Genomic DNA, 72,089 nt, shown 5'->3' with positions numbered 1-72,089 from the left:
TGATGTCGGGGAGTTAACAGTTGCTGGGAAGAACATTAAAGCAGAGAAGGGAGTAGAGTGATAGGACTTTAATTTAGAAAAGGCACTGGGGGAAGCCCTTGCTGATTAATTAACGTTTGAGCGGAGGTGGGAGAGAAGTGAGGGAGGGAGCCAGGCTGGGTCTAGGGGGAGCACTCCAGCAGAAGCGAGAGGAAAGGCCCTGATTTGGAGCTGTAGGATGCTGGGGCAGCTTCCGGAGCACAGCCAACGGGGACAGCACGGTGGGTAATGAAGTCAGAGACGTAGGTAGAAGCCCCATCAAGTATGGACGGAGTTTGCATTTTATTCTAAATGTGATAGGCAGGCATTGGAGGGTGCTGAGCAGGGAAATAACAATATCTCCTTTGCATTATATTGTATCAACATCATGTGGGTGGTAAGAGAGGAAGCAGAGGGCCCAATTAGGAAGCTGTTGCTACACTTTGGGGGAGGGGGAGATGATGGTGGTTTGAGCCAATTAGTAGAAGTGGAGGAAGTAAGAAGTGGTAAGATTGAAATAGAGTTCACAAGACTTAACAAAGAACAGGATATGAGATGAAGGAAAAAGAAGATGAATCTCAGATAACTCCAATATTCTGGTACTTCCTTTCCAAATCTGGGGATTGTCAGGGAACAGCAGGTCTGGAGTAGGAAGAACTAAGAGTTCAGTGGATGATGATAGGACTTGATTTTGTCTTCATTCTTAAAGGATTTTTTTTTTAAGATTTTTTTTTTTTTAATTTATTTGACAGAGAGAGATCACAAGTAGGCAGAGAGAAAGGGAGAAGCAGGCTCCCCACTGAGCAGAAAGCCCAATGCGGGGCCTGATCCCAGGATCCTGGGATCATGACCTGAGCCGAAGGCAGAGGCTTAACCCACTGAGCCACCCAGGCGCCCCTTGAAGGATATTTTTGATGGATGAGTTCAGAATTGACAATTCTTATCATATTAGACATGCAGAAGAAAAACAACCATAAAGGTAACATTTTCAGAGAGAGAAAAACTGAAACAGTGTGCCACTAGCAGATCTAAACACTCTAAAGACATTCTAAGTATCTTATCTCAGATAGAAAATTATCCTGAGCAGAAAGTCTAAATGAATATTGAGTGTAAATAGTAATTTAATAAATCATAATAATAATAATAATACCTTGAAGTTTCAAAACCAAATATCTCAGTCAAAGGGCAAAGACTGCCAGATTGGACAATAAAAGTCCATTTATATGTTTATCGTCTACAGGAGATACATTTAAATTGTAAATATACCAAAAAAAGGTTGAAAGTGAGAAGGTAGAAAAAGCACGTTATGCAAATACTAAACAAAAGCAAGCTAACATAGCTAGGTTAGTTACAGAATAAAATACACTTTAAAGCCCCAAACACTTCACAATGGGGCATGGGAGTCATTTCATAATGATAAAAATTTCATTTAAGAAGATATGCCAATTCGGGGCACCTGGGTGCCTCAGTTGGTTCAGTGTCTGCCTTCAGCTCAGGTCATGATCCCACAGTCCTGGGATCGAGCCCCACCTCAGGCTCCCTGCTCAGCGGGAAGCCCACTTCTCCCTCTCCCACTCCCCTTGCTTGTGTTCTCTCTCTCACTGTGTCACTGTCAAATAAGTAAATAAATCTTAAAAAAAAAAAAAAAGAAGATATAACAATTCTAAATTCATATGTACCTACTAACATGCCTTTAAAAGGTATAAAGCCAAAAAATGACAGAAGGAAAAACAGACACATCAACCATCATAGCAGAAGATTTCAACATATCCCTTTCAGTGACTGCTAGGACAGGCAGACAAAAAACAGTAAGAAAGGAGAAGATTGAATGATTAACAAGCCTGACCTAGCAGACATCTGTAGAACACAGTATCCAACAAACTGTAGAATTCATGATCTTTTTCAGGACACTTGGAACATTTACAGAAATCAGCCACATACTGGGTCATTAACCAAGTCTGAACAAGTGTCAAAGTATTGAAATCATACAGGGTATGTTTTCAGGCCACAGTGAATTTATGTGAGAAATTAAAAAAGAAAGGGTAACCAGAAAACCCTTATGTATTTGGAAATTAAGAATTCTGCTTCTAAATAATTCATGTTATTCATTGACTTACATTAAACCATAAAGAAAATGTCTCCTGGGGGTTAGAGAGAAAAATCAGATTGTGAAATACATAAGCAACAATGGCATACAAGTTGGAGGTTAGTTACTGGAGTTAAGGTGTTTCAAGGTTGTTCCAAAGTTCAGGGAAAGAAAAGACATTGATTAATTTTAGACTTTGACAAGTCAGCAAGGTGAAATTATGAGGGAAACTACTAAAAGAATAGGAACAGAAAGTATTTCTTTAAAAAAAAAAAGATCTTATTTATTTGGAGAGAGAGGGGTGAGGGACTGAGAGAGAAGCAGACCCCCCCACTGAGCAAGGACCCCCCCCCTTTGGGTCTCGATCCCAGGACTCCAGGATCATGACCTGAGCTGAAAGCAGACACTTAACCAACTGAGCCACCCAGACACCCCAGAACAGAAAGTATTTGTTCCAAACTGATGAAAGGGAGAAAAAAAAAAAAAAAAAGAACAAGACAAAACAATAGACCTCTCCTCATTGATAGAAGTGAACAAAACTATTAAGAATGACATCTAAGATTTGAATACATGTGGGCTTCCTCATGGATGATGAAAGTGCTGTCTCCAGCTGGGGACTGGGTGGGAAGGTGATGGGGCGTAGGAAGACTTAGTTCCCGCCAGAAGCCTGGTCCTGGGAATGCTGGTATCAGGATGTGGCAGACACTGTTGATGTCCCCACCCTCCCCTCTCAGACTGATCACCTCCGTCTGCTCCAGTGAACTGGCACTTTCTGCATCTCACTACCTGAAGGCTTTTTCCAAAGCAGCAAAAGACCTCTCTGCCCTGAGAGTGACTGACGGGGAAGGGGTATAAATACCCCAGCTCCCTCACCTCTCTGGTGAGATCACCTTATGACATTCTCCAGAGTTTTCCCACAGACTTTAGCTCTGGTTCTTCAGAGTAGTAGCTGGTGATAACATACCCTTTGCTGGCAGCCTTACCTTGTCTGGGTCATCCCCCCAACACACACACACCCCCACCGGTGTTTCCCGACTTTCCTGAAAAACCGTGTAAACTAAGATCCATGTCTCAGGGTCTGCTTCTGGGGGAAGCAGGCCCTGTGTTAGAGAGACGCTACTGGACCCAAGTGGCTGTTGGACACAAGAGCCATCCCTTAGTGGCTGCTATTTCCAAGGAAGCCATTGACATGGACCCATGGGAGGATCCTCTCTGTTTGACAGGAAAGTGCAAGACTTAGGTTTGGGCTGGACAGCCTGGAGGCCTCAGCTGGTGAGACGACTTGGAGGGCCCAGTGTGCTTCTCTTGGGACAGAGAGGACAACTGGCAAATCTGCTTCTGATGAGCACAAGGATTTAGGCAGTCCTGGACGTGCTTGCTGACAGGGCCCAGATCGAAGACTTTCTGAATAGTCCCCAGGGAAGACTGGGCATCTTTGTTGACAAGTATATGCACTTGTCTAACGGGAAATGGAATTTTTGGAGCTCCATATATGTTTCAAAAGAGCTAGAAGAGGGAACTTCCAGGCTCCTTGCCCACATACCTCTTCCATCCTGTGGCTACGAGAAAGGGAGTTTAAGGAACCCTATGTCAGTGGTTAGGACACACCACGATTGAGAGGAAAGAGGGCAGGCTGTAAAAGGAGCAGAGCTCCATTCTAGTCCCGATGTTGTCACTTGCTGGGTGATGTAAATAGATGGCTTAGCCTCTCTGACCTGCAGTTGGCTCACCCAAGAGACAGGGATTATAACTGTATTATCTCATAGGATTCTTGTGAGGATTAACTTTTTTTTTTTAAGATTTTATTTATTTATTTGACAGAGATCACAAGTAGGCAGAGAGGCAGGCAGAGAGAGAGAGAAAGAGAGAGGAGGAAGCAGGCTCCCTGCTGAGCAGAGAGCCCGATATGGGGCTCCATCCCAGGACCCTGAGATCATGACCTGAGCCGAAGGCAGAGGCTTTAACCCATTGAGCCACCCAGGCACCCCTCGTGAGGATTAACTTAAATAATGCTTATAGCGTGCTTGGCAAGTATCTCTGGTACATAAAAAGTAATCAATAAATTGTACCATAATTATTATATTTGCCACAAACTTGCTTATTTTTAAAAAGACTTTATTTATTTATTTGACAGAGAGAGAGCAAAAGCAGGTGGAGCAGGAGAGGGAGAAGCAGGCTCCCCGCTGAGCAAGGAGTTCAGTGAGGGGCTTGATCCCAGGACCCTGGAACCATGACCTAAGCCAAAGGCAGACGCTTAAGGGACTAAGCCACCCAGGTGCTCCGCCACAAGCTTATTTATAATAACAAAAGAGAATGGAAACAACCAAATGTCTATCAGAGGGATATTGGTTAAATAAAGATGTTACATCCAAATACACAGGGGGATTCTGTGTAGTCATTAAAAATTATGATGCAGGGGTGCCTGGGTGGCTCAGTGGGTTAAGCCTCTGCCTTTGATTCAGGTCATGATCTCAGAGTCCTGGGATGGAGGCCCGAATCAGGCTCTCTGCTCAGCGGGGAGCCTGCTACGTCTCTCTTTTTCTGCTTGCCTTTCTGCTACTTGTGATCTTTGTCTGTCAAATAAATAAATAAAATCTTTTTAAAAATTATGATGCAAATCTACACTTGTTAATGTGGAAAACTATTCATGTATAGCTGGTCCCCAATTTTGCAATTATGGGAAAGAGGTATGCGTTCAGTAGAAAGTGTATTTCACAATTTTAAGTTTTTATCTTGTTCTGGGCTAGCGATATGCTGGGTAGCCACAGCTCCCTGTCAACCACCACAATCAGGGGGGTCAACAACGAGTACCTGTAGAACCATTCTGTACCCACACAACCATTCTGCTTTTCACTTCAGCACAGTGTTCAATAAATGACATGAGATCGTCACCACTTTACCATAAAATAGGCTTTGGGTCAGATGATTTTGCCGGACTATAGGCTCCGAATACATAAGTATGTATTCTGAGCATCATAAGGTAGACTAAGCTAAGGTATGATATTCTGTATGTGAGGTGTATTCAATGCGTTTTCAACTTAACAATATTTTCCTTCTTTTTTTTTTTTTTTAAAGATTTCACCCATCCATTTGTCAGAGGGAGAGAAAGAGAGAGAGCACAAGCAGGGCGAGTGGCAGGCAGAGGGGGAGAAGCAGACTCCTCGCAGAACAAGGAGCCTGATGCGGGACTTGATCCCAGGACCCTGGGATCATGACCCAAGCTGAAGGCAGATGTTCAACCAACTGAACCACCCGGGCATCCCTCAACAATATTTTCAACTTACAATGGGATTTTGGGGAATGTAACCCCAGCTTTAAAAAAAAGATTTTATTTGTAAATAACCTCTACATCCAATGTAGGGCTCAAACCCATGACCCCGAAATCAGGAGTCACATGCTCCACTGACTAAGTCAGCCAGGTGTCCTGAGGATGTAACCCCATTTTAAGTCAATAAAGATCTGTATATATAATTTAGTAGAGCAAAAAAGCAGTTTACATCTCAGCATATATACATCAACCTGATTTTATGTTTAAACCCAACTTTGGATGACTATATATAGACATATGTGGAATTCTACGTATTAGTGCTTAGAAAGATATTTCCATTAACACTGCAGGGTGACGGGGCGCCTGGGTGGCTCAGTGGGTTAAGCCTCTGCCTTCAGCTCAGATCATGATCTCAGGGTCCTGGGATCAAGTCCCTCGTCGGGCTCCCTGCTCAGCGGGGAGACTGCTTCCCTCTCTCTCGCCTGCCTCTCTGCCTACTTGTGATCTCTCTCTGTCAAATAAATAAAACCTTTAACCAAAAAAACAAAAACAAAAAACTGCACGGTGAGTACATGCGTAGAGTTGTGGGATTTTTTCTGCTTATCTATATTTTATTTTATTTTTATTTTTATTTTTTTAGAGAGTGAGCAAGGTGGGAGGGACAGAAGGGGAAGGAGAGGGAGAAAATCTTAAGCAGGCTTCACACCCTGCATGAAGCCCGACATGGGACTCGATCCCACAACCCTGAGATCATGACCCGAACCGAGATCAAGAGTCGGATGCTTAACTGACTGAGCCTCCCAGGCGCCCCTGTCTTACCAGATTTTAAATAAAATGTCATCATCCATCATCCATCAGTCTCTGCCTGGCTTCTCTCCAATTGCTGATAAGGTTGAGATTCAGCTAACATTTAACAAGCGGCCGCTGAGCTCCGGAACTAGGCTAAGTGCTTGCAGTCCATCATGTTATGTAAAGCCTTAAAACAGCCCTGGGAGTAAATAAGCCACAGTCATTCCCATTTTATAGAAAAGGATACTCGGGCTCAGAGAGGTTGAAGCAGCATGTCCAAGGCCGCTGTATCAGGATGGGCTAGGCTATGCTCTAAGCTGTAAATGCCCCCAAAATCTCAGAGACAATTTTTCTTCTTTGACAAATATTTATTTCCCACTCATGTTACATGTCATCGTGGGTCAGCTTGTCTGTCCTCCAAGTGACGTTCACGCCATGCTGACAGAACAGTCCTTCTCAGCGCCACTGTTGGATTTAGGACAGAAAGAAAAGAAAAAGATGGCAGCCCACAAACTAACCCTTAGCGTGGCTTAGCTTAGAAGAGGCATGGCCATTTATACCGCATTTCACTCACCAAATCAACCAATAATTATATATGTAATACATGCATATAATGTATGTATGGTACATATATAATTATATGTAATTATTTTATTGGGTGTTCATTACTTATATATGCATACATTATTTATAGATACAATGCATGCATACATATAATGATCTTGCCTGACTATATTATATATATACACACACACAACGTATATATGACATATATGTTATATATTAAGCATAATATATAATACATACCTGTTATGTATATATAATATACGTGTGTATATAAAATGTTAGCAGACAAGATCAGAGGAAGGTCAAGAAGGTTGTTTTTCTGGTGATTTAATTATAGATATTTTGATTTTATGGATATGTAGATATTTAGAAAAAGCGATTTTCTGGTCTGCACTGACAGGGACACGTCCTTGCAGAGCTCTGGCAATGGGAAAGAAAGACAATGAACAAGTGGTTTCCATAATGTGTCACGGACTCTCCAGAACCCAAGAATGGTGAAGAGCTTTTCCCAAAATTGCCCAGTGATTAAGTGGTTAAGAGCACTTAAGAGTGTTTAAGCATAATCAATAGCTTTAGCTTTGAATTCCAAATACTGGTTCCCTGAACTTAGCTGTGTGACTCCCCTGCCCACGCCCCCCATGCCCCCCTCCCCCCCTCCCCCCCTCCCCGGGTCCGCCCTCCAGGCAAATTACCAAACCTCCCTCTCAGCCTCAGTTTTGCGCTCTGTAAAATGGGTTGTTGTAAGACTCACTGAGATAACTCTTGGAAAATCCTGAGCTCGGTGCCTGGCACACAGTGAGTCGCTGATATTTTTTTTTAAAGGTTTTATTTATTTATTTGAGAGAGAGATAGAGAGCACAAGTAGGCAGAGTGGCAGGCAGAGGGAGAGGGAGAAGCAGGCTCTCTTGCTGAGCAGGGAGCCCGATGTGGGACTCAATACCAGGACCCTGGGATCATGACCTGAGCTGAAGGCAGCAGCTTAACTGACTGAGCCACCCAGGCGCCCAAGTCACTGATATTTAAGAAGACCCTTGACCCAGGGCTTCCAAACTCAAGTTTGGGCTCTTCCCAGGCCCTCCCACTGCCTCTAACTTGGGACAGGGCCTACTTCCTCAGCCACAATAGTGCTCCCTACAGTGCGGTAGGGACCTTATGTCTCTTCAGAGGTAATAACTGACAGGAAACCGTCATCTCCAGAGACAGAGGGAGCAGGGACGCAGGGGAGAAGAGCCTTCACATCCTTCTGCACTGTTTGAGAAGACCATTGACTTGTTCAGAAATTCCTTTTAGGTTTAAAAGTATGGACATGAAATTATTTTAATGATTCGAATTCATGAACTATTCAGTTACTCCTTCAGTGGAAAGTTCTATTCCCTCTGCAGAACATGGTTTCCCTCCAAGTTTAGTCCAAGGATCGCTCGTGTTAGTATTCTGTGCCCGCCCCCCCTGGAGCCCCCGCTGGCTCCAACGAACCAGAATTTCTGGGGCGGTGAAGGAGGTGAGAGCCTGGTTAGCCTCACTTTTAATTAGCTCCCCTGGTAATTCTTAAAGACATCGAAGTTTAAGAGCCACTATTTTATGAATCCTTCAGCATATCAAGAGCTTAGAAATGCTACGTTCCCTTCAGTCTGCTTTCACTGAGATTATATCACAGTTCAGAGAGCATTTTGTCCTTACTGCGCAAACTAAAATTGTGCGCCCTGTCATCCCATTGTCCTCCCAGTACCAGTGGTCCAATGCTGCCTCAACTGGTTAAATAAGTGTGATGGAAAATTATGTAAATATTAGAAAAGAATAAGCAGGCTCTTTCCACTGCACTGTGCACTAAACCTTGAAATATGTAAAGAGGAAAAAAATCAAAGTGTACCAGAATGTGTTTAGCCTGTGACGTTTTAGACAGTGACTTGTCTAAAAAGTGCTGTGTGCACACACCAGATATATACACATATGTGCTTGGAGATGAAGTCTGTGTATATGCAGATATCTGGAAGAACACACAAGGGACTGAGGGCAGGGAACTGTGGTAGCCTCTGGGGACAGGAGCTCGGTGGCTAGGGACATGGGTAAGAGAAGGTTTTTTTTGGGTTTTTTTTTTTTGTTTTTTTTTTGACAAAGAGAGAGAGAGAGAAAGCACAAGCAGACGGAAAGGGAGAGGGAAAAGTGGGCTCCCCATTGAGCAGGGAGCCCGATGCAGGGCTCGATCCCAGGACAATGGGATCATGACCTGAGCCATGGGCAGACGTTCAACTGACTGAGCCACCATACAGTTTCACAGTACTGTATACCCACTCTCATGCTTGAATTTTTTTTTAGAAGATTTTATTTATTCAGTTATCAGAGAGAGAATGAGGGAGAGCACACAAGCAGGCAGAGTGGCAGGCAGAGGCAGAGAGAGAAGCAGGCTCCCCAATGAGCAAGGAGCCCGATGTGGGACTTGACCCCAGGACCCTGGGATCATGACCTGAGATGAAGGCAGCGGCTTAACCAGCTGAGTCACCCAGGCGTCCCTCACTCTCGAATTTTGAGCCATCTGAATGGATTCCTTTTTCAGAAATAAATTAAACTCAAATGTAAAAGCATGCTGCTCAGTGTCTTTAAAGCTCTGAATGTTCAAGACTCATTCTCAGCTCATCCTATGGCTCCTTGTTTCTCCGACCATCTTTTCTTTTCTTTTTTAAAGATTTTATTTATTTATTTGACAGACAGAGATCACAAGCAGGCAGAGAGGCAGGGGAGGGGGGAAGCAGGCTCCCTGCTGAGCAGAGAGCCCAATGTGGGGCTCCATCCCAGGACCCTGGGGTCATGACCTGAGCCAAAGGCAGAGGCTTTAACCCACTGAGCCACCCAGAACCCCCTGACCATCTTTTCCTTCAAGGCTCTGCTTCCCTGGAGTCAGTCACTGCTGTGGTCTATCCACAGACATATCTGATGGCAGTGTTAGGACAGACAACTCTGTTAGCACTTAGCATTCCAGTCCAGAGGCAGCAAGAGCACACTAGAAAAGGATTCGCCGATGTTAGATTTTGGCAAGGAGCAAGAGGTCAGTGTGCTTATGTAAGCCAACATTGCTCTCAAAGGCGACGTGCCCAGGAAGCTAAGGTGTTCGCTCAGCCTACTTCGAAACCAGGGTCTACACAGGACCCGAGGCAGCTCAGAGGGAGGCCACAGGGAGAGGACTGAGTTCCAGTCCTGCTGAGGGACCTTCACCAATCCTAAATTGATTGGCTCAAGCAAAAAAAGAAATATATTATTAAAATAATATATGCGCCGGGGGGGGGGCTGGGTGGCTCAGTTGCTCTGCGGGGAAACTGCTTCTCCCTCTCCTCCCTGCTTATGCTTTCTCTTGCTATCTCTGTCTCTCTCTCTCAAATAAATAAATAAAATCTTAAAAAAAAAAAAGAATAACATAAGGGTAACCTATGATCCAGCAATTCCACTCCTAGGTATTCCAGAGAGAAGGAAATATACAGGAAAGGAAAGATACAAAGACTTGTCCAGGAACGTTCACCGCAGCTTTATTTGTAATAATCCCAAACACGAACCAACCCAAACGCCCAGCGACACATAAATAGATAAACTAATCACGGCACTTCCTTCCAACAGAATATTACTCAGCAGGAAAAGACAATGAACTGTTGATACTCACGACACGGATGAATCTAAAAATAATTACACAGAGAGAAAAAAAGACAGAGAAGAAGGCCCACAGCATAATTCCAATAAATCTCTAGAAAATGCAGGCTAATCTACAGTGACAGAAAGCAGATTCATGGTTGCTCTGGGATAGGAGCATGGGGGTTGGAAGGGAGGGGTTACAAAGAGGAAACTTTGGGGGGTAAACGGGGATTGTGGTGAGGGTTTCACAAAACTTGTGAAATCACACACTTGAAATACGTGCCATTCCCTTCTATCAAATATTGCTCCACAAAAAGCTGTTTTGTTTTGTTTTTTAAAAGAGCCTCAGGGTATCATGTGTCACTCCAGAAACAGGTTATGCTTTTTCGGTTGAAGGACATGTTCTGTGTCTTGATCGTAGTGGTAGTAACATGACTGTACGTTTGGTTTTTTGTTTTGTTCTGTTTGGGGAATTTTATTTTTAGGGGATCTCCATACCCAACATGGGGATTGAATATACAACCTCGAGAGCAAGAGTCCCACGTTCTAGTGACTGAGCCAGCCAGGCGCCCCGTTAAAGTTCATTACGTTGCATACTTAAAAATCAGGGTTTCGTTGCACATAAATTTTACCCCTGGGAAATTGATTTTTAACCAACAGGACATACACGTGAGCATGTACACACACACACACACACACACACACACACACACACACACACACAGAATGGGTCAGCGGGTGGACCGCAGGACCCTTTGATACCAACCTACCTACCACTGCGGCAAAGATGCTCGTTCTCCATCTTTGTCTCTTACCTCTAGTTCTCCATATGCCCACATTATTCCGAGTCTCTCTCTCTTATTCTAATCTTCTCACCCATCGATCCCTTTCCAGTTCTCTGGTCTAAAAGGTAGAACCTTCAGCTGCCAATACTTTCTGAACTTTCTATGTTAAGGTTCGGGCATCCAAAAAAGGAAGGAACTTTTCTCTGAGTCCAGCCACAAAATTCATGGGAAGGATTCAAGGTTGTGTGTGGGCTTTAATTAACTTATTTAAAAAATATGGAACAGTGCTTGCAGGCATGGGGCCAAGGCCCGGGGTCCCGTGGACAACGACACTAACAAAGTACCCACTGTGGTGTGGCTTATAATCCAGTGAAGAGACAAGCAAACAACACTCCCACTTCAAATCTTTAAAGCACTTTAAAGAACAAAATGGAGAGTAAGGGCATAGATTGTGATGGGCAATGGTGTACCTTCAGACAAGGTGGCCAGGGATGGTCTCTAAGGAGGTGACATGGATAGACATGAAGGATAAGAAGTCAGCTTTCCAAAGACCGGGCTGAAGAGAGCGTAGGTCCAGGTAGAAGACAGAGCAGGTGTCAAGCCCGGAGACAGGCATGTGAGTCTCTGAGCCCAGAGCTTAGTACGGAGAACAGAAAGGGATGCGGGCAGGTCTCAGAGGGCCATGCAGGGCCAGGAGAGGAAGCCGCATCTCACTCCCAGTGTCTTGGAAAGCCTCTGGAGGAGCTAAAGCAGAGGAGTGGCTTGATGTGATTTTTTTTTTTAAAGCTCCTCTGGCTGCTATGAGAAGAACAGGTTGTCATGGGGCAAGGGCGGAAGCAGGGAACCGGTAGTCACCCGTGCTGAGGGCACAGCCCACAGGAGTGGTGACAGCTTGGGTGCTGGGGCCGAGGGAGGGAGAGAGAGAGAGAGGGGAGAAAGATGGTGTGTAGGCAAAGACAGGAATAAAGTGCCTAAATGTGGCCAGGGTGGAGTCCTGCGTACTGACAAGGCCCTTCCCACAGTGATCACGTGGCTGAAGCCGTCAAAGGAATAAGGGCCTATTTTAAATCCCCTCTCTGAGTCCCAGTAATGAGGTCTGGAAGAGGAGATGGTTGGAATAACTTCAGTGATTCTCAGTGGGGGTGGAAACACCCACTACCGAATACTGACATTTAGAGGAGGGGGCTGGGGCTTCTACACATCCAGAAATATGTAGGACATCCCACACAGTAACGAATGGTCCCGTGTCCCACTTTCAAATGCCCCACTACACATTTATGAAGATGAAAAACCTGTCAAGCTATCTGAGCCCAGATCTAACTCCGTTTTACATACAAGTACGGTTTTAAAAAATATTTCCCAGGAATGCAACTCAAGTGAAAACCAAATGATTTAATCTGTTTCATGATTTGCCTAAGGGGTGCCTGGCTGGCTCAGTCGTTAGGGCTCGCGACTCCTGATTTCAGGGGTCATGAATCTGAGACCCATGTTGGGTGTAGAGATGACTTGAAAAAAAAAGTTGGGTGCCTGAGTGGTGCAGTCGGTTAAGCGCCTATTGGTTTCAGCCTAGGTCGCGATCTCGGGGTCCTGAGATCGAGCCCCACATTGAGCCCCACATCAGTCTCCATGCTTAGCACGGGGTGTGCTCGAGATTCTCTCTCTCTCCCCCTCGGCCCCTCCAGCTCATACTCTCTCTCTGATAAATAAATAAATAAATCTTAAAAAAAAAAAAAAAAAAAAGATCTGTCCGAGAATTGGTTTTGGAAATCTATGTCGCCAATGGCAAGGCTCAGAACTTTTTGTTTTGTTTTTAAGATTTTATTTATTTATTTGAGAGACAGTGAGAGAGAGCACAAAAGGGGAGAAGGTCAAAGGGAGAAGCAGACTCCCCGTGGAGCCGGGAGCCGAATGCGGAATTCGATCCCGGGACTCCAGGATCCTGACCTGAGCCAAAGGCAGTTGCTTAACCAACTGAGCCACCCAGGCGCCCAAGGCTCAGAGTTTTTGAAGCACAACCCGCCCCTATCCGTCCATGTTTAGAGCTGCAGCATCCAGGGTTCTTCTGCATGTAGGTACAAACACCTAACTATCTCAGCCTCTCCTAGGATAATCATGCCTAGATATTTACAGGCTGAAAATGCATTTTATAAATTACTTTCTTTTTACTTCCGTTTTTTTTTAGTTGAGATTGCAATCCTGAACATATTACACATATAAACTCATTTAATCTGCAACACAATCCTGTGAGATAGCCACTGCATTGCCCCCATTTTATAGATGAAGAAACTGAGGCACAGAGTCAGATCCCAGTTCACACAACTAAGAAGCAGCAGAGCAGGGATTCAAACCTAGGAGATTTGTTCCAAATTTTATATCATCTACAGCACAAGCCCTACATCGTACAGACTTTAGGCAGGTTTTCTGCGAAGTTTACTTCAGGATGGCACGGTCATTACTAAGTATTTGTCTGTTAAGAATGCAGCCCAGCAGCCTAGATGCCTTCTGGGCCCCCTCCCAGCTCTAAAATCTGTTAACTCTGGCTGTGTGCTTCAGAAGTTCTCATTCGATTTAAGCTTAGGCTTGGAAGCACGAGGCACTTCCTTGAGAGGAACAACATTACATCCGATTCGCAAAGCTGGCTGGTGGCAGGGCAGCGAGAGACCCTGCTCAAGAGAAGTTCGGTGACACACCACATCCTTTGACTGGCTTCACTTCAGAGAATCTTCCCTGAGGAAATATTTTTTATCGTGCTGAGATACACATTCCATAAAACTTGCCATTTTAACCATTTTAAAGTGTGCAACACAGTAGCATTGAGAACATTTGCAACGTTGTGCAACACCGCTCTCTTGTTCCAGAACATTCCATCACCCCAAAGGAAAACCTCATATCCATTATATAGCCACATCCCCCCAGTTCCCTCTGCCCTAGCCTCTGGCAGCCCTGAATCTGCTTTCTGTCTCTATGAACCTATCTATTCTGGGTATTTCCTAAAAATGGAATCATACAAGACATCTGGATTTTTCACGCAGGATAATGTTTTCAGGGTTCATCTGCACTGAAGCAGGCATCGGTACTGCATTCTTTTTTTTTAAAAAAAACTTCTTGGGTGCCTGGGTGGTTCAGTTGGTTAAAGCCTCTGCTTTCGGCTCGGGTCATGATCCCAGGGTCCTCAGATAGAGCCGCACATCCGGCTCTCTGCTCAGCGGGGAGCCTGCCACCCCCCCCCCCCCACCGCCTGCCCCTCTGCCTACTTGTGATCTCTGTCTGTCAAATAAATAAATAAAATCTTTTTTTAAAAACCAACTTCTTTATTGAGGTAAAACTCATGTAACATAAAATGAAACATTTGAAGTGTACAATTCTGTGTCTTTGAGTACATTCCCCATCTTTTTTTTTTTTTTAAAGATTTTTATTTATTTATTTGACAGAGAGAGAGATCACAAGTAGGCAGAGAGGCAGGCAGAGAGAGAGGAGGAAGCAGGCTCCCTGCAGAGCAGAGAGCCCGATGCGGGGCTCGATCCCAGGACCCTGAGATCATGACCATGACCTGAGCCGAAGGCAGCAGCTTAATCCACTGAGCCACCCAGGCGCCCCGTACATTCCCCATCTTGTGCAACTACTACTCTACCTAGTTCCAAAACATTTCATCTCCCCCAAATAAAACCTGTACCCATTAAGCAGTTAATTCCCATTGTCCCCTCCCCCTTGTCCCTGGCAACCACCAGTCTGCTTTCTGCATCTAAGGATTCATCTAGTCTGGCTAGTTCACATGAGTGGAATCATGTATTATGTGACCTTTTGTGTCTGGTTTCTTTCACTTTACATGATGTTTTCGAGATGCCGCCACACTGTGGTATATATCAGTACTTTGTATCTTTCTGTGCTTAAGCAATATTCACCGCATGCACAGACCACATTTTGTTGTTCGTTCATCTGTTGATGGACATCCGGGTCATGTCCACCTTTCGGTTCTTGCGAATCGCGCAGCTACAGACATTCGTGTACACGTTTTTGTTTGAACACCTACTTTCAACTCCTTGGGGCATCTACCTAAGAGTGGGATTTCTGTGTCATGCAGTCACTCTTAGGTATAAGTCGCTGACGAAGCTCTACGGTGGTCCACCATTTTACATTCCCAGCAGCAATGTTCCAATTTCTCCGACTCCGCATCCCTCCAACACTTTTAAAAAAACTACTATGGCTATCCCGGTGGGTACGAGGTGTTGTCTCATGATGGTTTTGATCTGCGTTTTCCTAATGACTAGTGACATTGAGCATCTTCTCATGTGCTGATGGGCCGTTTGTTTATTTTTGTCGGTGAAATGTCTATTCAAGTCTTGTCCATTTTTTCAAATTGGGTTGTTTGTCTTTTTGTTTTTGAGTTGTGCCTGAGGAAATCATTTTAAATTTAAAAAAGATATCTAAACATGAAAATATTCACCACAGTATTTATTTGCAAGAGGGAAAAGATTGAAAGTGACACTAATGTCTAATAATAGGGGATACAAAGACAATCCCTGTTCTCAAGGGGCATTTTGTCCTGTCAGCAAGACACAAGAAAAACGCTAAATTCAGTGATTCCTATATTCAGGGTGTGCGCAGAATGCCAAAGGAACTCGGAAGAGGAGTGGGGCTGATGTCATGGAAGGTTTCCCCAGACAGGGGAATGTGGGGGAAATGGGAGGGTAGGTGTGTGCGATGCAGACAGCGGCACCGTCCAGAGCTATGAAAGAGAATGGTACAACTGGAGACCCACAGTTCTGGGGGTTGTGGTATAAGTTTCAGCGCAGTGGGCCAGGAAGGAGCTAGATCTTTTACCTGAAAAGTCAAAGAGCTTCCAAAGGAGGTGAATTCCAAACATCAGCTATGTTTCGGAAAGATCACTCTGACAGTCCCATATAGGATGGGTGATGGTGGGGCTGGACTAGGGGCTAGTCGGGAGGTGTGCCAAGACAGAATGAACTAAGACAGTGGCTATAGGGAGAGAGGAGGTAAGAAGGTTGGGGATCAGATATAATCCCTAGATCATAGTTCCTGCCTGATATGCGTTGGACTGTCTCCCGTCAAAACAGATATGTTGAAATTCTAGCTCCCAGGACCCTAGGATATGACCTTATTTGGAAACAAGGTCATTGCCGATGTAATCATTAAGATGAGGTCATCCTGTCATAGGGTGGTCTCCTAAGCCGATAGGACTCGTGTCCTGATAAGAAGACACCACGTGAAGACAGAGGCTCACAGGGAGAAGGCCATATGATGATGAAGGTCCAGACTGGGGATGTGTAGCTATAAGCCAAGGAACACCAAAGATTGGCAGCAAACCACCAGAAGCTAGGAAAAAGCAGAGAGAGGTTCTCCTCTAGGTTTCAGAGGGAACATGGTGCTGCTGACACAGGGGTGCAGTGCCGAGGGAGGGAGAGAGAATCGCAAGCAGACTCCCCACTGAGTGTAAACCCAACGCAGGGATCAGTCTCACGACTCTGAGATCATGACCTGAGCCGAAACCAAGAGTCAGATGCTTACCCTACTGGGCGACACGGGTGCCCCTCTGTCAGGCTGAGTTTGAAGTGCCCTACTCAGAGTAACCCATTCCATCCTCTCAGCTCTCTGCGAGGAAGATTCTATTATGATTCTCACTTTATATTTAAGGAAACAGAAACACAGAATGGCCAAACAAATTTTCCCAAGGTAACAAAGCTAGGTACATGGCAGAGCCAGGATTTGATGCCTGACCGGCTGATTGCAAGCAAGCTCTTTTGCTCTCGCCCAATATGCTACGCATCCATTCTGGATAAATATTTGCTCTAAGTTTCAATGGATGGATGGATGAATGAGCGAATGAATGAATGAATGAATGAGTAAATCTGAATATGGAAAATGGGGGCGATGAAGAAAAGAGAGGGAGGGAGGATAAGCCCTGGTGTTGGGTTCAGCTGACTTAGTAAATAAAAGCATCTGCATCCGTAGAGGCAGGAAAAAGAGGGCAAAGTCAGATTTGAGGGGTGGAGGTCGAAGGCTGCAGAAGGAACGAATATAGTCTTGAATGCTGAGTTTGAGTTGCTGTGAGACAAGCAAGCAAGATGTCCGGTAGACAGCCGGACAAATGGATCCGGAGCTCCAGAGAGAGATGTGGTTGGGAATTACAGATTTGGGAGCCCTCTGGGTGCCTAATGTCGGCAGGATTGGATAATGGCTTTTGAATACTGCAAGACTATTTCCTCAATTTTTTTGAGTAAGTTGAATGAGATCGCCGAAGCAAGATATATGGGAAGAGACAAGCAGACCACCCACCGTAGAGCCCTGGGAAAACTGGGATTCAGGGGGCCAGCACAGGAAAAGGAGAGTTTAACCTACGAGTATGGGGTGTGTCATAGAAGTCAGCTTGTGGGGGGTTGAGAGTTGAGTAGAAAAGTGAACCAGAGGGTAACCCGATGAGCTGCTGGTGAAAGAGTGAGACACATGGCTTTGTGGGCTGGTCGAAGACGACCCTCCACAGGGCCGTGCTGCGGTAGCTCACGCCAACTGACTGGTACATTTTAGGAATGTGGTGAGCTGCTTGTTAAATACAGCCATTATTTAAAATTAAGTTGTAAAAAGTTACAATCAAATAAATTATATTTAAAGATAAAGTCATAGGGGTGCCTGGGTGGCTCAGTTGATTGGGCACCTGTCTTCGGCTCAGGTCATGGTCCTGAGTCCCAGGATCGAGTCCCGCATTGGGATCCCAGCTCTCTGCTTCTCCCTCTGACCTTCTCCCCTCTCACGCTCTCTCTCAAATAAAGAAATAAAATCTTAAAAAAAAAAAAAAAAAGTCAAACTTTTCCAACTCATCTCTTCCCAATTATTTACGACATTTCATTATTATCTGTGCTATTCTTTGTTGTTTCTGTACGGCAGAAGTACTACAAAGGGGCACCACTGCTCCTATCTTCCCAGTTCTCTGTTCAGTGAGTCTACTGATAGCTTGACATTGGCCATGGGGGGAGGTATTTATACCATGGAAACTGGCGAGTGCTGCAGATGAAAATTAGATTTTTTGTTGATTGTCTATTAAAAAAGTAACAGAGAAAATGTTAGTAATGCATATTAAACTTAAAAGAGCATAGTGCCAGGGCGTCTGGGTGGCTCAGTGGGTTAAAGCCTCTGCCTTCGGCTCGGGTCATGGTCCCAGGGACCTGGGATCAAGCCCAGCATTGGGCTCTCTGCTCAGCAGGGAGCCTGCATTCCGCCCCCCCCCACCCCCCGCCTGCCTCTCTGCCTACTCATGATCTCTGTCTGTCAAATAAATAAAATCGTAAAAAAAAAAAAAGAGCATAGTGCCTATAGCCATAGCCATTACCTTGTAAATGGCGCCAAAAATTGAGGAAATAGTCTTGCAGTATTCAAAAGCTATTATCCAATCCTGCAAAGAAGTCGCATCATTGATGGACGAGTGAAGTTTTAACATAAATTTTCTTTTTTTTTACTTTTGAATCTTTAACATAGAGGAAAATTTCAACCAACATTCATGTTGGGTTTGTCAAATGCAACCAGACAGGCTAGGATATAAGAGTTTGGCAAAAATCAGCAAAAGCGTTCCGTGAGAATCAATTGAGGGCACCTGGGTGGCACAGCTGGTTAAGCGTCTGATTCTTGGTTTCAGCGCAGGTCATGATCTCAGGGTGGTGAGATCCAGCCCTGTGTCGGGCTCTGCATTTGGGGAGTCTGCTTCTCTCTCTCTCCCTCTCAAACAAATAAATAAATCTTGAGAGGGAGGAGGAGGGGGAGGGGGAAGGAGAGGGGCAGAGGGAGGGGGAGGGGGAAGGGGAGATACCTGAGTGGCTCAGTCAGTTAAGCATCTGCCTGTGGCTCCATCAGTTGAGCGTCTGCCTTCCTCTCAGGTCATGACCCTGGTGTCCTGGGATCGAGTCCCTCACTGGACTGAGAGTCTGCCTCTCCCTCCTTCATCAACACCCACCCCCCCCACCTCATGCTCTCTCTCAAATGAAGAAACAAAATCTTTTAAAAGAGAGAATCAATTGGCTACATGGAATTTACAATAGAGAATAATGCATATATTTTTTTAAATTTTATTTATTTGACAGAGAGAGATCACAAGTAGGCAGAGAGGCAGGCAGAGAGAGAGAGGAAGGAAGCAGACTCCCCACTGAGCAGAGAGCCCGATATGGGGCTCGATCCCAGGACCCTGAGATCATGACCTGAGCCGAAGGCAGAGGCTTTAACCCACTGAGCCACCCAGCCGCCCCCATATTTTATTATTTTTAAATTGTATGTTACACATCCTTTGTATCAGTAAAATTTATAAATAATTACGTGTGGGTACACATACACACACACACACACACACACACACACACACACACACACACAAACACACACATCAGTCAACCTGACTCCAGCAGAGGCAGAACAGTCTTGCTCCTGGGAATGGGTCACTGGAGTTAGGGTAGCAAAGGCCTTCCATGCTGAGGGGCTAGAAGATGCACTGAATTTGCCCAGGATGAGAATGACTAGGGGTGGCCTTCAAGGCCCCAAGAACTCCATGCACTGAGAGATGGCGGGAGTTAACAGAAGACAGCAGCAATGAGGGGTAGTGGACGCAACAGCCTGATGGCCATTGTCACAAGCTGATGTTACCCAGGGGTGGAAGAGCAATGGTCTGGACATGGCCATGGATTGCTGAGCCCTCCTCTCCTACCAGCCCTTGCAGTACATGGAAAGATCGAGTAGCTTCCATTTTTGAAGTCCCAGAGAAGGCAGTGTCCTCAGGGGATAGCTTGCTTGGTTTCAGTTAATAATAACAGCTTCTTATCGAGTGCAAGGGGAGCTTAGTGCCATGATATGATCAGGGTTTCTGAGTTAGATATTTCGGGTTAGAATTCTGGCCACTTCCTAGACATGTAATATTGGGCAAGCTAGGTACACTTTGAGCTCTCACTTCCTGGTCCATAAAACGGAGATAATATGACCTAACACTCAAAAGATAATACACCTGAAACACTAAGCACAGGGCCTGGCACGTGGTAAAGTTTCAATAAATTGTAAGTATTACCATGGCTATGTAAGCAAAGAAAGCAAAATACATAATTATAAAATTACAATTATACATGGGGAAAGAGGGGGAGATGCAAGGAATGTATCATAAGGTTAACAATACTTTTCCCTGGATGGCAGGACCATGGGGTTTTTCTTTACTTCCTCCATACTTCCCAAAACTTGCCCAACAACTCTATTTTTATGTTTATTCTGAAAAAATATTTTTTAAAACAAGGAAGGTGTTTAGAAAGGAAAATCTTCATTTTTTAAAAATAGATTTTATTTATTTATCTGACACAGAGCACAGAGGAAGAGGGAGGAAGCAGGCTCCCCACTGAGCAGGGAACCAGATGTGGGGCTTGATCCCAGGACTCTGGGATCATGACCTGAGCTCAAGGCTCAAGCTTAACCAACTGAGCCACCCAGGCACCTTGGAAAATTCTTCACTTAAAAAGAAAGAAAGAAAGAAAGAAAAGGCCAGCGTTGTCTCAGGGCATGAGAAAAATTTTTAAAGTCTTCTGTAGTAAGTGCACAGGCCTATCACCCGAGCAAATGATTGCAAAGGGCAGAAAAGTCATTTGTAGCGTTTAGCATTTCCAAGTCATTCTTCTTCCCCAGTAAAAAAATGGACTAAGTTCAAATGCTGTCTACTCTTCTCTATTTTCTGACTCATCCTGTGGATTTTACATTTCAGGAGGACTTAAAACAAATAAAAGTGTTATAAATTAATCTAAACATGACTCAAATCTTTAATTTATGTATTCATTAAAATTTTACCTGTTATCAATCTTAAGGTTCCAGGTGTTAATGGCAATTCTAAATGAAAGTCAAATACAGTCATTTGCATAAAAGCATTAGAAGATGATTAATTGGTATTTTCATACAGCTGTGATCCATTCTGCACTTCTAAAGCTGAAAAATCATGTTTCCCCTAAAAACGTTTACCTATGCCGGTACTCATGAAGCCGTAGAACACCTCCAGTGTCTCGTGTACTCAGCTACACATACGGCGTGTTCATTACTGGAGTCATGTTTCCTATTTCCTGATTTCAAAAAGACATTACAGTTGTGTACCCATGAAAATTAGGCTGATTTCCATACCATTCCTTGAATATTTATGTGTTCCATTCCAACAGGAAGCTAAAGATTAAATCTACCCATGTTAACAAATTCCCATTTGTGTGTTTTAGCATGATTTGGGGGAATTTAGTCCAATTTCAAGGGAATATATTCCAATTTCAAGGGGCCTATGCTTGAGGTTCCTGAAAAAAATGAGTCACAGGGTTTAGGTGGAAAAGTGTTTTCGGCAAAGTGTTTTATCTATGCTGGATAAAAGCTGTGGCCCGGGCAGCTCTGATCCAGTTACGATTGCTAAAGCATGTCCAGGCTGGTTAGCTAATGCCTCTGCAGGAATTTAGGCCACGCATTAATGCACTGAAGATAAAATCAATTTGAAAATTTCTTAAATCGAATACCAATCCTGGAGTAAACTCTATGTGCAGGAGAACCAGCCAACAGCAATAGGAAGCCAATTATAAGCTACAAAGCTCTCTGCTCAAACGTCCTGGTTTGTTCCTGGTAGGGCCCATTACACACAGTTTACACAAGTTAAACCCACAGACTAGACAGAACTGCTTGCTAGACACACACATGCCTGCTGTGCTACACACACACACACACACACACACACACACACACACACTCATAAAGATGCAGCTCAATTAACAGGGACTTGTTGAGGGCAAAACCCCACAGCAACATCCTGACTGTAAACATCAGCCCCTTCTGCTATGACTGAAGAACCAGGCATCTTAGAAATCAGGCCCGAACTCATACATTGGCCTGGCCCATTCCTTGCTATTATTTCCCTTCTGTTTCCTCATCTATAAAACGGGGTTAGCCATGAGTGGAAGCCTACGGAGATCACCTGAGACAATGTATGTGAGATTCTGAGCATTGCTGTACTTGGCAGATGCTGGCTAGCCCCTTGTTCGTCTTCCTCACTGCCCTGACCCCAAAACAGCAAAGGCGTGGAAGGCGCTGAACTCTGCTACCCAGCGTGGTTAGCAAGGTTGCGAGCAGTGAGGTATTCTGTTTGTTTCCATTTGCAAGTGTGATCTGCAGAGAAAATCAAGAGGTGGAGGCCATTTTACAAACCTTTCCCAAGGCCAATAGCCCAACTGGTGTAAACCAATCCCTTGAAATGTGAATGCAGATATACTTGTCATCTCTTCATGGAATCCAGGCTCTGGTGGCAGAAAAAAAAGGATAGTTTTCGACCCTACTCCTCCGCTGCTCCCTTAGATGAGGCTCTCACCTCTGTTCTGGCCTACCACAGCCCATCATCACCCCTTCAGCCATAACTGGTCTTCTGGCTTCCATTCTCTGCAATTCATTTTCATTCGTTCAGCCGGCATTTACTACTTGCATAATACGAATCAGGCACAGGTTTATAGGGACGGTCTCTAAAGAGCTTTCTGGATAACCTCTTTGAGCACACATCTGACAGTGTTAACTGCTGTTGTTTACCAACATTCAAAGGCTCCCCATTACCCAAAGCAGAGATTCCCAACTTGAGACCCAGATTTGGAAAGACCTCGGTGGTGCCTGGATGTGGACATTTTGAATAAACCCCACGGTTGAATCTCATGGCTCCTCCTGACTGAGAAACAGTAGAAAAAAATTTTCAGATTTCTTGCTCTGACTACATAATACTCTGTGCAACATGACTCCAAGCTCACTGAACACCATCTGGCCTCTGCCTAAATTTTGCCTTTCCTCCTTACTATAGTCCGGCTGTACTAGCCGCGCTGTTCTGTGAGCAAACCAAGCTCGCTCTTTCAGGTTTATATACACCACTGCAGGTGCTACTTGGGAAGTGTTTCCAGCACCTTCACACGGCATTTGCACCTAGGAGGCTCCTTCGCCTTCCTCAGAGACCGTCCCTGACCATCTCATCTAACTCCATGCGTAACTCTAGTCACTAATTCCTCGCCTGCTTTCCTTTCTTCCAATCTTCGTAGCGCCCGTCGTTATCTGAACATACATCACTTTTTGGTGTCCCTGTTTATTCTTTCATCTCAATCAGAACGTAAGCCCTTTAAGGGCGGAGGGTTTGTGTAGTATGCGGTGAGGGCTAGCCACGAAATCATCACTCTTCCTAAGGGGATTTTACCTAGAGCACTCACCATGCTATCTGTATAATCGAAGTCTAGGTTCTATTTGATATTAAGAAACTGACTCCAACTCTTTCACAGAAGGCACAGGGGAAGAGGCAGAAACTACTGAGAAGGCCTCATGGCACAGTGGACCTTGGCTGGGCAAAGGCACTTCTTGCCCGTTCCAAGCTGTGGACTTTGTGCTCTGCTCTCTAGGCTGCTACTCCACCCTCCCCCTTGGCCTATGTTCACACAGGACCCAACATATGTATAGCGCTAACTGCCTTCTCTACATCGAAGAGTCTCCCTCAGTAAAAAGTCAGAACCTGCTGGTCCCTGGTTATCTTTGGGCCGACTGGCTCTGACCCTCGTTGTACCCTTGGGGATGGAGAAGGAGGCACAAGGGAGGAATGTCCAGCATACCTCCTAGAGTTTGAAGATGACCAAAGCAGCCTGGCACAAATCCAGTCCTTCCAGAGATATCAAATCATGCCACTTCTCCCAAACGTACCTGGCTTTCACGTCTCCACTCCCTTTGTTTTTCCTGCCTGAAATGTGCTTTCCTCATATCAACCTTTTTTTCTAAGTGTACAATCCAGTAGCATCTAGTACATTGACACTGTTGGGCAACCATCACCACAAATTCCAGAACATTTCATCACTACAAAAAGAAACCCCAACCCATGAGCAGTCACTCCACATCCTCACCCCCAAGCCAACCCCAGGCAACCACTTATGCGTTCAGTTCCCTTGGGTATGTATCTAGAATTGGTTATTGGATATATTGGAATTGCTGGGTTATATGGCAATTCTATGTTTGACTCTTTGAGAAACTGCCAAACTGTTTTCAAAAGAAGTTGTACCATTCTACATCCCCATCAGCAAAGTATGACAGTTCCAATTCCTCTACTCTTACCAGGACTTGTCGTCGTCCATCTGTCTTATCTTAGCTCCCCTAGTGGATGAGAAGTGGTCCCTCGCACCATCAGCTTTTTCTACGTCACACTGAACAGCCCAGCTCAAATATGACCACTGTGGAACCTCCTAACATTTTCCATGACGGTTTTAGCAACTTGCTTCTCCACGGTACCATCAGTTACCGATCAGCGCCAATTCATTCAATAATTACTGAGCACCTACTACATGCCAACCACCATTCTAGGTGAAGGTAATAGTGAACGAAACAGACACACTAAAATCTCTGCCCTGTGGGGCTTCTGTCTGGTGGAGAGAGGCAAACAAGTTTGTGAAATGGTGGTAAGCGGTATGGGGAAAAGGAAAACACAGCAGGATGACAGGCTGATGGCACGGGGGTGGCAATTCTCAAGTGAAGGTCATGGGTCTCACTGAAATTACAGTTGAGCAGGAATTGAAATCGTTTGAACAACAGGACATCCACAAGAGATGTCAAGTAGGCTTTGAATAATGGGTCTGGAGTCCAGAGAAGAGTCTAGGCAGATAGAGCAGTAGTGGAGAAAATGAAGAACCAGAACTTTAAACGGAGGTGTTTCCTGCTAAACTAGGTGAAAACTTGGGTATGAGGTCTGTCCTAGAAAGCAAAAATCTGTGTTCATTTTCTATTGCAGCTGTAACAAATTAGCACAAACTTAGTGGCTTAAAACACAAATTTATTATCCTATAGTTCTACAGAAGTCCCACACAGGCCTAAAATCAAGCCCAACCTCCTGTTGGGAGGCTGAGCTCCTTTTTTTATTTTTTTTTAAAGATTTTATTTATTTATTTGACAGAGAGAGAGATCACAAGTAGGCAGAGAAGCAGGCAGAGAGAGAGGGGGAAGCAGGCTCCCCGCTGAGCAGAGAGCTCAATGTGGGGCTCGATCCCAGGACCCTGAGATCATGCATGACCTGAGCCGAAGGCAGCGGCTTAATCCACTGAGCCACCCAGGCGCCCCAGGCTGAGCTCCTTTTAGAGAGACACTAGGATCGAATGTTCCCTTGATTTTTCCAGGTTCTAGAGGCCCCCTTCCTGATCTTCCAAGCCAGCAACATTGCATCTCTCAGACCATTCTTCCTTAGTCCCATCTCCTTCTGAGCTCAGCCAAGATCCTCTGCTTCTAAGGACTCACGTAATTAAACTAGACCCATCCAGATAATGAGATAATCTCCCCAACTCAAAATCCTTAATCACAGCCATGAAGTCCCTCTTACCATGTAGCATTATTTACAGGTTCCAGGGACTTCAAGTATGAACATAGGGTGGCGTTGGGGTACCATTCCTCCTACAGTCAATGAGGAAAGCATTTCAAAAAGGAGTGCTCAGCCATGTTACATGCTAACATGTCAAAAAAAAAAAAAAGTTACAGATAAAGAATTAACCATTGGATTAAGTACCATAGAGGTTCTAGTGATCTTTACATGGGCCATTTCAGTTGAATTAAACTCCTCATTGGAGTGGGTTCAAAAAGGCAAAGTACAGCATGCAGTTAGAGAACTCAGTTTTGAGTTTTGCTGTAAAGAGCAAAGGGGAGGAGTGTGAGCCAAACAGGATTTTTTTTTTTTTTTTTCATTTTTAACATGGAAGAAGTAACAGTATGTGGTGAGCTGATGGGAAAGACCTAGCAGAGGGAAGTTAATGAACAGAATGTCTCATCTGTGCCCTCGAATGGGACGGAATCTAGCACACAACTGGAAGAGCTTGCCTTGTGGAGGGCATGGACCATCTGTGTGACTGGAGGAGAGACAGAGCATACAAGCAGAGATGCAAGTAGGTAAGCAGATGTGATGGCAGGAGCCTGTGGAAATTTCCTTGTTTCTTTTTTCTAAGTTTAGGGGGAAAAAAAAAGAAAGGCTAGAAACTGAGAGAATGGGAAAAGTATTAACATCTAAGTGTTTTCAAGTTGAAGAGTAATTAAACAGCAGGACTGTCAGATGGTTCTAAGGCCTATTTGAGGTCATGACTTTAAACACAGAGACAGAGTCAGCATGTTCAGTTGCACAAGTGCATATAAGGTGGCGGGCTGAACTTAACCAAGAATGGAGTTTAGCCAAGCAAGTAGAATGAAGCAAGAGATGGGGCAGGGCAATTTGCTATGCAACCATGAGTGAATTTAACAGTGGACCACTGAATCTAAGGTAGGTAATAAACGGGAGGTGGGAAATTTAAAACAGGTAAGAAGATCAATGAACTGTAAGTCACCCATGTATCCGCTTACCCTGTTCTTAAGATCTATAGCTCTAACTCCTCTTCTAGACTAGGAGCTGCCAAAGTGGGAAGTGTCTTCTCATTCTTAGTACCTTAGCAGATAAGCTTGTTTTCTGAATGGATGGATGGACACTTGCCCATAGTCTAAGGGAAATTCTCCACCCGCCCCAGTCCTATGATATACAAAGTTCCTCTTTTCTCACTGTTCTCTAAGAGTATGAGTAAAAAGCTGCTTCATCACAATCTATGGTATAAACAAATCCCTTGGAATGAGATAAGATGTGTAATTCCTACAGTGTTGTGTCCAAGAACTAAACCACAAAATGTACCAGAAGTATCCCAACTCCAGTTAAGTTTATCCTTATTGAATACCTGGGTGGCATGAAATCTTTGAACTTCCCAACCTCTAATTATTTCACCTCCTTGCAGTAATTAACAGAACAGGCCCTGAGAATATCTAATTTTCTAAGGAGACATAAATGAAATTCAACATGAGGTGGAAAACGATACACAGACAAACAGCATGTAAAATAAGTTTTATTGTTCTTTAAAAGGGTTCGGGGTTTGGTTTTAAATCAGGCTGCACACCTTTCATCAGTCTGACATCTCTCTCACCATGTCAAACTGGCTTCAGCTAGCAATACTTCATTAAATCCAAAAGAAAAAAAAAAACTTTTAATTTTGAGGAAGAAAATCCAGTTCTGAGAACAATTAACATTACTATGTAATTTAAAACAAAATGAGGGAAAATGTTTCTTGTCGCTTTATACACCCTTCTCCTCATACAGAACCAGGAATGTAATTTTCCTATCTCAGGCAGGCACTGATACTGCTGGACACTGCGCGCGCACACACACACACACACACACACACACACACACTCCCCACAAACAAAAATCAGAGCATATTAAAGGGAAAAAGTTTGTTATTGATCAAAACCCTTGAAGTTAATAGTCTGAGTTTAGAGGGATGCTGTTTTGATCTTGAACCTATGTTAAAGGAATCTATTGTCAGGTTCTGAAACAAAGAATTTTGGAGAGTACCATCATTTTTCACTTTAAAATTCTAAAAAGTTTCAAAAGCATTATTTTGTTTTGTTTTCTGGGATGGGAGAGGAGAGAATCTACAGATATTCATTTAGTTAAAAATCAAAACAACTCCGGCATAGGAAATAGGCAGTTCACATAGCCAGCCAACGTCTGAGGTATCATCAGTGTGAGACAAGGTCCCAGTCCATTCCTACTGGCCTAGCTGATCCTAAAAAAAAACGGGAAGTTTGTGGCTCTGCATAGCAAATTCCAGCAAGACAAGATGACCCTAAGCCTTTATTCAAATCCTTAGAAGCAGAGCACTACTAAGTAATATTTAGATGAAGAGTTCAAGAGCCCTGGATGGTGAACTTCAACTTGCTTGGTCAATGCAGACCGGTCACTACTGCCTTCTGCAAAGGAGAAGACAGCTTCTCTAGATCAGCACATTGAACCTGGCAAAGAATCCATGAAAATGACAGTACACCATTTCATCAGCAACAATATCTTTGCTACTCATTGGGTTGCTTTCTGTCTCTCTTCTACCCTGTATGGCCTGTGGACACACACTCACTAGGCATTGCTGGTTTTAAACCAGCATTTTGTTTTTTAATCCCAAAAAGAACCTAGTAAGAAAATAACAAGGCAATCAGTGGTTAAACTGAACTGTACATATAGGGGGTGGTTTGGAAAGTACACATCCCAGGCATTTCTCATTTTCATTTTTTTTTTTTTTTCATTTCCCAGGCATTTCTCAAGTCCAAAATATCCTATCTTTGCTGTTATTCCTTTTACTGTTCCTGAAAATTCATAGTATGAGTAAGTCCTAAATAAACATTTTAAACTACCAGCATTCTCTGACATCATTAACAGAAAATCAGAGTAATGCTACAAACCCACAATTCTAGAAAGTGTAGAAAGTGTGCTAACTCTCTGCCTGGACACATCTTTAGTGATGGCCTGGAGTGCTCCCCTTCAGAAAACAGAAGTTTCTGGGATACCCACTTAGCTTCATTGGTCGGAAAAGAGAAAAATTCAACTCAGCCAAGTTCTCTGAGAAGAAAGACTATTCTTAAAATGCCATTTCCCCACTAATTTACCAAAATAAAAACCAAAACAAAAGGCTCTTGGCTACTTTGCCTAATGTTGAATAGGGTTTTCAAGAAAAGAAACTAACATGAACACCCCATCATCAGTAAAGACTAAAAACCACCTGGATCGTATAATATATATGCCACTGCTTTTTTTTTTTTTTTTGGTGTTTTTTTGTTTCTTTTTTTGTTTTGTTTTTTTTGTTTTTTCTAAAAGTGCCCAGGTGGGCTTAAGGCTGCCAGACTGCACACACATCTACAGCAACAAGGGCTTCTCCTATTCCATCTATAACATGTATTAGGGGGAAAAAGAGGGATGGGGAAAGAAGAGAAGAGTGGGAAAATATACACCCACCACCACCAAACAAAAGAAAGAAAGAAAGAGAAATCCCACATTAGGGAGATCTATGTGCCAAGCATAATGGAAAAGTGTGCTCCCCAAACAGATGGTTCTGCACAGGCTAATGTTCTGCTGGTTTTCCTTAGAGACCTATTTTGAAAAGTTAAAAAAGACAGGAGATTTTGATATAATTCAATCCTGGCAGAAATTCAAACTCCAACAATTAGGAGCAAAATCACCCTTCACTGAATTAATCCCTTTTTTCTTTCTCTTTTTCTTTTCTTAAACATTTTATTCATCTTATAGAGGGATTTCTTTTTTGTTTGCTTTTTTCCAATCATTAGGAAAGTGGTTGAGGAGTATTGAATCCATCACTACTTTGGTGACACAGTTAAGATTCCAGATTCACATTTCCAGGTACCAAGAGTTCCCTCTAAATGTACAATCAAGTCAGCCTTTGTTTACACTTCTTTCTACTGAACACAGCAGTGCCCATTGGTGTCTCGGACGCGCAATCGCATCTTAGGTCGGTATTTCTCCAGGTAAAGCAGCTGTTTGGAATTGAATGCTCCCCTTCTTTTTCTGAAAATACAAGAATGACAAACTTGATCATGTAAAAAAAAGAGCTGTCTGACTCCCTGAAATGCATTATTTATGGCCCAAGGCCTTTCTAACTCCACACAGCTGAAAAAGGGCATATTTCCTATACCGTTATCACTTCTTCAGAGGAAGGGCTGATGAGTGAGCAAGCAGTGTATGAAGCAGCAAGCCCAGATGGCATTCCTTGAAATATGTCACCTTCCTAGAGCTGCTACCATACATTTTATGCCCTCTTATGACAGTCTTTCTTTCCTGTTTTTTTTGTTGTTGTTGTGTTTTTTTGTTTTGTTTTTAAAGAAAAGGTTGAAAGAGAAAGGACAAGATAGTGACTGCAAAAGAATTATGGACAACAAAATAACATGGCCCATTAGTCCAGACTGATGCCAAGATTCTGTTTGGGCAATACCATCCTGATTTTGTGCCTGAACAGGTCACTAAGAGTCCTAAGTGATTAACTGCTTCTTTATAGATTCTTCCTTGCCTCTTGGTCATAGTTACATTTGGAAGGTATTTTAGACATCCATTAAAAGTCACTAGATCACTTACGACTACTACCTAGCTATTCATTTTAAAGATTCCTAGATATTCAAGTCATATACTGGACATATCCTACAGTGTCCAAATTTGCCACCTAAATTAGAAAATCTTTAAATCTGGGAGCCAACAGTACTATTACAAGCCTCTCTACCACTTGTTCCTTTTGATTTCTTCAGTCAAACAATCTTTTAAGTCAACAAATTATTCCATACTACAAAGAGTACTTTCCGTAATTCCTTCTTCTTGTATGGTCTTGCTTTATGTGTTTCTGAACATAAAACTTTATACTCACTGTCTTATAAACTGAACTGCGTCTTCATACTTCATTCCACATTCAATCAAAGCAAGTGCAACCAGCACAGGTGCCCTACAGAGAGAAACCCATCTGTAAATATCCACAAGTCTTTGGAATTAAAGGAATTTTTTTTTAAAGATTTATTTATTTGAGAGAGAGTCTTGAGAGGGGGTGAGGGAGAAGAGGGAGAAACAGACTCTTCAATAAGTAGGGAGCCCGATGCGGGGCTCAATCCCAGGACTTGGTGCCCATGACCTGAGCTGAAGGCAGACGCCTACCCGAATGAGCCACCCAGGCAAACTGAAAGACTTTTTTTAAAACCCAGGATTACATACTACCAAAATAATGCAAAGCTTGAGCTTTCCTTTTTTCCCTTAGACTAAATATCTGGTTTCCCTTTACAGTAAAGGAAAGTGTCTATGGTGTCACCCACTTCTAGTAAAGCACTAAATTCTGTATCTTCATTAAGAGATCTTTATTCTTGGGGCGCCTGGATGGCTCAGAAGGTTAAGTGTTGGACTCTTGATTTTGGTTCATGTCATGATCTCAGCATCGTGAGATCAAGCCCTGTGGGGGGTTCCATACTGGCTGTGAAGCCTGCTTCAGATTATCTCTCCTTAACCCTCTGCTCCTCTCTGCTCCCCTGCAGGCATGCACTCTTTTTTTTTTTTTTAATAAAGATTTTTTATTTATTTATTTGACAGAGAGAGATCACAAGTAGGCAGAGAGGCAGGCAGAGAGAGTGAGAGGGAAGCAGGCTCCCCACTGAGCAGAGAGCCCGATGCGGGACTCGATCCCAGGACCCTGAGATCATGACCTGAGCTGAAGGCAGCGACCTTCATGATCATGACCTTCAGATCATGACCTGAGCCACCCAGGCACCCCGGCATGCACTCTTTCTAAACAAAATCTTTCTTCTTTAAAATATCACATTATTAAAACAAAACAAAACAAAAAAAACCCACATCACATTAGCATCTCAAATTTTCACATTTTATGTCATCAAAAATTCTTCATTGGTCTTTAACCAACATCACAGTTTAAAAAAAAAAGACCAATTGTGTCATCTATATTGAGTGTCTCAGAAATTCATTACAAACCCATTTTAATATCTTTTCCTCATCAAATGCTAAAAAGGTGCTAAAGTTCTTCAACAAAATCCTTTCTGGAGCTAGTAGGGTGTTAGAGAATTGATCATAAGAACAGATCTCTTCGTAAGTACGTGGGCTTAGTTTTTTCGTTTGTTTTTTTAACATCTAACAAGGAACACTGAGGCCTGAGCGGGTCTCAACCTATCTGTGGTTTGGGGATGCTATCTGCTTCATAAAGCAAAGTAGAGGGTTTGTCTTCTCCTCTGAAAAAGTTTCCAACATAGTTGGATCTGGCATCTTCCAGGAACAGGAAGGCAGGGATTGAGGCCTCATGAGTCTGGGATTACAGCTAAGGTAGAGAGAGAAGACAGTGGTTATAACCATAAAGTCCAGGTAAAGTGTAGTTACCTCCAGGACTCATCACTGTTAACACCCAGTCTGGGTTTCAGGACAGTCACAGAAGAAGATTCCCCAACAATAAAGTAATTGTAATACACACACAAACAAAAATCTAGCAAGGGAAATGATGTTTTAAAATATCCACTACATGGTACCAACTGTGGACTACCTGCTAGGATAGCTACCAGTTATAAAACTGCCCAAGTCAAGTTAGAACACTACCTTCACCCTTCAGAATAAGGACTGGAACTTCTGACCCTGAAGAAGAAACTGTACCACACTAAACTGCAAAAAAAGGAAAAGGGCAAACAAAGGGCTGAGCAGGACTAATAATCTGAGTCACCACCACCTTGAGGCAAGAGCAGCCTGCACTAATGTTCTGAGTCAAAGTGCACATGACAAATTGGCATTTCATCTGCTGTTGATGAGAATGTTGCAACACCATTCCATGCAATGCTCGAGGAAAAAGGTTTTAAAATCAAAGTTAATTTTCGTTCTCCGTACATCTCCTTTCAGAAGTTTAAAGTTCAGCCATCTGCTCTGCACCTATTAACTTCCCATTCATCTCAATCCAAAATTAACCACATATAGATTCTTCGGAATCTAAAATTATTTCCATTTTGTTGCCCATCTCAAAGACCCATTTTCAAAGCCTTTTAGAATGTGAAATGATGAGGAAAAAAACTCATACTGAATTAAGACAATTTTTAGCTCAAATATAAGATAATTACATTAAATCAGTTTCAAAACAATCTCTGAGCCATCATCCACTAAGTCAGAAGCAGACAACCCATGAAATACAAAAAGCTGTCTTAAGAAACCATTAAACCAGCTTCTGCTCTCATTTCCTTTTCCTTCAGGTAATTTAGTATTTGGTGTAATAAATACAAAACTTCTACCAAAGTGAAACTTTTGATAATGAACTCTGAGACAGAAAGGTAAGAGCTTACCTTCCCAATCCTGCAACGCAATGCACTGCAACACAGCAACCTGGTTCTTCACGAAATTTGGTTTTTAACAGGTTTAGCCAATCATCTACTATCTGATTAGGGGGTGGTGCTCCATCATCAAATGGCCAATCCTGGAAAGCAAAGATCTTTTATATTACACTGTTATCTGCAGGATAGTATCTAATGCAGAACAGCTGCACAGAAACAGGGTGGCTCTAACTGAACTAACTGTACTTTATACACCTGTTTTTGTTTTTCTTTTTAAGGGGATGTGGGTGCAGGAGGTGGGGGAGAGAATCTTAAGTAGGCTCCATGCACAGCACAGAGTCCAACACAGGGCTCAATCTCCCAACCCTGAGATCATGACCTGAGCCAAAATCAAGAGTTGGACACATGGGGCGCCTGGGTGGCTCAGTGGGTTAAAGCCTCTGCCTTCGGCTCAGGTCATGATCTCAGGGTCCTGGGATCGAGCCCCACATCAGGTTCTCTGCTCGGCGGGGAGCCTGCTTCCTCCTCTCTCTCTGCCTGCCTCTCTGCCTACTTGTGATCTGTCTGTCAAATGAATAAATAAAATCTTAAAAAAAAAAAAAAGAGTTGGACACTTAACCAACTGAGCCATCCAGTTGCCCCCACATACCTATTCCATTTTTTTTTTTTAAGATTTTATTTATTTGAGAGAGAGAGAGAGAGAATACAAGCAGGGGGAAGGGCAGAAGAAGAAGCAGACTCCCTGCTGAACAGAGAGCCCAACACAGGGCTTGATCCCAGGACCCTGAGATCATGACCTCAGCTGAAGGCAGACAATCGACTGAGCCACCCAGGTGCCCCAATATATATACCTATTCTTAATAACACAATTCTGATCACTACTGAAGTTTTTTCTAAGATCAAAATTATTGTGTGCCAAGTAACTTAACCTTCTCGATGACATGTCAGCACTGTAAGCATCTAATTTTATCTTATAGAAATCTCTTATCAGAGTGGTAAAAAAAAAAAAAAAACTAGTGTTCTTCAAATATTTTTATTTGAATAAAGCAATAATTAGACATAATGGAGACTGTTATTAAGGCCTAGGCAAGGTATGAGAGAATACAACACCTGTCAATATAATTTAAAAGTCCACTCTGGCAAAGTATACCAAGTAGTATCTCATTGATCTCTACAAATGTTTTGAGGATTATCCCCAAAGAGCTCTAAGCTATGATGCCTTTTCTTTAGAGAAAGGCTCTCTCATAAGAAATCTCCAGTAATTAGCATATCATAACAGAAATATACTACCACCTTTGTGCTTATATATTTTAAAAATGGGGTGGGGAGGCACCTGGGCGGCTCAGTCAGTTAAGCATCTGCTTTCGACTTGGATCATGATCCCAGGGGCCTATGTATCTGGCTTCCTGCTTGGTGAAGAGTCTACTTCTCCCTGTCCCCCTGCCCCTCCCCATACTTATGCACACTCTCTAACAAATAAAATCTTTAAAAATAAATAAATAAATAGCCAAGTACTAAATATTTTTGAAGCTCTGCCTAAATTATACATATCGCATTTAACGAACACAGTGCCACAGGATAGGCTCCTGAGCAAATGGAGACCTTTTTTTCCAAGTATCCCTTTTTCTTTTTACATTCATCAATTTTTTTATGTGTGTGTTTTTAAGTCATCTCCACCCCCAAGGTGGGGCTGAAACTCACAACTCCAAGATTAAGAGTTGCATGCTCTACTGACTGAGCCAGCCAGACACCCCTTGGGTTGTTTTTTAATTAAGACCAACCCCATGAGCATCTAGGCAGGGTTTATCTTCCTTTCTACTTAGAAAAAAGGCCTAAGAAACCAACATAAATCAGCTTTAAGGAAAGAGGGGAAGGGAATTCACATTTTGCATTCCCCTACTCCCATCCAGCTCAGGGACAGAAATGTAAAAACACTGGGAATTTTTTTTAAAACATAAGATTACTCTAATGAGGTTGGAAAAGGATACTTCAAGATGCTAGATAAAGAAAAAGAAAAAAAAAGTGACAAAGCACTAAATTGATTCTGCTCTCATTACGGGCACCACTAGAACACTTCATGTAGCCCATTAGCCGTGACAACACATTATGTTTGATTTGTCAACTACACCCCATAATTAAAGGGCTGTCAGTGTTATCATTATAAATGTCACTAAGTTTAACTGTAAATAGCAGTAAAACCAGTAAGCAAGTACCTTAGAATATGAGCTTATTTCCTCTAATACTCCCTAAAATGCACCCAAGTAACAATAATGTGAAATATGCTTCACTTGTTCATATAAAGCAGTTTCTATCAAAAAATCATTAAAATATTTAGAACTGTCTGAACTTCAAACTGACATAACTGAAACCACCATTAGTCTTTCCCAATATGCCTCTGATTTGCAATAACATTAGTCAAAAGATTTTAAAGGTCTAACTTTGGGGATATCCTCTTATAAAGTATTCCAGGGGCACCTGGTGGCTCAGTCAGTTGAGCATCTGACTTGGTTTCGGCATGAAGTCTGCTTGAGATTCTTTCTCTTCCTTTGTCCCTCCCCCGACTCATACTCTCTTTCTCTAAAATAAATAAATAAATAAAACCACAAAATATTCCAAACTTTCTTCACCTAGCAAAAGTAGATTAACAATCCACTTAAAATCTCTGGAAAAAGGGGGCACCTGGGTGGCTCAGTGGGTTAAAGTCTCTGTCTTCTGCTCAGGTCATGATCCCATGGTCCTGGGATAGAGCCCCGCCTAGGGCTCTCTGCTCAGCAGGGAGCCTGCTTCCTGGCTCTCTGCCTGCCTCTCTGCCTACTTGTGATCTCTGTCAAATAAATAAATAAAATCTTAAAAGAAAAAAATCTCTGGAAAAAGGAAAGAAATTCCAAGCTGAATTCTAAATGTTAGATTTTTAATTTTATCTGATCACAGCTATTTAAACCAAACTGTCGATTTAAAGGCATAGAATAAATCCCAGACTCGCCATTATCTTCAACAACCTAGTTTAAGTTCTTTAGTTCACTTCTACTTCATAAAAGTGTTTACCAACATTACTGATTCAAACAAACTATAGTCAACCCACAGTTCATTTTCTCATCCATGCCATCTGTCAAAACAAACTGATTTCTCATCTGCCCACTGGAGAACATACTCACAATATAGGAAAAAGAACTCATAGTCAGCCTAGTTTCAGAAGTTAAAATTTTGTTTTTATATCATTAAACACAGGATTACATTTTATACATATCCCCAATGACTTCCAGCCAGGGCACCTTAAAGTCCTTTAGAAATGGGAATACAAGCAAATTATTACCATGCCATTCTATTAAAATAAATTTTTAAAAAACATAATGCTTGGCTATTTAGTTTTTGTGTTTCACCAAATGGAGGTGAGGAACTTTATGGATCAGATATAAGACAACTGCCTTACCAACAGGACATTTATTTTCTTTGCATGAACTGCCTTCCCAACTACTGACCAATGCATAAAGACTACAGAACTACCTCTCCAAAAAAAAAAAAAAAAAAAGGAACGTAACCTCCTACCTCCTACCACTACTTTCTTTATTACTTTCTTCCTAACCAACTACTTTAAAACTCTCTAATTCTCTCCCTACAACACTGTCTTTCCACAATTAAATCAAAGAACTCTACTAAAACACCTAAGACTACAAGGTCATTTCATTACGTGCTCTTGCGGTTCAGACAACTATTCATAGGCAAGAAGATACAAAATTTTACCTAATCTGAGGCTCCTATTTCCAATAAATGAAATAGTGTACTTAGAGACTAAGGAGGAATTTAAAATAATTCCAATCACTTCATGTTCAAACTGAAAATAAAAGAAACCTAATCACAGAAAACCTTCTTAGAAACCTACCACAAAATGTCAGAAACTATGCTGATTACTCTGAAGCAAGATGCCCTCTCCCATCTTAACCTCTTCTCCAGGCTTTTCTGTCCCATATCCGTTTATCCACAAAACAATAAGTAACTAATTAGTGCTTGTAAAGTCAGAAAGAATACAGCTGGCCCTCAAACAACACAGGTTTGAACTGTGTGGGTCCACTTACAGGCAGATTTTTTTCTAATAAACACAGTATAGTACTATAAATGTATTTTCTCTTATTTTTTCTTAATAAAATTTTCTTCTCTCTAGCTAACTTTATCGTATGAATATAGCACATAATACATGTAACGTACAAAATACATGTTAATGTATTTTGCTATATAATGCTATTGGTCGGGCTTCTGGTCAACAGTAGGTTATTGGTAGTTTAGTTTTTGGGAAGTCAAAAGTTATACGTAGATTTCTGACTATATGGGGGGGTTGGTGCCCCTAACCTCACATTCAAGAGCCAAGTGTATTTCCATGTGACTTAAGAATTTCAGATGGAGGGGCGCCTGGGTGGCTCAGTGGGTTAAGGCCTCTGCCTTCGGCTCAGGCCATGATCCCAGCGTCCTGGGATCGAGCCCCGCATCGGGCTCTCTGCTCAGCAGGAAGCCTGCTTCCTCCTCTCTCTGCCTGCCTCTCTGCCTACTTGTGATCTCTCTCTATCAAATAAATAAATAAAATCTTTAAAAAAAAAAAAAGAATTTCAGATGGAAATTACTTTCAGTTAGATTCAAACCAGTAGCTTAGATACAAAAGCTAAATATTGCAATAATATCCTAGAGAAAACAAAATGCAAATTTCCATTTTCTTAAGCGTACACTCAATTTTGCTTTTCATTTGTTGAAAATACTCCACATACATAGACTTTAAGGGCACAAATGAACAAAACTGCAATTCAAAACTTTTTAAAGACTGTTTTCAACACTGTATCTACTATAAGCTTAAAAAGCATACTACTGAGGGCCTGGTTTTAAAAATAGTTAAGTTTAAAAGGTACTACTTGTTTGTAGTGAAAGATGAAAACACTACACACTCACTAGAACGTGGATTCCTTCTTTTTCAACTGGAGCCTTATCATATGTAGCATCACAAACTCGAACCAAAGTTGTCACTCCATACTTCTTAAGTTCCTTTAAAGAAGACAAATATGAGGGATCATACTTTTAGAATCCACAACCGAAACTTTAAAAATAAACTGAAGCAATGAGACATCATTTTTAGACAAAGATAAAAATCATTCTCGTTGTGGCAACATACAGAATGAACACTCAGGCTCTTACTGGAAGCATCAACACAACCACCTTTATAAAGGACACTTTGGTAACATATCACAAAAACTATAAAAGCACAATACACTCTGACCTAGAAATTCTACTTCTGAGAATTTATACTAACATAGTAATTAAAGATATACCCAAAGGTTTTGGTACCAGTGTGTTCAACATGGGCTCTTTGGAATGGTAAAAAGATGGAAACATGAATAGTCCAAAAACAGGGTTATCAGAGTATGGCACATTCATACAGGATACTGTGACAGCTATAAAAATAATACTAAGGGGCGCCTGGGTGGCTCAGTGGGTTAACGCCTCTATCTTCAGCTCAGGTCATGATCCCAGGGTCCTGGGATCGAGCCCCACATCGGGCTCTCTGCTCCGCAGGGAGCCTGCTTCCTCCTCTCTCTGCCTGCCTCTCTGCCTAGTTGTGATTTCTGTCAAATAAAAAAAAAAAAAAAAAAAAACTAAAAAGGTTGGGGGAAGATTTTTTAAAACATAGTGTCATCCTGGGGCGCCTGTCTCGGGTTGTGATCTCGGGGTCCTGGAATGGAGCCCCGCATCAGGCTCTCTGCTCAATGGGGAACCTGCTTCCCCTCTCTCTCTGCCTGCCTCTCTGCCTACTTGTGATCTCTCTCTCTGTCAAATAAATAAATAAAATCTTTAAATATATATGTGTATATATATATGTTTGTGAGTGTGTGTGTGTGTATATATATATATATAGTGTGTGTGCGTGTGTGTGTGATCCTATTATGTGTATATAAGTAAATATACACATATATGCAGAGAAAAACATCCAGAGCCAGGTATTAAGAGTTAAGAATTTTTAAACTATCTTTTGTTTATGTGTACATTCTGATTTTTACACAGTAAGTACTTACTGCTTTTTTAATTTAAAGAAACAAAAGTAGGGCACTTGGCTGTCTCAGTCAGTGGAACATACAACTTTTGATCTTGAGGTTTTTAAGTTCAAGCCCCACGGTGGGTATAGAGGTTACTTAAAAATAAGATCTCTAGGGGTGCCTGGGAGGCTCAGTTATTAAGCGTCTGCCTTTGGCTCAGGTCATGATCTCAGGGTCCTGGGATTGACTCCGCATTGGGCTCCCGCTCAGTGGGAAACCTGCCTCTCCCTCTCCCACTACCCCTGCTTGTATTCCCTCTCTCACTGTCTCTCTCCCTGTGTCAAATAAATAAACAAAATCTTCCAAAAAAATAAAAATTTAAAAAATTTAAAAACAAAATCTTTTAAAAAATGAAATACAATGAAGAAACAGAGGTAATTTTGAAATTAAGACTTAAAAGTGGTATCATATTACAAAGCCTACAAATATACCATCACAGCCAGAAGCCTTGCTCCTTGGGGCATCTGGGGGCTCAGTGGGTTAAGCCTCCACCTTCGGCTCAGGTCAGGATCCCAGGGTCCTGGGATGGAGCCTGCCTCTCTGCCTACTTGTGATCTCTCTGTGTCAAATAAATAAATAAATAAATAATCTTTTTTTAAAAAAGCAGCAGCTTTGTTCCTTTAAAATTTTTCCTACTGCATGCCTAACCCAGTGACCACCCATCTTCAGTGGGCCACCAACATCTTTTTATAGTTAAAGGACAGTGGCCTCTGCCACTTCTGGAGTCTATGGCCAAGGAATCCATAGGCTGAAAATAGTATCACATAATTCAACCAGGCTTAAAGGTGACTGAACAACCTCAGGGCACACAGGCCTGGAATCAACTTGTACACTGTGTACACAAAGTTAAGAAGCTCTGGGAATTAAGTATAAATGAGCAGGAACAATGCTATCCTATAAGAAGTGTCCATCTATCATTTGGTTATCTAAAGAGCAAAGTTATTTTAATTGCTAAAGGAATTTAGTTCTCACAGAAAGGTCTTCTAAAACAGACTCAGGAAAAGTTGTTAGTATTACATGGACTTAGTAATTTTAAAACATTTCAAAATACAGATAAAATCCTATTAAAATGAACTCCACAGTGGCCATTCACTGAAAGGTTATAACAGAAATTTTTATAGTAAATATGTGTCCTTAAGCAAGTCAAAACCTCTTCTTTGATTATGTTTACTGTGCTGTTCTGAACTGTTGTGCCATCTGTAACATGAGAGGGGTGGATTTAGGATCCCTAGGAGTTCATTCAGCTCTCTAAGACTACTCCATAAATACAGCAGAGAAAATGAAGGATCTGACATAAAAATGTTATCTAAAATACCTTTCCTCCCCCTAAGGTTCTCATCCTTGTATATGACGGTTACTATTGCTAAGTAGTTCTAGAGTAGGTTTTTATCAAAAGAGGCTAGAATATTTGAGGCAGACATGGGTTTCTGAGTCAGAGACAGTTCTACCGTAGGCTGTATACCTTGAGGTAAATTACTAAATTACCACATTGCCCTGAAACTCAGTTTCCTCATCTAGAGGACGAAGACAGTAATAGTACCTATACCTCATAGGGCTATTTTGAGTAGTAAATGATATAAAGCACAAAACTGCTTATTATAATGTTAGATACATACTAAGTGTTCAATAAATGTTAATTATTTTTATTATTAAAAATATGATGAACTGGGGCGCCTGGGTGGCTCAGTGGGTTAAAGCCTCTGCCTTTCGCTCAGGTCATGGTCCCAAGGTCCTGGGATCGAGCCCCGCATCGGGCTCTCCGCATCGGGCTCTCTGCTCCGCAGGGAGCCTGCTTCCTCCTCTCTCTCTCTCTGCCTGCCTCTCTCCCTACTTGTGATCTCTATCTGTCAAATAAATAAATAAAATCTTTAAAAAAAAAATATGATGAACTGCTATGTAGAAAGGATATTGAAAAACAACTAGATAATTTCTAAAGTCTCCCCAAATTCCATAAATGTTCTTTTAAAAACCTGTTATAACTAATTCAACCCAATTCGAACAAAGATTGGTAGGAGGATGATCCATATTCCAAACAAAGAAATAAACAGCCCTGTGTTAAGAGATTCCTTCAAAATGCTGTTCATTTATAACTGTACCGATCAATCAACCCAAAAAGTAGACCAAACTGCAGTCTTACCTCTGTGAATTTGTTGAGGGTAGCATTGGTAGGGTTGTGAGTTATCAGAAAACGCATGTTCTCATAGGAGATCTCCACAGGGGCTGGACGGTTCATTATGGCAAATAAAAAGTGTGAGCGTGCGTGTATGGGTGTGATGGGGAAAATGACAAAAAAAAAAATCAATAAATCTTGAAATGTTTCACAGCAGAAAACATTAAAAAAGACCACTAAAATGCCTACTATCGATCAGTGTTTGCTCTATTCAACTTGTTTATTCTTTAAGAAGCTTCTCTCTTCAAGGTAAGCAGAAGTATTTAGAATCCACTTGAATCCAAATTCAACTTGGGCCTCAATGTCTGCAGATGGATACCTTCGGACTCCAAAAAAATCCAACTACATACAAAACTTAAGTAGCCTTTACTACATTTAGGCACTAGTGAGACAAGTTAAAAGTGTAGGTTGCTTTCCACTTTTGTTTACTTGATGCTTAATTTTACTGGAGTCATTAAAAGAAATATGCTTGTAATAAAAAAAAAAAAAAAAAGCCAACTATTTCTGAGGCCAGTCTTGGTGTCCAGAGTCTTCAAGGCAAGGTTAATTATGGCACATAGAACCCCCAAGCTCACTTGTCAGCGAAAACGCTGTGCTGAGCCTGGCAGAAGTCTGCCCTCACGCTCAGAATCGCCATAAATGTGCAACGTATATTCCAACGAAAAACCTAGAGGAGAAAAGCATAAGTAAAGTGAACTGGAGACTGACAGCACAGTAACATACTCAAAGTCAAGAATACGTTCTCTATGAATCCAAAGACATCTGAAATGCCACCAATTCTTAATTACTGTCATCTACAAAGACAACAATAAAAATATATACCAAGAATTTTAAAAGTCAGAAATTCAAATGTATGTCTTTCTTTTTCCAAAAGGGGTTGAATGAAATCTCTGTATTAGTAAGATTATTTGTAACTCAAGTCATTTTTAAGTGACCTTATTTTCAAGTTCATTTATTTTATTTTTTTTAAGATTTTTATTTATTTATTTGACAGAGATCACAAGTAGGCAGAGAGGCAGGCAGAGAGAGAGGGGGAAGCAGGCTCCCCGCCGAGCAGAGAGCTCTCGATCCCAGAACCCTGAGATCATGACCCGAGCCGAAGGCAGAGGCTTTAACCCACTGAGCCACCCAGGCACCCCTTTCAAGCTCATTTAAAAGAGTTATTAGGGTTGCCTGGGTGGCTCAGTTGTTAAAAGTGTCTGCCTTAGGCTTGGGTCATGATCCCAGTGTGCTAGAATCAAGCCTTGCACTGGGCTGCATGCTCAGCAGGAAGCCTGCTCCTCCCTCTCCCCCTCCCCCCTGCTTGTGTTCCCTCTCTCACTGTCTCCGTCAAATAAATAGATAAAATCTTTTTTAAAAAATTAAATTAAAAAAAAAAAAAGAGTTACTAAAAGATCCTTAAAGAAAGCTTCCCTCCACAGACTCTTCATAAAGCTCACAATGATTTTATTCTTCTGCTTGATGGTTCAGTCCTTTACACACTTTGCTTAAAATAATATACATCTGTAGGGGCACCTGGGTGGCTCTGTGGTTAAATTTCTGCCTTTGACTCAGGTCATGATCCCAGGGTCCTGGGATTGAGCCCCATGTCGGGCTCCCTGCTCAGCAGGGAGCCTGCTTCTCCCTCTCCCTCTGCTGCACCCCCTGCTTGTGCTCTCTGTCAAGTAAAGAAATAAAATCTTAAGAAAAAGAAAAGATACATCTGTAAATGGATGAAGGGCATTTACCAAAATTCCACTTTGAGGATTTAATTCTTTCTATCCAAAGGATATGCACTGGCCCCCAACTATAACACCAGTCCATAAAGTTCTTTTGAAAAAATTTATTTTCCTTACAACTCTAAGTAGTTGTTACTACCTACAAGGAATGAAGAAAGAGAAGTAACTTTTCTAGGAATGAAGAAAGAGAAGTAACTTTTCTAAGGTGAATATCTTGACTTTTCTAAGGTGAATATCTTAGGTGAATTAAGATTAAGGTGAATAACCTTAATCAAAGGTTATTCCAATGTACAGTAATGCCTACTGCCTCAACTAATGCATAAATCCCATCCTCTCATTTCTAGTCCAGTTTACCTTTTTTTTTTTTTTGAAAGAGAAAGTAAAAAAATCTCAAGAAGGCTCCAAGTCCAGCACACAGCCTGATGTAGGGCTCTATCTCACGACCCTGAAATCACGACCTGAGCAGAAATCTAGCATCAGACACTCAACTGACTGAGCCACACAGGCACTCCTAGTCCATGTATTTCTCACATCACATCACTATCACAAGAGTATGAAAGCACCTAAAGGTCATCGATTCAACACAGCATTCTCCTCCCCATACCAAAAACAAGGTGAGAAAGAAAAGTGGCAGAATTTTTAATATTATTTTGGGCCTGCTGTACTGAAACACAGTAATCTTTATAGTTAGCTCAGTCAGATTATCAACAAAATCGTAAGTTGCTCTGAGGGCACCTGGCTGGCTCAGTCAGTACAGCAAGCAGCTCTTGATCTTCTGGTCATGAGTTCGTGCCCCATGTTGGGTGTAGAGATTACATAAATAAATAAATCTTCATAAATAAATAAACAGATAGCTCTGGAAATAGGGACAACGTCTAAATTCTTTCCCTTACGTCTTCTCTAATCCACCAATAAATGCTTATTTAGTAGTCTCTGAAAAGATGACTGTGACCAGATAGAAAAAGACATGAAAGGTAAGCACCACAGAACCATTTCAGGAGGAAACGAAAATACAATTAAGAATTGTAAGAAAAGGGATCCCTGGGTGGCTTAGCAGCTCAGGTCAAGATCTCAGGGTTCTGGGATCAAGCCCCACATCTGACTCTCTGCTCAGCAGGGAGCCTGCTCCCCCACCCCGCCCCCACCTCTCTCTGCCTGCCTCTCTGCCTACTTGTGATCTCTGTCAAATAAATAAATAAAATCTTTAAACAAAAAAAAAGAAATTGTAAGAAAGAACCAAGGCCTACAAACTTTCAAGCCTATTCTATCCACAAGTCTTTTTATGATATTCTTATGACACTGTATTTTTAAAGTTACATACTTGTAACAATACTATCATGGACACAAGCACAAAACTCAAATGTTCCTAAAATATGAAAGATATGCAAGAAATTAGAAATTCAAAACGGCATTCTAGGAACTTCAATACCTCAGCAGAAATTATACACTACAGTAAAATCATGAAACTTCTAATACTCAAACTAAGAAAAATAAAAATATATACCACCACTTTCCTAACTATAACCCCAAAACAGGAACCTTAGATTACACATTTGATAGAGTACTCCTTGTACAGTCAAGGAATTTTAAAGCTAGGAGAAACTTAGAGCAATGACTCTGACATTTAGGGAAAAAAAAAAACAAAACGAAGAAAAGAAAAAATGATGTTTGGGAGCAAGAGAGGTTAAAATGACTTAACTAAGACCACATCACTAATTAGTAGCAGATCAAAGACAGGAACCCAGGTCTCCTAACTCGATTCATTTTTCCTTCAGTTTTGACTATGGAGGTATCCATATATTTTTCAGGTCATAATCTTTTTCATGTAACTCTAACTTTTCTTCAAATATTTGCTTGGATGTTGATCTGCAACTCTGTGACCTTAAATAAGGGGAGAAAAGATTATTAAAGTAACCACTCAAAGAACAATGGTTTGCATGCAGTGAAAAGCAAAACACAAGGAAATTCTAACCTGTCTGAATCCCTTTGGTTATCGCAGCTAATATGTGTGTCAGCTGAATAAAGGCACTGAAAGACCGGCTTTGTAGTGATGACCAGTTTTGAAAGGTTACAGCTCTAGCATTAAGTTTTCTACCTAGTCTCCAGTGTTTGTCCACTTAGCAAACAGAACAAGTTTTATCCCATCTTATTCCTTTTGGAAGGACCACTTCCAAGGATAAGGATAATTCATTATTAGATTTTCAATTCTTAACAAAATTCAATTCTTAAAAAAATTAACAATTTTTCAATTCTTAACAAAAATAACAAAATCCCCAGCAAAGGAATTTCCACCAAATCAAACAGTATGTTCTATTAATGTTAAAAGATGTATGATAAAAACGAGCTTCTGTTTCATCTCCCAGCCCCAAGAGTTCAACTACACATCAACAGTTAAATGCTCTTGCACCTGTCTATTCAGATAAACTAATGTTAATTCGTGTAAGAGACATAAGAATACAAAGCAGTCTGTAAAAAAAAAAAAAAAAAAAAAAAGCCATAACCCACCACAGCTGGAAGGTACTCAAAATTACAAAGCCCTATAGTTTAGCATAAACTCAGTACCTACACATCTTATAGGAAAATTTTCTTCTAAACCCATCTCTCTGACATTAAGTAATTTTATCTTTTATAGAACCTAACTTTTAAAATGTTGAATTTGGGACATTCCCATTTCCTATACAATATTTGCATTTCTAATCAAAGAAGATAACTTCACTGCAGGATTAGAAGGAATGGTCTATGACACAGAAATCCTTTTAAATTAAGGAGAAGAAGGAAGGAGAAAGAGGAAAAAGATGAAGAAAGGGGAAGCTGGAAGAGCAAGTGAGCAAGAGGCCAACCAAGCTAAGACAATGTACTACCAGTAAGACTAAGTCAGTAACACAACAAAGACTACTTTAAACTTTGAAGAGAGGTTTGTCAGAGTTTAAATATCCTGTGTCAATACTCTAGTGCTAATATCTAAATGAAATGAGAATCAAATGCATGAAATAATATACCATCATTTAATCATGATATATTCTTAAAATGGAACATTATGCTGAGGTTAAGAAGAATCAAACAGATCTGCATGAAATATGGAAAGATGGCTAAGAGACCCTAATAACTGCAAAGAGCACATGATGGTACAAACAGTATATAGAGAAATATTTGTGAGTAATGTATAGCTTTCATATCCATCAACTATCTGGAAAGTTACAAAGAGGTAACTTCTTGTCAGGGTCAAGGGGACCGGAGGTGGAGGCCAGAAGCATGATTTACTTTATCATAATACATCACTTCTGAAATATTTTTGCTTTTCCCAGGACATGTATTACCTTTTTCTTTTCATTCAAGGGTGATAAAGAACCCTACAACGATTTACAATTTAACCACGTTCTCAAAAGTGCTATAACCACAGGATTATAAAGAGCCTTGAGAGAGCTAGTCACTCTTAGTCCCAGGCAGCCCTGTTCCTACACAATTCCAGACAGTTTTATTCTTTGTTAAAGATATTAAATTACTGAGTAAAATTCAGGTTCTTCTCTGGCAACTGTAATTCTAAGTTCAACTATAAATATAGAGAATTTGAGGGCAACACAAACTTATTAGGCATCCTTTTAAAAATTCTGTCAATCCACTCACATCAAGTCTTCCACTGAGAAATTCTCTATTTCCGAGTTAAAGTAAATGATAAAATAAACTCTCTAATTTGATGGGCTATGCCAGGATTCACCAAATTAAAACAGTACATTATAATATAAATACACAATAAAGAAGTCTAGATCTAAGAAAAAAATCTCAAAGCAAAGGTCTGGAAAAACAAGTAAGCATACATTTACTGTTATTTTTCTTACCAGAAATTCTACAGGAAGTCATGCAAATTTGAGTCAGCTTGGTTTGTACAAACAGGCAACATGAAAGCATTATACTGCATATACAGCTAAAACCTTGCAACAAGTTTTTCCTAAAACAAATTCACCTCACTTCAACAAAGACACCTACACCTCTCTTAAATAAGTATGAATAACCTATCAAGAGTACAGAATTCACTCTCATGAAGAGTTAAAACATCTTGGGGAGCCTGGGTGGCTCAGTTGGTTAAGCGACTGCTTTCGGCTCAGGTCATGATCCTGGAGTCCTGGGATCCAGTCCCACATAGGGCTCCCTGCTCCAAGGGGGTATGCTTCTCCCTCTGACCTTCTCCCCTCTCATGCTCTCTCTGTCTCTCTCTCAAATAAATAAATAAAATCTTTAAAAAAAAAAAGTTAAAATATCTTCCTTACAATTTGGCTAATTAAGAATTTACTAATAATTCAGGTTATTTATTAGACACATACCATGCATCCTAGTACTCTTTAAAGTGCAGCAAGAGCAGTAAATGAAAATTCTCAGTAGGCAGAAAAAGATAAAATATGCCACTGTTATGGAGAAAAATGCAAAGGAGGGGAAACTGCAGTGCCAGAAAGGAGAGGGCTTCTAATTTTAAATAAGGCTATCAAGAAAGGCCTCACTGAAAAAAGTGACATTTTATCCAAGACCTGGGGGTGTGAGCCCAACAGATATTTGAAGGAGCATTCTAGGCAAAGGGATTAGCTGTTGCAAGGTTATGAGGTGGGGCCATGCTTGGAGTGTTCTATGAACCCTCTCTCTCTTCCCCCCCTCTCTGACAAATAAATCTTTAAAAAAAAAAGATAGACTTTAAGGTAAATTTGTCCACAAACTGGATATGGGGTCTATGAAAAGACTCAAAGCCTTGAGTAACTCTAAGAACCCTGACTTAATATTCAGAAATTATTCAAACAACAGATGAATAAAATCCTCACAACTATCAAGGAAGAAAAATAGGGAATTTGTCTGTATAAGGGAATTTTATTTGTAAAGTACTACTGTATCTACTGCATTCTGACCATTTGAGGGAAAAAATGTATCTTATAGACTTATTAAAATGATCTTAACTTTGCTAATTATCAGAGTTCTGTGGAAATAAGTTCTACCCTCTCTTTTTGTTCATCCCTGTAGCTCCACTTATCAAACTAAAACTGTATACATCTGGCTCCTTGAATTTATTAGACAATTTAAATTAATGTTAATTTTCCTCCCCTACTATATAGTTCCAGGTAGCTGATAAGGATAGAAGTATCATTAAATTCTACACAAATTAGGGTCCAAAATATCTGTAAACAAGGTAAAAATAGCTTCTTTACTGCTTAAAAAAAAAAAAAGTTTCATAGTTACTCTCTTGGTTATTCCCACTTTTCTACTTCCTCATTTAAGGAGGGAACTTGAGAATCAAGTTCCAGTACAGAAATCAATAAACACTTATATAAAAAGAAATTATGACCTTGATTGTGGGAAAATACTGTACATTTCAGAACCAGCGTGATATACATGGCCTGCCACTCAGAAAGGAAAGGAAAGCAATTAACCAACAATTGCACCTGCTTCTGAGAACAGTGACCGTTAGTGAAGTCCTGTGGGCCCAGTTCCCACTCAAATGAAAAGGGAGTGGTTTTCAAATTCGTGTGTACCCTAGTGATTAGAAGTACTTGTCATTTTCTAGTAATTCCTACCTCTACAAATAACTATAAGACAAAAATTGCATTAAATAGTTTCATGCCACACTCGAAAATATTTACTTTTCAATTCTGTACTGTTTCTCTAAAGATCAGCAATTCTCCAGTTGAATTTCTTGACCCAAAGTCTTATTTTCCCTTCCATAAACAAAATTTAAAAGAAGGTAACAGGACAATGGCCAATTCTCACTTTTTCTAAAAAAAATATTTGAATACCAGTAATAACATTAAAAATCCTACCAGCACAATTCTAATATTGGGCATTAATCTCATTGAGTTCAGTAAATTTTTAAAAAATTAAGCTAAACATTTAGCTCTATTAAATTGATTCTATTCATTCACACTTTTCATTTCCAGGCAAAGACATCATGGCTATCCCTCTTCATGGGCTTTATGCTTAAAGATTTTACTTTATGTGCACTTTAAGATTCCCAAGCCTCTTTATTATAAAGTTTAAGCACATTATTTTCCTAAATAACTGTGGTAACCTCCTTTACATGATAAAAACTATCTCATATTCAGCAGCATTCCCATATAATTAAATTCTAATATTTGTTTTCTTCCTTTCTTATATCCTTCTTTTAACCTCAAAAGGCTAAGTAATTTTCCCAGAGAACAATTTAAGTCTTAATCATTTTAATTTAGTTTCCAACATCACTATATATACATTAACCCAGAACCACTAAGTCAATTATTTCATTAATAAAGAAATGTATTTGAGATTCTGGACTTCAATAGTAAAAAAGCAAATTCAGTAGTGAAAATCCAGAAAAAAAGAAAGAAAAGAATAGAAAAGGAAAGAAAGGGGTGCCTGGGTGGCTCAGTCGTTACACGTCTGCCTTCCACTCAGGCTGCGATCCCAGTCTCCTGGGATCCAGTCCCACATCGGGCTCCCTGCTGGCCAGTAAGTCTGCTTCTCCCTCTCCCGCTTTCCCTGCTTGTATTCCCTCTCTCACCGTCTCTCTCTCTCTCTCTGTCAAATAAATAAATAAAATCTTTAAAAAAAAAAAAAAAAGTAAAGGAAAGAAAATCCAAAAGGACACCTGGATTCAACCTGTCAACACCACTTTGAAATATTTTCTGAGCTATATCAGGACAGTTAGAATGACTATAACAGCTGTGAGTTCCCTGAGGTTGCAAAATAGATACTTGGGAAAAGGTTATTTGAATCACCTTTCAAAATAACCTACAGCACAGGAGCAGCATGCAAAGTAAGAACTTCCAGGCTATTGTTAGCATTATTTAAAATACATGTTTTGGAGCCGAGCAGTTTATAGGTCAGCTTAACTCTTTCATTTCCCCATTTTGTCAAGTGTATTGAGCATTATTTAAAGGCCCTGTTCAAATATCTACCACCAACAAGGAGGGAAGGAAGCTCTCTATGTACAGGATACAGAATAAAAACATTCCAAATTACATCTTGTCAGCATAAATTCTTTGTTTGAGCCCCAGAAATTTTTCTGCTGTTAGGGCATTTTGGTCCAAGTTTCCCCTAAAACCGGTTAACTTACACTTCACTTCCTCTCCTAAACTTTTTATAAATCACATTGCACTTCACAGCCATCTCTCTATGTACTGAGTATAATACAAGATAAACAGTCAAGAACACAAATCATTCTATTTGGAGCTGCAAGTGGCCTTTTAAAATATATACTGTCTACCCACTAACTGTCCAATTTATTTTGATAAAACACAACATTCACAGTCTTTAAAAGACATACAGTGAAAGCAGTTGTTTTACATTAAAACACATTGGGGGGGGGGTGCCTGGGTGGCTCAGTGGGTTAAGCCGCTGCCTTCAGCTCAGGTCATGATCTCAGGGTCCTGGGATCGAGTCCCGCATCAGGCTCTCTGCTCAGCAGGGAGCCTGCTTCCCTCTCTCTCTCTGCCTGCCTATCTACTTGTGATCTCTCTCTGTCAAAAAAATAAATAAAATCTTAAAAAAAAAAAAAAACCACATTGGGGAAGGTATGTGCTATGGTGAGTGCTGTGAAGTGTGTAAGCCTGATGATTCACAGACCTGTATCCCTTGGGCAAATAATATATTATATGTTAATTTAAAAAAAAACAAACAGAAAAAAAAACACAAAAGTGAAGTTAAAAATGGTAGAAATGGTGAAATACCTCTATAATGCCATGTCAAGAGGTAATTATTCTTTGCTCACCAGCTTAGTTCAGCATGAATTCGCCTTTATTCTCTTCCCACTTAAAGAATGCAAAATTTAATCTTTCTTGTCCTCTTCCTCCAAATGCTTAGTGAGATGGAGGACAATATGTCACCTCAGAATGATACTAAAATGCAGCACATCCAATCTTACAACAATCATTTGTGGAGCTCTTTGAGCATGCCAAACAAACACTATCCAGGACCAAGATACTAAAAGAATCCACGTGGGTGAAAAATATTTAATGAAGGACATTAAAATTTCATAATAATGCTATATACTTTGAAGACAAAAAATATGAGTAGAATGGAGTAGGATTAATTAGGACCTAGGAGGAAAGGTAAAACTTTTATAGAGAAAGGAAAGGAGCCTTTGGTTAGATAACTCTAGGAGGCCTTGACCATGCTGAAAATTTCAAACCAATTCAAATGCAATAAAAACTCTTAGGAATTTAGAAGTATGAACAGTAGTCAGGGAGCAATTCTTTGCTCAATGATAGAAAACAAATATGCCACATTGGTGGGCATCTTCTGATCAACTGAGCAGCTCCATAATTAACAACAAGCTTCACAAAAATAGACTCTCAACTTACTAACTCCTACCTCATAGGTGAATGTTTTCTAGCAAACACATGCGAATTTAACTAAATTCTACTTGCTGCTAACCTCCAAATGAAGATCTCATTTCACTAGAAAAACAATTCAGGACATAGTCTATGACTTAAATTTGAAGTGCTTCTCATCTAGAAAGATCTAAGTTATTGGAATAATTTAAACCAATCACCAAAAGGAAACTTGTTTATAACCACACATGTGGAATGAAGAGTAATGTCACTGAGAATCTATTGTTTCTCCATCACATCCTTCTCAATTTGCTGACAAATCCTGCCGATGACTCATATCCTTCTGCACTAACCAGTCGCTCTGTTCCCTCATGATAGACTTTTCACCAATAATAGAAAGTAGAAAACACATTAATTTGTTTTGCTACTAAAAACAATAAATATCAACATATGTAGATAGATCCAATTTACAGATACTGTGGTGACACAATCTACTGAATGTCTCCTGTAAAAGACTGCCAAAAAAAAAAAAAAAGTTATGCTCAAATCTCAACTAAAACTAAAAGACAACTACAAGAAAGCAGACTGATTGTTAATTTGAATTCCTGTCAAACGATACATTAGTTAAGAGCCAACATTTTTGACCACTGCAGAAATAAAAACACAAAGCAATTTATCTGATCTGCTAAAGCAAATATATCATGTGTGCATTTTGTGCCAAAAGAATTAACATTTCCTGAGAAGAATGAAATTTCAACCCAAAAATACTATGAAAGGAATTAAATATCTCTAAAGGTAAAGACCATTCTAATCGTCAAAATATTTTTTCAAAACAGGCTCAACTAGCAAAGAAAGGGTCGCAGAAGAGCTTAAAATTCTCTGGAGTTTAAAAAGGCAATGTTGTGCAATGTAAATATATATTCAAATGATGAGATTTAGTTTCTAAGCCACTTACAATGGAATGGATGCTGTGTCACAGAACCTATGGGTAAGAAATCAGTGCAGGCATACAAAAAACATTTGTATTGGGGCCTGGGTGGCTCAGTCAGTTAGGTGTCTGCCTTAGGCTCAGGTCATGATCCTGGGGTCCTGGGACTGAGCCCCGCATCAGGCTCCCTGCTCAGCCAGGAGTCTGCTTCTCCCTCTCCTTCTGCTCCTTCCTGCACTCGTGCACACACACACACTCTCTAATTTTAAAAAAAAATTGTATTCAAATCATATAAAAACTATTGGTATATGTCTACTCCTCATAGTCATTTCTCCAGGTAAGATTTTGTACCCTGTCAGTCTATGTTGATTGAAGAGAGAGTTCGGAGGAAACAACGTTAACAAAGGCAGTGCAAAAGGGTCATTTTCTCACCTGGGTTCTGGTAACTCCACAGGGTAACTGTGAAAGTGGACAGAGCCTGCAGTGCTGTGTAGCTTCTTTCTTAGAGGTGCTAGAATAGTGACAGTTTCTGGTTTAGCCTAGACCTCTACAACTCCAAGGAGAAAAAAAAAAACCAAAAATACCATATAATATCTACTTGAGCTCTACACCAAGCAATTCTACAGGGCAGCAAATCCCAAGACAGTGGCCAAAGGAACTAGAAAATGTGGTTCAATCAATAAAACAAAAGATAACTGGAGAAAGCTACCAGACACCTCTACACATATAATATCCCTAAAGATGAAAATGGATAAAAGTCTCTTCTAACATTCCAGATTAACAGACTCAAATCACCATTTCCCAAAAAAATTTTAATTGCTGGTATCCACTGTTCACTAACAAACCCAAGGTACAAAATTATGTGAAGTGCAACATCAGAGACTCTCACTTTATAAATTTAGCAAATTATCATCAGTTTCTATATAACCCAAGTAGTGTCTTAAGAAAAAACTCTCAAAACAGAACACTCCCAAAAGAACAAAAAGTATCTTTAAAAAAAAAGAAAAAAAACTAAATTTCAGACAAAAAGGCTAACTTCTTTAATGTCCACTTAACTCCTATAGAGTAACAAGAGTTAAATCAAAAATAAAGTTTAGCAAGAGATTTAAGTACCTTAACCCCCAAGGGAAAACTTTTTTTATCCACTGCCATCTATTTACTGATATCTTTAATCTGGATTTCAAAACCTGGAATTCACAAATTGATTCTATAAATCAATCTCCTTATCTGTACAAGTGAAAGTGCCACTCAGTCAAAGGATTATTATGAATTTTAAGTAAGATGTTTTATGATTCAGCATTTTAAGATTCTCAAGAAGGGAATGTTGAAACCTAAAGCATAATGATGGATTTCACAAGGTGTCCTAAGACCTCAAGCTCTCTACCACTGCCCTATTCATAAATATAACTAAGTCTACCATGTTAAAATTTTGGATCTTGACTTCCAGTTGCTCAAAATTTTTAAAGATCTCCAACTTCTGTAAGTAGTACAGCCGATTATACAGCGTCTGAAGAAATCAAGCTAACTTGGATTTCACTCTTAGGTTTTGCTCTTCCAAGAGTAACAACTAAAAATTTATGTATTGCTCTTCTGCATGTTATTTGTAAATGCTTTTTCTAGAGACTCCACTGGTCACCAATCCCACATTCCAAAAAAAAAAAAAAAGGAACAGTACAAACCCTGTTAAGTAAACCTCTACTAAATTTAAACTTTACGCGTCAAAATTCTACAACTACTACATACAGAAATGCCACCTTTAAAAGACAAAATGTTAGCATAAGAGTTAAATCTTAAGAAAAATAAATATTTTACCTTGCTTCACACAAATGTCTTTTCAAGGAAATATAAATATGGGGCTTTCAAACTTTTTAAAAAAGTTCTATGCAAAAGCATTCAAACATTTACTCTTCCCTAGTGCCACCAAAGTTCAATGATGTTATAAATGGTTTCTGCTTATAAATTTGGTTAGTTCAAATTAAATATTACTTGACTGACTCATGGAGGGAGTGGTTTGACTTTTGCTGTTCTGAGTCAGAATAGACCCAGTTCAGCAGTTCTAAACAATTTTTCATTTGTATAGGTGTCCTAAACGTTAGCTTTTTCCAGTTGCAAAATATAACAAGCTGTTGCCTTAGTAGAAAGGTCTTAGTGGTAATAATAATTTGAATATGTAGTTCAACTTATAATTAACAAAGTGCTTCTACATATATTTTCTTACTTGATCTTCGCAATTTCCTAAGTATCTCATACTGCTGAACAGAAAGACTTCCACATAGGAGTGACAAGTCCTAGTTGACTCTTCCCCCAATAAATAACACTATTCCTCTCTCTCCCCCAAAATAAAAAACATAAAAGGCTGCTGGGTTTCTTTAATCAGACTTTCTTCTCTCAGACATATCCCAGGTGCCTCATAAAAACTATGTCTCAAAGCACACACCCTGGGGCCCCAAGAGTTTCAAGGCAGAATCTCCACCCACATAAAAGCCTAGCTTAGGCCCCAAAGAGCCTCAAGTCAGCATCTCCTAAATGACCCCCTTGCCTCCAGCCATCTAGTCTTCTGCATTAAATTCAACATTTCTCATCTGTACGAGCTGCTAGGTCACTGTGTGGCTGAGAAACCTCAAAGTGAGACAAGCTACTGTGAGGGTGGTATGGTAGAGTGGAAAAATCAAGGACTTTTGGAGTCATACAGACCTGGGTTTTTAATCCATTTCCAATTCTCATTATCTTATGACCTAGGACAAGTTACTTAAACTCTTTGAGCCCGTGTATCTCTTCATCTCATCACTGTAAATCATTGAGGCCTCATCACTGTATCCCAAGTGTCTAGCAAATAGAAACCACTCAATATATGGAAATAAATGCAAATGAGGACCCCTACCCCCCTTAGAGTAACTGTGAGAATTATACAGAGTGTATAAAAATGCCCGGTGCATAGGAGGCCCTTAATAATAATGAATCCAGTCTCCCACTAAATATTAACAATAGTATTCACTATTTCTAAAAGCACAAAGCATGCTAATGACTGAAAAGGACACACTAAGAAAAACATAATTTCGGACTTCTAATTACACTCCAATGTTTTGGCCTATAACTCTGTTATGTCTACTACCAAAAGGACCACCGTCTTTGCTTATCCTACTGAAAGACTCCCAACTTCTAAGAACCTTCTCATCATTAAAGTGTAAAATCTGTAACAAGGTACTTTTTATCAAGAGCCCCTAATTCCACAACACAAGAATCTGGCCGTAACAATATTGATTCACTACCCAATATGAAACAATTTTTTAAATGTCAACATTAGAATACTGGCAAACAACTTCTCACCATCTTCAACACAATGACATGCTGGCAAGTGATTCTGAAGCCTTAAAAATGTGTCATTCTTAGCCTTAATTTCCTTTTGCATGCTGAACAAGGCATAACTTCATTCACTTCCTGTCTGAAACTACTCTGTAATACAGAGCACAGCAGCAAATAACTACCATATTCTAACTCAGCAGCAGTTGTAGTCTGGTGATTCCAAACAGACAAGCAAGCCTAAGGTGATGCTAGAACTGCTACATGCTTTTTATGTTTCTTGACAAACTCCAGGGAATAATAAACTAGCCTCTGGTTCTTCTTCATCATCAATGTTACATTATTTTTTTCTTAAGAGTTCTTCTCCAGAAGGGTAGAGAAGAGTTAGTATCTGATAAAAATTCTTTCCACCTACCTAACGATAAAATACCTTTCACCTGAAAAACTAGCAGTACTTTATAAAAAAGTCTATGGTTCTGAACACTCTAAGGGCAAGAGCCTAGGATCCTGGGCAATAGACAAGGTTCTTTTAGTTAGCTCTCAGAGGGCCAGAGGAGGATGGGATGGCCACCACGTCCTTGATAAATTTAGAAATTTGTATCGATGTCATAAAACATAGGAAAAACATTTATCCTCCCTCCCCCCGAAAAGCATGACCTTTCTTTTAAAAATCCCAGAGCCAGAGGACTATAGTGCCCCTAGGATAGACTCCTATACCGTTTCCTCATATTGGAACCCAAGAAACCAGGGACATGACGCTCTTGGAAAGAACTCCCTAACCGAGGACCCCAGGGTTCACTGTCGACATACACAGCGATCACGATCACGGAGAGCCTCCACGATACCCGCTCACACACTGGACAATCGCAGGCACACCCTTTCCACGTTCCCTCATCTGCCATTCACCCCTCCCCAGCCTCCCTCTCTCACACTGCACTCATATTCCCCCACACACACCCACCCACTCTGCCCCATACACTCAACGCTCTCCCTCTCCCACCACCTCGCTCTCCCCCATTTACCCCTCTCGCCCACGCGCACTGCCCCCCAACACCCCCAGTGTCCTCTACATTCTGCGGGCACTCACACTGCCCCCGGACACGGCCCCCAACTCTCTCATCCACACCCCCCCAACTCTGCCTTCTCTCATCCCTTATGCACACCCAGCCTCTCCCCAACTCACACTGTCCCCCTCAGGCACGCACATTCTCCCCCCTCAACACTCCACATTCTTCCACACGCACCGTCCCCCCCTTCCTCACCCACCCCCGTTCTCCACGCTTCCCGGCCGCGCTCCCCCCGCCGCCGGCCCGGCCCGGCCCTCCTTCCGGGGACGTGTCTCGGGCCTGCACTAATGGCTGCGGCGTCTCCCGCCCTCCCCTTCCCCGAGGCCCCGGGAGCCGGCGCGGGGGCCGCCCGGGAGGAGCGCACTCACGCTGGCGAGCTGGGGACTGGGCATTGAAGTCTGGCGGCGGCGGGAGCGAGGAGGCGCCTCTCTCCTCAGTCACCTCGGCGGCGGCGGCGGCGGCGGTAGCGGTGGCGGCGGCGGCGACGACTCCCCCCCAGCCTCGGCGCGCGACACCCGGCCCGGCCCGGCGGCGGCGGCGGCGCGTGTCCACGAGTCCGTCTTGCTGCTGCTGCTGCGGCCGCCGCTGCGTCTCCTGTTGCCGCCGCTGGCCCCGCTGCCGCCGCTGCCCTGTGGCGTCGCCTCGCGCCGTGCCCGGCCGCCGCTGCCACTCCAGCCGCTACCGGACGGACGACGGTTACAGCCCGGCCGATCGCGCCGCCGCCACCACCGCTGCGCGCGCAGCCGGAACCAGCTCCCGCCGCCGCCCCTCAGGGGGCGCTGCGGGGCGCGGCGCGCGCGCCCACTGGCCCGCCCCCCGCGCCCGCGGACTGGCTGGCGTGCCGGCTCGCGGGGCGGTTGGGCCCGCCCACCTGCCCCGCGGGGTGCTGACCCACTGCCCTCGGCGCCTCCCCCGCTCCTCCTCGTGGTTCGTTCCTCTCCTCACTCCTGGCTGCGGAAGGCGCGTCCATGTGACCGGGAAGGGGGGGCGGAACGTGGCCAGAGGAGTCGTTTGGTCACGCCGCGGCCCCCCCATCCCATCCGCACCTGGGCAGAGGCGAGGGCCAGCGGCCGCGACGTGACCTGCAAGGTCGAAGGGCTTTTTCCCGCATCCCGAGCCATGAGGCCTGGGGCCAGATCCTGATGGGACTGGGCGGCGACCGAGCCCTTTGCTCGGGGATTTCCAACTCAGAAGTGACAACCAGGGCAGCTCAGTTCTTGGCTGCCCTTCCTCGAGGCCCCAAATAAATAGCGTGCGTGCGTCTGCAATTCTGCAATTGCGAAGATTGTTTCTGCGCCTCTCCCAGTCCCAACCCCGCGCGAGACACACACAGACACACACACACACAGACACACACACCCATGAACCCTTCCTGACAGACCAAAATTCAAACTTCCGGTACGTAGCATCTTGGGCAAGTAAGTTATTTCCTCTCTCTTAGTACTCTAAATTATTAAATGGAAATAGTTACCAGCTACTTCATGAGGCTCTTTTCACGTATCAATGATAGAATGTATGAGAAATGCCTGATAAAGAGAAAATCCTGAATTTAAAGTTTTCCAACCTAATGTTCCCTTTAACGACAGAGATTATCCTAGAGATTCCAGTATTCTCTCTAGCATTTAGAAGGTGACCAGAAATTCTTTAATTCTTTGTCAGACCACGAGTTTTGAGTTTCGGTTTGGAAAATGTGGTCACCGGAGAGTTTGGGAGACTGGTCTGGGCCATTGGCTGGTCTAATGGCAGCCAGAAAGAGGCACAGAAGGCTGGCTTGGGAGGAAGAGGGGAGGCTCACCCATGAGAGTTGTGGGTGGGGGAGCTAACTCTTCCCTAGCCACCCTAGGAAGTCAACCTGCCCAGAACCAGCCCCTATTGAGAAGGGGCTCCTTCCCCTTGTGCTACTTCTCCTCCACCACGACCACATACATGTTCATTTGGCCCTGCGGGAAGAAGCAATGGTCAATAGGCATCATTAGGCTGTCCCCACAAGGTAGACCTGGGGCATTGCTCCTGACCAGAAGGCTTCTATTAGAGCTTAGCAGTAAAAAGAAAGGTCTTATGACTCAGCCACATGGAGCCACAGAACAGAACCCAAGATGGTCACCACCAGCAGGTGGCCCAGGAAGAGGGTATTCCAGGGCAAGGCTGGCTGGCAGGACTGTGTGGGAGTTGAGAGGCCCTGAAAGGAGGGGCTGCAGATCAGAATCAAGGCCATTGGATGAGGAACACCGGCTCAGCTGCTGCTTGCGTTCTGTCTGCCTCCAGCAGGCAGCATTTTCCACTTCCTGGAAGCACAGACTTGAAACAGAAAACTACATCCTCCGCAAAACTTTTTTTGAGTCTCCTGGTCACTGGTTCTTCCACTAAAGTCTAAAAACACCTTACGCAATTGGCTATCCTAGCACTCATCATAGTGTATTGTAAATGCCTATTTTCATGATTCTTCCCTCCTTAGACTGACCTACTTGGGGCAACATAGTACATGGTTGAACAAATGAATCAATCTTCCCTCATCTAGCTCTCAGCCAGGCCATAAAATGTCAGTAAATAATACAATAACAACATAAGGAAAGCAATAATGGCCATGAAAGCAGCTACCAATTACTAAGCATCTACTCTATTCTAAGCCCTGCAAGCTCTTTCGAAATGTATCATGAAGTTTACTCTTCAAATTAACCTTCAAAATAGCCTTCAAAATAAGGAAGGTATTCTTACCTTCATCTTAAAGGGGATTGGAAGTTTAGAGAGATTAAGCGGCAGACCCAGGATTCAGCACAGGTTTCTGCCTCTAAAGCCCAAATAAGCATAATGTTAGTCTCTGACTCCAATCAATAACGGGTGTCTCTCAGAGTGGGCTGGAACCCCTTCTGAGATGTTGGAAACAGCCCCCCCCCCCAACCGAGCGCTAAAGCCCTGAGACCATGACACCACCATACCTCCAGGTCAGCAGGGAAATGCTCTAACCTCTGTCATAAATGACCTCACCCAGATGGTCTCCCAGGGAAGACTCAACAACTCAAAACAGATCAGGAACTGGGCTGCGGGCTCCTTAGTACAGTGCAAACCTCCCTTGGCAGTGAGTTTCATACATAAGTGCCCCAAGTTTATCCAGTGCCCTTGCTGAAACCTTCAATTGCCATTAGCTTATTAATCTTCCCAGTGCCCCGTGAGGCAAAGCTGGCAGTATTCTGGGCCAATTTTATAGAGCATTAGCTTCTTGAGAGCAGGAGCTATGTGGCCCACACACAGGAGTTAGAAGAAGTAGTAATGGTGATGTGGCAAAGAAACGGAGACCCTTGAAGAAGTGGTTTTAGACAGAGGTGGGGGACACAAACCAGGGCCTGGTTCCCACCCTGGGACTCTAGACTGTTTCATCTGGCATCCTTGCATTGCCTTTGAGTTCCTGGTTAGCCTTGGGAAGTTACTTCTTCTAGTCTCAATTTCCCTATCTATGAAATGGCAAAGGTAGCAGTATTTACCTCCAAACGTCGTTCTGAGCATCCCAGGAAGTAGTATGTACAACTCAGGTCGAACCACACTGGACACGTAGTAAGTGTTCAATAAATGTTACCTATTATTACAATGGTACTTGGCAATTATTAGATGGTACTTAACACTTATTAGAATGGTCCTTGGCACTGTGGAATGCATAAATGGAATAAGCTTTGCTATTACTGGTTCTACAGAGTCTTTTTTCAAAATTTTAGGCTCTGTTACTGACTACTTGCATTGTGGCCTTAAGTTCATGAATGAACCTTCTGTCTTCATCTGTGAAATGGGATAGCCCTGAAATGAAGATAATGAAGATCTTGAAAGTGCTTTGTAAACTGTCAAGCACTATGTAAACATTAACCTTTGTTTTGTACTATGACTGTACAGAAATCCTAGCTCTGTCCCTTAAATTCCTGACCTCTAAAGTTTCTTCATGTGTAATGTGGCCATGAGAATCATATCTATCTCAGGAGGTGGTTGTGAAAAAAAAAATTAAATGATTCATGACGATATATTTGTAGTGCCTAGCAGGGTGTAGGTGGCCGGTGCATGTTACTTCCCTACCCCCTGACAGGTGCTGCTTTTCAGTGTCCCGCAGTAAAGGAAGCCGCAGGATCTGGTGGGAAATGTATAAAACCAATAGAGCTGGGATTATTCCTGCTTCTGCTGCTGTGAAGCCTTGGGCAAGTTACCTAACCTCTCTGAATTTTCAGATTCCTTGCGTCTCACAAGAGATAAGGTATGGCTACTTTGCAGTTTGGGGAAGAGGAGACTGACCCGACACAGACCTTGACTCAGAGCAAGGACTTGATCAGTAAATGGGAGTTACTGACAAATGGGCCGACAGACCTGTGAGCTACTCTCATGGAAAAGACCCAGTTGGAAGCGAGGACCAAAATTCCTCCACCCGATACCAGATGGGGTCTTGAGCTGCAAAATAAGAGATGCAGGCTCCACGTAGGTCCGCAGAGCTTGACAGGTTCCCGCCCAGCAGTGCCTCTCTGGTCCCGACCCTGTGGACCAGTCCTGAGAGCCAGGAGACCCAACCCCTCCCAAAGTGATAACCCGGGAGGAGGAGGCAGGGGGAGGAAGGAATGTACTGATTCACCGCCCCACCCATCCCCTGCCTCTAATCTCTCTTCCGGAATTTTACCGTGCTCTTGCGCTGGGGCGGAGGCGGAGGGGGCAGGGCACGGGTTACCGCCGGCTGCTGGACCCCAGCACCCCACCCTTGCGGATCAGCTGCTACGGGAAGCCCCGGGGAGTGTTGCACACACCCCGGCGGTTTGCTCCCTGCTGTGCGTGCTCTTGGGGGGGGGGGGGACCAAAGGAGCCCTGCACGGAGGGAGAGGAGCTGTGAATTCTGACAGGCGTTCAGGCTCGCTCCCGAGTGGGTCCCTCTCCCCTAACCGGTAGGAGCTGGAGAGCTGGAGCTGAGTCCCAGCTCGGGCCTGAGTGCCCTGGAAGGCCGAGGCCTCCTTCAGGAACCTTCCCGTGGCCAATCAGCTGTCAGGATCCCCATCTCCACCGCAGTCAGGTGTAACTGGATTGCAGCCAGAAATCCAGAGAGCAAGCAACTTGGAATTGGCCGAGAGGGAGAGAGAAAAAGAGCGAGAGAGAGAAAGAGAGAGAAGTTTAGAAGCACAGCTCAGCCACCTTTTTTATCTTCCTAAAGATGCGGCAAGTGCAGCGGGACAAGGTGGGGATCGGATCCAGGCAAGAGAGGCAATAGATACCGAGAGCCGGCCGTGGACTCCCCAGTACTTTAATCTGTCCCGCCAGCTGGGTTCAGTTCACCGCATTCTCTCATAACCCTGAGACTTACTTTCCCCGTTTGGCGGTCGAAAAATATAAAAGAATTTGTTAATAATTGAAACAAGAACTGTTGGAAATGTAACTCCCAACAAAGGGATTAGGAGGTAATGATGTTCACAGCCAGCATTTAGTGAGCACTTACTATGTGCCAAGGACTGTTGTTCTAAGCATTTTACCCGTATTAACTAATTTAATTTTCACAGTAATGCCAGGACATGGAAATTTTTATTATCTCTGCATGGAAACTGGGATAACAGCAAAGCCACTTGGTCAAAGTCAACCCAGCCAGTATATGATAGAGGCAGGCTCTGAACACAAGGAGTATTTTTCCAGGGCCCCCCACCCTCAACCACTATGCCATCTGCCTCTCCTAATGAGACTGTGGTCACAATCTACCCACCTGGACATTGGTTTAACAGTGTAAGCTCTTTTCATTATGGCAACCTCTTTCAGAGTGACTTAGATTATCTGTGCGTGTATAAATGTTTAATATGTGCTCTATGATGGTGATAATGTTTCTACACACCGAGACATCAAAGCACTAGGTTCAATGGGGCAATTAAGGTCACATTGTGAAACCAAGAAGATTCCTTCCCCAACGGTGCACAGTTGTCTTAATTCTGTCAAGTGCTATGGCCAGAATCTTGACTTTCCCTCCACAGTGCGTCCCATTTTACCTAGTGGTAACCTGCAGTACCCAAGTCCACACCAGTGATCCTAATTTAATTACTGCTATGTTTTTCAAAGATGTTGCCCTGTCCCCCAAAACATATCCCCTACCCTATCCTCAACTGTGTGCATATAAACCGCACAACTGGAGGTTTACTTGGTTTCAAGCCAAAATGAAAGTTCATCTTTTGTTAAACTGCAAACATTGGAAGAGATAAAAATAAACTGGATTTCACCAGTCATTTTCACATAATGAGAACAAGATGATGAGAACCTCCTTAATGTCTGAAAGAAGAGCAGAAATCGTCTAGTGCAACACCTCCTTTTGCAAGCCCAGGTAAAGAAAAGGAATGTCTGAAGCCACTCAGAGATATTGAGATCCTAAGAAGGCGTGAGGGGAACCACTGTGAGGAAGGGAACAGAAATACAGGCAAAGGGGCAAAAAACTAGATATTAGCCTCAATGTCAGAAACCTTTTCTTCCAGTGGTGGTCCCCCCACCCTCAAAGGTGGTCCCCCCACCCCCACCGATGTGAGGCTTGAACTCATGGCCAAGAGATCAAGAGTGACATGCTCCATCAACTGAGCCAGCCAGGTACCCCTCCAGTGGTGTTTTAAAAAAATCTGTTCTCAGGATGCCTGGGTGGCTCAGTTGGTTGAGCATCTGCCTTCAGCTTTGGTCAAGATCTCAGGGTGCTAGGATCGAGCCCCATGTCTAGCTCTCTGCTCAGCTGGGAATCTGCTTCTTCCTCTCACTCTTCCTCTGTGTTCTCCCTCTCTCTCAAATAAACAAACAAAATCTTGGAAAAATAAATCTGTTCTTGGGGTGGCTGGGTGGCTCACTCAGTTAAACAGCTGACTTGACTCAGGTAATGATCTCAGGGTTCTGGGATCAAACCCCACGTCGGGCTCCCTGTTCAGTAGAGAATCTGCTTCTCCCTCTCCCTCTGCCCCTCCCACCCGCCCCCCCAATAAAAAAATAAATAAATACAATCTTTAAAAACCCCCACAGCCTTAAAAATAATATATGCATTTTATAGTATGTAAGTTATACTTTAATAAAGCTGCTGAAAAATAAGACATGCCTCTTATAAAATTTTCTTAATTATAGAGATGAATATTTAATAAAGTAAAAGTCCTCCACAATCATACCCAGAGAGGGAACCACTTCCAACAATTTGTATTATACTGTTCCTCTAGATTTTTCTCTGCACATTCATATTTTTTCCGTGTATTCATTTATACGTATATGCACACAACCGCGCGCATATGTATGTTTAACAAAAATGGGTTAGTTTCTCCTAACAATATGTCTTGGACAGTTTTCCATGTCAGTGCATTTAGATCGACTGTATTCTTTGAAAGGCCGCCTACATCGTATGGACAAACTATAATTTACTTAACAGGTTTCCTAGTGATAGATATTTGGGTGGTTTCCAATATTTTGCTATTACGAGCAGTATTGCCATAGACATTTTTGCACATGCATCTCGGAGTCCTTTTAGGGGAATTCTGTGTGGTAAGTTACCAGAGAGACTGCTCCTTTGAAAACAGCATGCTTCATAAATCACCATTTTCATCTTATTCCAAGTGCCTTGACCTAACAGCCCGTTTCTGATCAAAATCACATACAGGGCTTAGGATATCGTGTACATTAAATAAATGTTAGTTATTTTCATGATTCTTTTGCCTTTGTTTCACAAAATCACTGATCTGGTGGGGAGAAATCCATTCATTCAGTCAACAATTCCTGATGAAAAAAAAAAACAATTCCTGAGGAGCTGCTGCCCTGGGATGGGCCTGAGAAGGGCACAGTGAACAGACATAGATCCTGCCCTCAAGGTGGTTGATGGTCGCAGAGCACCTGGGTGGCTCAGGGTTGGGCATCGGCCTTCAGCTAGGGGCTCCGGTCATGTTCCCAGGGTCCTGGGATTGGCCCACATCAGGCTCCCTGCTTGGCAGGGGATCTGTTTCTCTCTCTCCCACTCCCCCTGTTTGTGTTCCCTCTCTTGCTGTGTCTCTCTCTGCCAAATAAATAAACAGAATTTTTTAAAAAAAAAGAAGGTGACGGTCTCATTATGGATGGCTGTGTCAACGGACTATTACAAGCCCTTGAGATAAGCACTCCAGTGGTGGTGGTATCCACAGGGGAGATAGGGAAGCACATAGGAGGGACATTAACCAGTCTGAAGAAAGGCAAGGGCTGATGAGAAACAAGTAACAGCTTCACTTATCCAAAGAAGCAAGGTAGTTAGTTCGTGCCCCTGGCCACCAGTCCAAGGCCAACACACCATCCCCAAAAGTTACCAGTAGGAACCATAAACCAAATCAGTGGTTCTCAAACATCCATCGTCAGACTGGTGCTAGTGCGTGGGGGGAAAGGAGGAAAAGAAAGATCAAGTGATGAATTTTTATATGCTAAATTTGTTGGATTTGTTTATTTATTTATTTATTTATTTATTTATTTATTTATTTAAAGATTTTATTTTTAAGTCATCTCTACACTCACCGTGGGGCTCAAACTTATAACCCTGAGATCAAAAGTCCCAGACTCTGGGGCACCTGGGTGACTCAGTGGGTTAAAGCCTCTGTTTTCGGCTCAGGTCATGATTTCAGGGTCCTGGGATTAAGCCCCGCATTAGGCTCTCAGCCCAGCAGAGAGCCTGCTTTCCCCCTCTCTCTGCCTGCCTCTCTCCCAACTTGTGATCTCTGTCTGTCAAGTAAATAAATAAAATCTTAAAAAAAAAAAGAAGGAAAGATGGGCGCCTGGGTGGCTCAGTGGGTTAAAGCCTCTGCCTTCAGCTCAGGTCATGATCCCAGGATCCTGGGATCGAGCCCCACATCGGGCTCTCTGCTTGGCAGGGAGCCTGCTTCCTCCTCTCTCTCTGTCTGCCTCTCTGCCTGCTTGAGATCTCTGTCTGTCAAATAAATAAATAAAATCTTAAAAATAAAAAAAAGAAGGAAAGAAAAGAAAAGAGAAACAGTCTTTCATTCTGAGAGTATACCTTTCTTTTTTTCTTTTCTTTTCTTTTTTTTTTTTTTTTTGGTATTAAAATGTCCTTCCCTTTATGAAGCAGTGGTTGTAGTACATGATAGTTGTTTTTCTTCAATGTTCCTGTCTAGCCAACGTTAACAGCTGTCAGTCACAGCTCAGATACCCTCCTCATTTTTCCAAACTTTTGCCCATTGATGACATCTAAAATTCTGGGACCCTCTGAGTCAAGGGACTTCTTTTATCATTATTATTGAGTGTTATAATATATATAATATATTATAACATATATAATATAACAGTGTTATAGCTGAGCCAAGTGACTTCTAAGGCTCTTTCCATCCCTGTGGTTATAAGATTCTCTGCTCAACAGTGATTAAGTTCCGAAGTTAAATTAATTTTGAACTCTGTGAACCAAATCTTTTTCAACAGACCCAAGGTAAAAACAAATACGTAAATACATGAATAAATAAAAGAAAGAAAAATGATTTGGTACCCCCTCGAACATTTTCATTTTTTGGTTCCCAAACCATATAAGAGTGCCTCAAGTTTTCAACTGGACTTGCTCTCCTGCTCCCATGAAATGCAACGCTGAAGGAGAGAAGCCACAGAAATAACAAAGAGAAGTGATACAGGAAAAATCAATTTGATGCCGTTTTCACAAACCTTTAAAATAGAGCAATTTAGGTGATGATGGGGTTTCATGACCAGTGGCGAGAGCTTCTGATGGGAATGCAGGTGTTTTCCTGGCATTTCTCCGAGTGGGTTGGAAGAGGGGGAAAATGTTTTTTTTTTTCCTCTCCTTCCACTTAAAAGAAAATGGAAGCAATGAAAAGCAAAAGTCTCCTGTAATGCCCCCATTAAGAGACACAAAGGAAATGCAGCTCCCCTGCAGCCAGAAAATGCAAACCCTCTGACAGGCACTGGGCAGACCCTCCCCGCTGATGCTGCGGGCACCAGCTAAGTATTCACCACCCCACCTGGCCCTGCTGTTGCCATGGCGACTTCTCACCTTTTGCATTCCTTGACTTGGGGGTTGAGAGTGGTTCGGAGTGCACTTGAGCTTTCATGTTTCTCCTTGGCTTCCGGAAAAGGAAAGGGGAGGCAAGGGAAGGATTCTGGGTTAGCTTGGCCTGCCTTTGGCTCTTTGCTCTTGAGCTGGTGTGACTAAGGCCTCACAAGTGAGAGAGGCCTGCAGCAAGGGCAAGGAGTGGAAATGGCTCTGGCAGAGCCCAAAAGACCTAGGTTCAAGTCCCATCACCTTGACAATCTGCTCGTTCATCCAAAGGAGCCCTCGTCTGTGCCAGCACTAGCTGGTACAGAGAGATGCCTGAACAGCCAGAGTTGGCCTTCAGAAAGGCAACAGTCCAGAGGGACAGCTGGGTCCGCAGAGCCAGGATAAGTGACTTCACAGAAGCAGGTGCCCGCTCTAGCACTGCCCAGAGAAATGACTTTATAGGGAGGGGAAAAACGATATGAAACCCACACGGCATTGAGAAGTCCTCTTAGGAACGCTCCAGCAAGGACTGCTTCCCCTTGAGCAGGAAGCCATCAAATTAAGGGGGACAAGAACTGAGACTTCCACTATGACCCCAGTCAAATTAATTCACTCTCCTGAGCCTCATTTTCCCCACTTGTAAACCAAAGCTAACGATAACTACCTGACTCTGTTGAGAAAGTTACATTCCTTGGGGCGCCTGAGTGGCTCAGTTTTTGCCTTCGGCTCAGGTGATGATCCCAGGGTCCTGGGATGGAGCCCTGCCTCAAGATCCCTGCTCAGTGGGAAGCCTGCTTCTCCCTCTCCCACTCTCTCTGTATCTTGTGTTCCCTCTCTCTGTATCAAATAAATAAGCAAAATCTTAAAAAAAAAGTTACATTCATTAATATATAATGATGAGGCAAAAAAAAAAAAAATATATATATATATATGTATAATGATGAAGAAAAGAGCAGATAGACCCAGATTCAAACGTCAGCTCTCCAATGCTCAACTGAGTGACCTTGGATAATTCTGAACTTCCACCCTTCTGAGCCAGTTTCCTCACCTGTAAAAATGTAATTAACCATAATCACTCTAATTCATAAGAGTATTGCAAAAATCGCATGAGATAACTCATGTAAACCACATAACATCCGCGTGTAGCAAAATGCTGCTTCCTTCTCATTACAGAAGTAGAGCTTCCGATCCGGGGCTGATATGCCCTAAGTCAGATATCATTGCTATTTTTACAAGGCACCTGCTCTGCGTTCCATAAACATTACTTTCCCAGCCTTGTTGGAGCCTTTCCTCCAGTCACTCCACCTTTGTGCCTTCTCCAGCTTTCAAACGTGTTGGCCATTTCTCTCACAAGCCAAAGAGGAGGCAGCTTGAGGTCCGCATCTGTCTCTCCCCAGCATCCTCTTTATCGCCTTGGCCTTAGCCTCTCTCCCTGGCTGAATGAAGGGGAGAGGGCCTGAGCCTGCCCCCGAGGGGCTCCCCTGAGAGTGAGGTGGGGAGAGGCAGTGAGTGTGTCAGCTATGATGCAATCATGGGCTCATTGCTTGGCCCACTTCCTTCTCTTTGGGTGTTTACGGGAGCCTAGATTCCACAGGAACCCAGGAAGTGTGTATGCACAGCAGAGGCGAGCAGCAGAGGAAATTGAAATTGTGTGACAGAGCCCTACTGTGCCCACCTGGGCCTCAGAGCCCTGGCTCAGGGACACAGGAAAGAGACACCAGGTGTGAGTCCTAAGGGCGGGGCAGGGAAGGCAGGCTCCAGGAGGGAGGAAATAATCCTGGGCTGGCTGATGCCAGGGCCAGCTTCCAGACTCAGTCCTGATGAATAGGCCCTTTATCCTTGAATTTAGAAGCTGAGGGGGAGGGAGCCATGAAAGGGGGTCTCAGGTGACATGAAGCCCTGAACAAGTTCAGAGGATCCTGTCTCTTCCTTCCCAATAGAAATCCTAGCAGGAAAGAAGCTTGTTTTCCAATCATTTGTGTAGGATGTTCCTTTGGGGGCCCCCTCACCAATCCCTCAGCCTGTTGGGTGACCTAGAGACATCCAAAGAAGCTCAGGGTTGCACAGTGGTAAAGAACATGGCTTTTGGCAGTCAATTCTCAGCTGTTCCAACTACTGGCCGGATGCCCCAGGCAAGCCACTTCCCGTCTACCTCTCAACTTCCTCTTGTCAAATGGGATCAGAAGAGTGGTCGACTTCAGAGATCAAGACTGCAGGCCCACAGAACACTGCAGGGCAATGGTAAAAGTGTTCAATGACTGTTAGATATTGTTATTTCTACTCAGACCTTGGAGGGACGCAGAGACAGAAAGCATCCTGGCATTAGCTTTTTGCTCCCAGATCCAAGCCCTAGAATTTTCTAGTGCTTAGAGAGCCTTTTCCCCCTCCCCAAACTGGGGCCTAATTGTCCTTTCAATATCTAAGGACTGTTTCCCAGTTATCAGAAGAATCTGACCTCCCCTCCCCCAGAGCTCTGAAACTGAGTAGCAAAACTTGCTCGAGCTCCTGAGTCATTCAGCAAAACCTGCCCAAGGTAATCGGTGGATCAAGGAAACAAGATGCAGAGTGGGGAAAAACCCAGCTACAAAGTCAGGGCCTCCTCCTAGGGCAATTCCCTCTGTTGGCCCCTAGGATGAGCTTTCGTTCCCTCCCCCCGCACCCCAGCGGGTTCCACAAACAACACGAGGCACCTGACACCTGAAAGCTTCCCAGGCCCTCTAAGGCTGGATCAAGACATTGATCGCACTGGGGTCTCCTGCCCATAGTCAGGCCTTCCCATGGAATCTTGTTTGACACAAGATCTTGGACAAACTCTCTCCTCTATCCCTTCATACCACCAGTCCTAGGGAGAGTGGACACCCTGTCCTCCCATCCTCCCCACCCACTCGTTTCTCAGCCCCTGTGACTTAACCCAGCCAATCCACTTCCTTCACACTCATCAGTGATCTCTTAATTGACAAAGACTATCTGCAGGCCTTTCCTTCCTGCCCTCTTTAAACACCCTGCACGGTTGACCACCCTGCTCTGTAAAGTCTCCTTCCTGGGTTTCTCTGAGGCCACAGCTGCCTGGTTCTCCTCTCCGCTCTGCAACCAGCACTTTTTGGTCTGGGTTGTTGGCTGCTCTCCGTGCTTTAAATGCTGCTCCCTGGTTCTGCTCTTAGCCCTCTCCCCTCCTAGTCTGCTTCCCCCTACCAGAGTTGACCTGTGCCCAAGTCTGTAACTTTCACTCTTTGCTGGTGACTTCCTGGTATCTCCAGCTCAGATCTTCCCCCAAATATCACCTGCCTTCCAGGCAGATCTATTTGCATGACCCCAGGCACCACAAACCCCACAGGCTCCACAGTGAACTCTTTATCTTCCTGCCCCAAACCTGTTCCTCCTCCTGTGTTCCCCTGATGAATGTGCTTCCTTGAAGAATGAAACCACCTTTTCACTCTGTTACCCAAGCCAGAGGCTCAAACCTCACCCTGTCACCCCACCCCCTCCCTGCCCTGCCCACAAATCACCATGCTCTTGACATCTTCTCATTCTTCCCTACTCCTTTCCATCCCCTGGGTTAATGCTTCAGTTCAGGCCTTCATCATGACCTGAAGCCTGAATTACTTATAAGTCTTATAAGTAGACTTATAAGTCTTATAAACTCTAGACCTTAATTGCTCCCCCCTTCATACTAGACTCATCTTGGAGTGTCTGCCCAGCTAGAGTCCTTTTCCTGAGGACCCACTGTTGCCCACAGACCGTGATGAAGAGGTCCTCTGGACCCCCACACTGACCTCACTGGAGTCTATCCTGCTATCACCAGTGTTTTGAACCACAGGTGTGTATCTGACCCAAGCTGAGCTGAATTCACCTCCTAGGACTATGGCCTGGGATATAGCCACTCTAATCCAGATACCCCCAAGGGTTACATCAGTAATAAAACCAGTGCAACAACCCAAGGCAAGACAATGGGGAATGGGCAATTGTGGCAAATGGAGAGTATGTGCCTCATCTAAAGGTAGCAGCTGCTACTCCGAGCTAGCAGATGGTTGCCATGGGAATATAAGCCCGGACTTGTCAGATATTCTGATTTTCCAGGTTGTTGCTTTTTTTCTGTGAAATTTACCAATTTTTGAATTTGGGGCACTAAGTCACTCTTTTAAATGCCACTGGCTAAGCATATCTCGTGCATGATATTCGGCCTACGCGGCTGCTGGTCTGTAATCAGCACCAGGGAGTCAGGGTTAGGCACTGAACCCCAAGCTGGGGACAGCGACTTTCTGCCTTGTGCATGGAGAAGCAGAGACAGCCCTCTGCATAGAGGGAACAAAGCCTGTTCCTACTGGCTCCTTGCCCCGGGTACACCACATGCCCACATATCCTGGGCAACATCTCCTGCCCTTCTTTCTAGACCAGGCACAATATAATAAAGTTATGGGCTCTGAAGTCAGACAGATCTGGGTTCAAGTGCCAACTCGGCAACTCCTCAGTTGTGTGCCCTTGAGCAAGTCACTTCACCTCTCTGAGCCTCGGTTCCTTCCTCTGTGACGTGGGGTACATTTTGAATAGGGCTGTTAATGGGATTGAAGGAGATATTACTCAGAAAGTCCTCAGCACAGTGCTTGGACCTGGTAAGCACTGAATGAACATTAGCCAATATTATTACTGCCATCAGCAGTGGGAGTGGCCTGCCTCAGCCCTTGCTGTCAGAACGCCCTCTTATTTGTGTAACTCCCTGGGCTTTCCTCTTTGGCTCTTACTACATATCTTACTACATATCACTAATTTATCTGCCTTGGTATACTGTAATTTCCTAGAGGGGGAAAACACTTTTTATCTCTCTTTGTATTGAGAAGAGAAAGGAAGTGTATGTTTTGTACTTGGTAAGTGCTCAAGAAACATTCATTTGTTGGTATTCTACCAGAATTAGGCTCTGTGAAAGCAAGGACCTTGTCTGTCTGATGCACTCGTGTATCCCAAGCCCAGCACAATGCTGAGCACATGTAAAACCTTCAATTAGGGGCGCCTGGATGGCTCAGTGGATTAAGCCTCTGACTCCTTTTATTTTGTTAAGATTTTATTTATTTATTTGACAGAGAGCACAAGTAGGCAGAGCAACAGGCAGAGAGAGAGGGAAAAGCAGGCTCCCCACTCAGCGGGAAGCCAGATGCAGGGCTCCATCCCAGGACCCTGGGATCATGACCTGAGCAGAAGGCAGCCACCTAACCCACTGAGCCACCCAGGCGGCCCAAGCCTCTGACTCTTGATATCGGCTCAGGTCACAATCCTGGGATGGAGTCTCACGTCGGGCTCAGCCCGCAGAGTCTGCTTGAGATTCTCTCCCTCCACTCCTCACCCTCTCCTCGTGCTCTCTCACTCTCTCTCTCTAAAGTGAATAAATAAAATTTTTAAGAAAGAAATCTTAATTAGCGTATATTGACTAAAAGAATGAAAGAGCTCTCTTCGCACTCCGCCAGGATTCTTTAACATGTCCTTGAATGTTACTGGTACAAATCTCAATCCACTGTTTTAAAACAGTAGGTTCTGGAATCTCCGTTAATAACACCCCATTTCCGCTTTGGGGAACTGTCCTCCCTTTTCCCCCCCTTGCGGTTGACCCCCCCTCAGCTCTAGGGAAAGTCATATGACTCAGGACTAGCCAATCAGAGACCGCTATCCCTTACTATTGTGATTGGCTCAGTCTGAGTTTATAATTCAATCAAAGCCAATCAGAACTGAGACTATTGGAAAGGGGAAATTTGCTCTCCACACGGGAAGCTAGGTCATGAGATTATAAGGCTAGA

At 42.7% G+C, this 72,089-nt stretch overlaps 1 protein-coding gene across 4 annotated transcripts; it reads right to left on the bottom strand.

Annotated features, from left to right (window-relative positions):
- Nucleotides 1–29,211: 29,211 nt before the first annotated feature.
- Nucleotides 29,212–57,516, bottom strand: PTP4A2 (protein tyrosine phosphatase 4A2). Of its 4 annotated transcripts, none has more exons than XM_046009466.1 (7): nucleotides 56,711–57,158; nucleotides 52,408–52,486; nucleotides 41,015–41,714; nucleotides 37,739–37,831; nucleotides 32,819–32,949; nucleotides 30,376–30,450; nucleotides 29,212–29,528 (listed from the first exon to the last, which is right to left on the bottom strand). In XM_046009466.1, exons 3-7 carry the CDS (start codon nucleotides 41,108–41,110, stop codon nucleotides 29,420–29,422), a joined length of 504 nt encoding a protein of 167 aa, XP_045865422.1. In that variant the 5' UTR covers nucleotides 41,111–41,714; nucleotides 52,408–52,486; nucleotides 56,711–57,158; the 3' UTR covers nucleotides 29,212–29,419. The 4 variants fall into 4 exon arrangements, with proteins under 4 accessions (XP_045865422.1, XP_045865429.1, XP_045865437.1 ...); XM_046009473.1 differs by lacking the exon at nucleotides 52,408–52,486 and adding an exon at nucleotides 44,465–44,646; XM_046009481.1 differs by lacking the exons at nucleotides 52,408–52,486; nucleotides 56,711–57,158 and adding an exon at nucleotides 57,389–57,516.
- Between the last annotated feature and the right edge of the window lie 14,573 nt (nucleotides 57,517–72,089).

This window comes from Meles meles, chromosome 1 (assembly GCF_922984935.1).
Source record: "Meles meles chromosome 1, mMelMel3.1 paternal haplotype, whole genome shotgun sequence".
Taxonomy (NCBI): domain Eukaryota; kingdom Metazoa; phylum Chordata; class Mammalia; order Carnivora; family Mustelidae; genus Meles; species Meles meles.
Note: the sequence above shows the minus strand (reverse complement) of the source record. Positions and strands in the feature narration are given on the sequence as shown.

What these genes read in the sequence shown, in the direction of transcription:
- PTP4A2 (XM_046009481.1), bottom strand. Translation starts at nt 41,110, where the DNA reads ATGAACCGTCCAGCCCCTGTGGAGATCTCCTATGAGAACATGCGTTTT. An exon ending in AAGAAGGAATCCACGTTCTA is followed by an intron (nt 32,950 to 37,738) that starts GTGAGTGTGTAG and finishes TTTGCTTTCCAG; the next exon opens with GATTGGCCATTTGATGATGG. An exon ending in GCAGTTCAGTTTATAAGACA is followed by an intron (nt 29,529 to 30,375) that starts GTGAGTATAAAG and finishes TTGTATTTTCAG; the next exon opens with AAAAAGAAGGGGAGCATTCA.